At 45.0% G+C, this 72,089-nt stretch overlaps 2 protein-coding genes across 9 annotated transcripts in view; one reads left to right on the top strand and one right to left on the bottom strand.

The window, feature by feature from the left end:
- Positions 1-497: 497 nt before the first annotated feature.
- Positions 498-32,027, top strand: LOC137533457 (olfactory receptor 10A7-like). The gene is made up of 3 exons (XM_068254843.1): positions 498-1,201; positions 6,397-6,592; positions 31,062-32,027. Exons 1-3 carry the CDS (start codon positions 498-500, stop codon positions 32,025-32,027), a joined length of 1,866 nt encoding a protein of 621 aa, XP_068110944.1.
- A 15,693-nt stretch (positions 32,028-47,720) lies between these two features.
- The window catches only part of LOC137532545 (inter-alpha-trypsin inhibitor heavy chain H4-like), a 250,307-nt gene continuing 225,938 nt past the window's right edge, over positions 47,721-72,089 (bottom strand). For 7 of the 8 annotated variants that reach the window (XM_068253163.1, XM_068253162.1, XM_068253164.1 and 4 more), the window contains 3 exons: positions 64,618-64,757; positions 59,142-59,220; positions 47,721-50,417 (listed from right to left, as the gene is read on the bottom strand). In XM_068253163.1, the coding sequence (XP_068109264.1) occupies positions 50,273-50,417; positions 59,142-59,220; positions 64,618-64,757 (364 nt within the window). In that variant the 3' untranslated portion in view covers positions 47,721-50,272. Of the gene's footprint in view, positions 50,418-55,656; positions 55,843-59,141; positions 59,221-64,617; positions 64,758-72,089 lie in introns of those variants that run through there. The other variant, XM_068253167.1, reaches the window with a different exon arrangement.

A 72,089-nucleotide genomic window follows, 5' to 3' on the forward strand; every position in this document is an offset into this window, starting at 1 on the left:
TCCTTACTAATCGCCCTCAAACTGTCAGACTAGGAAAACAGACATTGGAGTGCCACAGGGCTGTGTATTAAGCCCTCTCCTCTGTGCACTTTACTTTCTGAGAAAACTAAGGAGCGCTAACCTCCCACAGAAGCTGCTGGTTAATTTTTACAGATGCACTATAGAAAGCGTTCTGACAGATTGCATGACGGCCTGGTACAACAGCTGCACGAAGGCTACTAGAGAAGCCCTGCAGCGAGTTGTTAAAACAGCAGAAGCCTGCGTCTCTTATCCACAAATTCCTGGACCCCTTAAATCTTCCCAAGCTATCCCCCGAACAGCAGTTGGATCTAAACAATCAATTCTCTGTTCAAGAGGTTTTAACAGTCATAAAGTCCCTTAAAAGTAATAAATCCCCTGGACCTGATGGTTTCTCTAACGAGTATTATAAAACATTTGACCATGTCCTAGCTCCCAAACTGGTGGAACTTTTTTCCTCCTTTATGAACTCAGGCACAATGCCTAAACATCAGGCCCAGGCGATTATATCAGTCATACCCAAACCAGGGAAAAGTACAGATTCTCCATTAAACTTCAGGCCCATCTCATTACTAAACACTGACATTAAGATATATGCCAAACTGCTAGCAAACAGACTCGTAAATATTTTACCTCAATTGATTAATTGGGACCAAGTGGGGTTTACGAAGGGACGACAAGCAACTGATGGCACCCGCAGAATTATTAATATGCTCAAGTTTCTGGAGCTCGATCGAGGGCCTTCCTTGTTTCTAACTTTGGATGCAGAGAAGGCCTTCGATCGAGTACACTGGGGATTTATCAAGGAAGTACTTCTAAAATTTGGTTTTACAGGTCCCTATTTAACAGCTGTGATGGCCCTTTACCATGCTCCCTCAGCCATAGTCAATGTAGCAGGGTTCTACTCCAAAGAATTTCACATTTCCAATGGCACACGCCAAGGCTGCCCCTTATCACCACTCATTGTTGTACTTACCATAGAGACTCTAGCTGAAGCGATAAGAGCAAACAGCAAGATCCAAGGGTTAGATATCCATGGACAAACACATAAGATCGGTCTTTTTGCTGACGATGTTATAATCTCAGTGACAGACCCTATTAAATCTCTAGAACATATAATAGCTACCTTGAATGAATACTCAGCAATCTCATACTACAAAATTAATGAAGGAAAGTCTCTAATGTTAGGGATCAATATCTCTCCCTCAATGAAAAAACAAATATCTGACACATTTCCCTTTCACTGGGCTAAGAAATATATTCCCTATCTTGGTATAAAACTTCCTTCCTCTACTAACAAATTATATGAAATCAATTACCTCCCACTCCTCTCAGCAATACCCAAAGAGCTAGAAACAATCTCCAAGATTGAACTCTCCTGGTTTGGAAAGATTGCCGCTTTTCAAATGAAAACTCTAGCCAAACTACTGTACCTTTTCCGAACAGTTCACATCCCAGTACCCAATAGCTTCTTCCTCAAACTACACAAAATTATTGCAAGTTTCTTATGGAGTAAGAAGAAACACAGGATAGCATATAACATCCTAACAGTACCAAAACAAGCAGGAGGAGTAGGGGTTCCCTGCTTAAAAACATACTTTTATGCATGCCTCCTAGACGCTTCTAAAGATTGGTGGAAAACGTCTTCTCCCAAAAAATGGGTTCACATAGAAAATTCCACATCTCCCTCTAGTCTTCTGCACCTCCTATCGCTTCAGCTTCTAGGGTTTAAAACAGCAAAATCAAACTACCCCCCAGTTTTGGCCTCCTTTATAGCTTGGTCTCAATTCACAAAAATTCCCAAAATCAATTCAGATACTGCTTTGCTCAAATTGCCTATAGAAACGCTATCTTCACTAACCCCTGACCTCGATCTAAAAAAATGGAAAGAAGCAGGCTTATCTCATATAACAGATCTGTTTATCCCTAACACTTCTAAAATTCTATCCTTTCCAGATCTAACAGAGAAATATTCAATCCCACCCAAAGATATCTTTTAATACATACGCATTAAATATATCCTCACGGAACACAGTCTCCCTCTACCGACTACTTCTAAAAAAGTGGAAGCCTTTCTCTCCTCTCCAGTTGACATTAGAGGTGGTATTTCCCTGTGGTACAAAGAACTGTTGAAAAATGGATATACAAAGCTGAAAAAATACATACAATCTTGGACAGATGATCTCAAGTACCCAATTGACTACTCAGATATAGTCACCTCCACCAAAAATATCCAACGCTTCTCTTCCTGTATGAATCATAGGGAAAGCTTCCATAAAATTATGTTGAAATGGTATTATACCCCTAGAAAGATCGCCAATTTCTCACCCAAAAATTCCCAACTCTGCTGGCGTAGCTGTACAGGAATTGGCTCCTTATTCCACCTCCTCTGGGAATGCCCCCTAATACAACCATTCTGGAAAGAAATCGCAAAATTACTAGGTGAAGTTATGCAATCACATGTGGAGATTACTCCACAACTAGCACTCCTCCACATAGGAATAACGTCCTTCCCTATTAGATACCGTCTTTTAATATCTCAGGTGCTCTGCACTGCCAGAAGCCTTATCACAGCGAACTGGAAGACTTCAGAAATCCCTACTCTTTTACAGCTGAAACGACAGGTAGACTTCAATTTACAAATGGAAAGATCTATCAGATGTCACAGTCATGAGATAGATCCTCCCTACATCTTACATATTGATTGGCCAAAAATCCATACCTAGTCTCCAATTTGGGTCAGCTTATCCTACATCTCCCTCTATCCTGCTGCACTATCCACCAGCCATTGTAGATTATTATTCAACACATGTACACCAACTCTGCCAACCATGATGAGTTCAAGTTTATATTCGTGTTCTATTGTACCATCGGATGTTACAAACTTGCCCTTTGCCAGTGTTGAAATGCTTGTAACCTTTTTATGTTCTCAAACGTTAATAAAAATGTATTGATTAGAGAAGCTGAAAAAAAAAAAAAACAGCAGAAGCCATTATTGACACTGAACTACCATCACTGGAACTCTTGTATAATACTCGCAGCGTAAGAAGGGCCAAAAACATTATCAAGGACAACACTCACCCTGGAAATGCCTTGTTTGAGCTCCTTCCATCAGGTAAACGTTTTAGATCAATCCGCACACACACAAACAGACTGAAAGACAGCTTTTTCCCATCTGCCATAAACTTGATGAACTCTGAATCCTCTCTGAAATAATTAACACTGTGTACAAATTGTTTAAATATCTGTAATACCTGGCATATGTGTACAATTTCTTCTCTTCCTTGTTACTATCACTATGTTCCCTATATGCACCGTGGGGTTGTCATGAAAAGTAATTTCGTTGTGTTACACAATGACAATAAAGTGAATTGAACTGAATGAGGTACAAGGGGGACAAAATAATTAGGGAGAACATTCACAAGACACTCCTGGATATGAACGCACCAGGTTTAATATATTTTTTAACCCCCTTGTTTTTGCCCTCTAAACCTTGGATGGTCTTATAGTCCGCAACGTCTTATATGTTGAAAAATATAGTACGTATTTATTTTAACTATAAAATATCTTTTAGCACTTTCCCCAAAAATCATTTAAAATAAGATGTTTCTCTCATGATCGATTTTAGCACACAGAGAGAATCTGATTATTGGCGATCTGCAGTACCACCAAGAATGCAGATATATACCCAATTATTGGTGATCTGCAGAATCACCGATAATACAGATATATTGCTAACCTCTGGGCACCTCAGCAAAAGTAACACAATAAAGACAGTAATATCACAGAAGTGTGGAAATATCCACCTCACGGTAATTCCTCAGAGGTGTGGTTACCTCTGAATGGGAACCCGTGAGTGAGATCCTCTAACCAGGCTGAGTGAGGAATCTCGACCCCTAGCAGTAATCGTCTGCTTGGGGCAGGCGTCTCGGAGAGGCAAGCCTCAGATAACCCTCCAGTGGGAGACGTTCCACTGAAGGGAGAAAGGTCAGACAGGCAAGGGTTTGGCAACAGAGATGACGGCAGCGGTACAGGAGCGGAAGACAGAAGAGTAATCGGTAAACGGGCAGAGGTCGGCAACAAGGATCGGATAGGCAAAGGTACAAGATCAGCAAGAGATAGAGTAGTCAGGGATAGCCAGAGTCAAAACACAGATCTATATACAATAATATTCCTAAGCTAAGGTGTGAAATCCTTAGTATCAACACCAGGGCACTGCACTAAGGTCTGAGCGCTAACACAACAGTGTATTCACGACAGCAGACAACTTGCTACTGACAGGCAAGTTGTATTTGTAGCTAGAGAGCTACTCAGCGCCGCCCCAGAGCCCCAACCAATCCAGACACTTCCTGATGTCAGCTGACTAGTGAGTCAGCTGAGCCTCCTATGTAGGAGGTAAAAGTCCTGCCTCTTTGCGCGCGTACGTGTGACCCTTTGCCTCTGGGTAATGGAGAGGCCAGGCCCCGGGTCCACGTCCGCCTGCGGACTGAAATCCGCCTGCCACCATGCGAGAGCCGCCGTGTCGCCAGTCGCGGCAGCGGTGTCCCTAGCAGAGTGTGCCGGCTGCTCCGCATGAACGATGGAGTCAGCCGGCTGGGAAGCGGAGGTCGCCGCCATGCTGCCCTGCCCGGCGGCGGCGGTCCCGCTGTTCCTTACAGTTTCCGATTGACTTCAATATTTCTTTCCTATTTTTTGGTAAGTCAGACATGCGCCATATGCAGTACGAGGTGATTAAAAGCTTACTGCATGTGAGTTTCTTTCAGCTGTCATTGCTCTGGAGTTACATAGACATTCAATTGTCAGTTTCACCTGGGCAATTGCTGAGCGACAAGAGTCATTTGCTTAAATGCTGCTCCTACAGGCCGGATGATGAATAACAAGGTTTTGTGCTGGGTAGCTGCCTTTCAATCACACTTGCTGCTATAATACCTGGCACCTTGAGACGCTCACAACACCCACCGCTACTATGCCCTGAACCTCAACACTCTTGTGATGTGGTGGATTCTCAGAGGTCCACTCAGTGGCCTATTGGGAAGCTCCAGCTGGAGCTTTGGAGATTTTTTTGCTGGGGGCTATTTTAAATTATAGTGAATAACAGTGGGGATTAGCAACTGTGGCTGTGTTCCCAGCAGGTCACAGCTGTGTTGGTGCTAAGTCAGTATGGCATAGGGGGCCAAGGTTTGTAGTGGCAAACATCAGGAGTTTACCTACCTACAAGACAAGACACATAAGATTTATATTGTGCTTTTCTCCTGGCTCCCTCAAAGTACCAGATCTGCATCCACTAGGGCATGCTCTATAGGCAGTAGCAGTGTTAGGGAGTCTTGCCCAAGGTCACCTTACTGAGTTGTTGCTGGCTTACTGAGCAGAAAGAGCCAAGATTAAAACCCTTGTCTCTTGTGTCTGAAGCAAAGCCCTTAACCAGGACACTATCCAGTCACTGCCAGCAGTGGGGGGAAAAGATACATATGGAGATAAAATTGCCCAAGAAAGGTTTTCCTGCGGGAGAAAAGAACGTTTGCATTAGGTGACGATAACATTGCCTAATTTTAGAGTAATTGCAAGCTCTTAACGCTGGTAGACAAGTAGTAGGCGACAGCACCCAACCATCCAGATGCGACGTGCTTTTGGTCATTGTCCCTCTGCCTCCAGGAACAGCAAGCAGAATTTCCAAGAGAAGAGACCCAGCACCATCTTCAAATGTATTTCAAGCTCTTTATTTTTAAAGTATCAAAGGCATTAAAAAGGGCAAGTCTATGTGACGTTTTGAGAGGAGCCTCCTCTCTTTATCAAGCCGACAAGCCCTCTGAGTACATACAATTTCAAGTGGCTTTAAATAGTAGCTATTTCACTAGAGAGCCAATTAAAATGGTCTGGATGTCCTGTTGTCAGGCAATCAGGCTAGGCTCCTAAATGTATGCCCTCCCATCTGGTGGAGGACCTGATGGGGAACTGCATCTATTTTTATGCTCCAATCACTTTAAAAAGCCCTTGACAATCAAGCCCGCTGATAAGGGGGGCTCAGTTGTCGTAATGGACACTGTAAAATACCGTGCTGAGATCTTACACCAGTTAGGGGATAGGAATGTTTATCGAGTTTTGGATCGGGATCCAATGTAGGATTTGAGGAAGTTGATAGATCGTTTGTTAAGGGATTGCTTTGGATAATAACATCATAGATAGGAAACTGGCTACTTTTCTGATTCAGGATAACCTTGTGACTCCTGTTATGTATGTGCTTCCTAAAGTACACAAACGATTGGTCGATCCACCTGGGCGGCCAATCGTTGCTGCTGTGAATTCGATATTTTTTCCAATTGCCAAATATTTAGACTGTATTTTAAGACCTATGTTGATAGCTTTGCCTTCTTACCTCAGGGACACTCAAGTGTTCCTGGAGGTGATTAGCAAATTTGAGAACCTTGATGATGATGACCTAATGGTTACAATTGATGTGGAGTCACTCTACACCTCCATCCCTCATGATGGAGGTGTGGAGGCTGTCTCCCATTATTTGCAAACTTGTTCAGATGTTTTTGATGACCAGAGATGTTTTTTGATCGATCTGTTGAAGGTGATCTTGAGAAGGAATTATTTCTTGTTTGAAGATACATTTTAAGAACAGTGTAGGGGTACGGCTATGGGGTCAAACGTGGCCCGACTTATGCTAACCTATATATGGGACTTTACGAAAAGTTGTTTGTGTACACAAATCAATTGTTTCTCCGCCACTCTAAGGGGTGGTGGAGATACATTGATGATGTTTTTTGATCTGGGTGGGGCCACATTTGACTCTCGAATGTTTCATTGAAAAATGACATTCTTGTTTTCCTTGTATTTCCCTTACGTGTAGTGTACAATCTGTGTCCTACTTGGATACGGTGGTTACCAAGGTTGGAGGAAAATTAGCCACCAATCTATTTAGGAAGTCCACTGATAGAAATGCATTACTCCATTATCGGAGCTTTCATCCTTCCCGTATTGCTAATGACATTCCTAAGAATCAATTTGATCGAGTTGATAGAATCGTATCTGACCCTGCACTGAAGGATATACGTCTTAAAGAAATGGCTAACAGGTTTGTCCAGAGAGATTATCCATTAGAGTTATGCAATCCTTTGTTGAAACAAGGCTTTCCCCAGGTTAGAGAGTTTCAGGAACCTCCACTTATGTCATATAGACGGGCACCTACGATTGATGATAGTTTGGTCAGGGCAGACATTGGTTCTCGAATTACTAATTTAATTAGTACTTCAAGAAAAGGGATTTTTCCCTGTTTGTCTTGTCACATGTGTAATTCTATTGTGTGAAGGGGAATATCTTTACACATCTTACAACAGGAAAACATTTTTCTATAAATGGTTATTGCACATGTGACTCTACATAGTAGTATATCTTCTGCACTGCCCCTGCGGACTGATTTATGTTGGAATGACCACACAGTTGCTCAAAATGAGCATCTCAGCACATAAATCATCTCTAGCACGTCAGAACAAGCTGTTGCTAGCCATTTTTCTGCCTGTCGCCATAATGTAAGTGTAACAAGCATGAATCTGGCGGCTGCTGACTCGTAGGGGGGGTCTGCAGCCGCCTCTCTCCCTGGCTCTCAAGTGTTATCTGTTCCCTTGGCGTCTAGCACGCCGGCAATGATGTTATCTCCAGCTCATAGGGTTTCTGTCTCGCACGGGCATGCACGAAGACAGGACATTTATGCGGGCAGAAGGCGCGTCAGCCGACCTGCCGGTCGGCTGACGTCACTGATGACTCTCGCCGCGCCGATTGGCAGATTCCGTGGTGGGAGTGGCTGGAAGCGTGCCTCCGCTTCCTAAGCCTCCAGTCTTCATTCGTTCCCTGTCTGCTGTCAAGAAATACTTTGTGTTAGCGCTCACACCTTAGACTAGTGCCAGGTGTTGAAACCAAGGACTTCACACCAAGACTAGAATTGTTGTTATATTGTATTTTAAACCTGTGTATGATTCTGGCGATACCTCTGACCTTGCTTCCTGCTTAAAGAGAGTCTGAAGCGAGAATAAATCTCGCTTCAGACCTCATAGATAGCAGGGGCATGTGTGCCCCTGCTAAAACGCCGCTATCCCGCGGCTTAACGGGGGTCCCTTCACCCCCCAAATAACCTCGGTGCAGCGGGGGAGCGCTTCCTGGTTGGGGCAGGGCTAACCGCCACAGCCCTGCTCTCCGCCTCTCCCCCGCCCCTCTCAGTCTTCCTTCACTGAGAGACGCGACTGGAGGCAGGGCTGCAGCCGTTAGCCCTGCCTCCAGGAGCGACCAAGTCTGCGACCAAGTGTTGCAGTGGGGGGTTTGGGGTGAAGGGACCCCCGTTTAGTGGCGCGATAGCGGTGGTTTAGCAGGGGCACACATGCCCCTGCTAACTATGAGCTCTGAAGCGAGATTTATTCTCGCTTCAGAGTCTCTTTAACGCTTCTGTACTTCTGCCTATCTGATTAGTTGCTAAACTCTGCCTGATTACTGATTACTCTTCTGTCTCACGATTCTGTACTGATACTTATCTCTCTGTTGCCGAACCTAGCCTGTCTGACCTCTCTACTCACCAGTGGGCCCTCGCCACTGGTGAGGTACTATTGTCTTACCAGCTTCTCTGCGGAGATAGTTTCTTATTGCTCCATTAGTGACTGATAGCACCTTTCCAGATCCTCTGGAAATGTCTGATCAAGTCTATACAGTCACTTTCACTACTAGTACTTGGCCAGCCCCTCTGGTGAAGGACTAGTCTGTATTTTCCTATTCTCTCACTGTTTGTACCTATTCCAGCCCTTTGGAAAGGTCGGTGCTAGTATATACAGTCAGTGTACTGATAGTACTTTACCAGCTCCTCTGGTAAAGTTCCTCTCTACTATTAAAGTTACGGTTGCACTAATACACAACTCTGTCAGTATCTCTACCAGCTATACTTGCATTATTGGTGATTCTGCAGATCACTACATAATCAGGTATAGGGCCTGATTCACAAAGCGGTGCTAACAGTTAGCACGCTAGTGAAAAGCCCTTTATCACGCCTAAACTCTGTTTAGGCATGATAAGTTTAGGCATGATAAGTTTAGGTGTGATAAGTTTTTAGGCGTGATAAGTTTAAGCACCAACTGGGTTAGCACCGCAGTGCACAGCTGATCAAAAGTTTTGCGCTAGCAAAGTCTGGTGTACTTTGCATAGAGTTTAATGGCGCTGCTTTGCGTGCGGGACTTTGCGCGCGATATAAACTTATCTAAACTTATCATGCCTAAACTTATCATGCCTAAACTGAGTTTAGGCATGATAAAAATGGTTATCACGCCTAAAGTCTTTAACTGGATTATCACCGCTTTGTGAATCGAGCCCATAGTGTCTGTATTATTGGTGATACTGAAGATCACCTATAATCAGACGTCTGAGTTGCAGCACCCAACCGTTACAGAACAGCAGACCAGAAATATTATGGAGACACTGTGCAATCGGGTGGATCTGTTGGCAACCAATGTTAATGAGCTTATTAAAACGGTTAACATGCAACAGACCCAGATTGATCAATTGATTCAAACAGTCAACCGTTTGAAATACCCGAATGCACAAGTGCCCTCTCCACAAATCATAGAACCCAGGGTGCCATCTCCTAAAAAATTCTCAGGGCACTCCTCCGATTTTCGAAATTTTAAACACAGGTGTTTATGATATTTTGAGCTACGGCCAGTTTCCTCAGGGACAGAGGGTCAGAGGGTCACTTTCATTAAGACTTTATTATCCGGTGATTCTCAGTCCTGGGCCTACAGTCTCCCTACGGGGCACGAGACTTTGTCCTCAGTTGCGGAATTCTTTAAAGCTCTGGCAGTGATTTACAATGATCCCAATTTAGCAGCAACCTCAGAGAGGAGATTAAAGACCCTCAGGCAAGGGCACAATCCCGTTGAAACTTACGCGGCTGAGTTTAGGATCTTGGCAGTGTCAGCCAGGTGGGGGCAGTATGCACTTTTGGACTGCTTTTTGTCAGGGTTATCTGATGCATTAGCTGATCTCATGTTGGGCCACCCCGAGCCCAAATCATTGGATGAAGCTATATCATTAGCAATAAAGATTGACAGGCGAGTTTGCTATCAGAAGCAGACTCGGACTAAGGTTTCAGGGAGATTTGCTTCATGTACGTTTTCTGCTCCTATGCTTTCTGACTGCCTGACGAGCCAATGCAAATTGGGCACGCCAAACTTTCTGAGGTTGAGAGAAACAGAAGATGGATGGAGAAATTATGTCTGTACTGTGCTGACAAAGGGCATATGGTTTCTGCTTGTCCCAAGAAGGAGGAAAACTCTATCGCCTAGGAGTAGCTGGAGGTACTACCCTAGGCGATCCAGACTTACCTTTAAATAACAAACGTGTATTGCTCCCGTGCTCTACCACCTACATGAGTTACAAAACTCATGTAAGTATACTTATGGCTAGCTGCATCCATGTGCATCAATTTGCATTCAAATTATAGATTTGGACTTGTACATGATTTGTATCTGATTTGCATTCAAGGCATGTATTTAGCCCCTGTGGAGCTCTACATGCCTCTGTTGGTCTACTATTCAGTTGCAGCCTATGAGCGCTGTCATTTGTTTGATGTCTGTTTGAGAGAAATGTGTATACCATTTTATGACTAGCAGCACTAGGAAAAAATTGTTTTTTTATCGTTAGACTAGCGGTAGGTCTTCCCCGAGAGGACCCGTCATCGCCGTGGGGAAGTCTAGTAGGGAATAATTTGTGCACATATTTATTTATACTGAAGCTAACGTCCTCCTTTGCTGTACCTGTTTTGAATGCATGTTGTATATTTTAGTCCACAATTGTGGAGCTCTGCACATCTATTGCAGGTAGTCAATTCGGGTGCATCCTCTGTTTGGAAGCGCTGCCAATGTCTCCTGCTGTACAAAACTCATGTAAGTATACTTATGGCTAGCTGCATCCATGTGCATCAATTTGCATTCAAATTATAGATTAGGACTAGTACATGATTTGCATCTGATTTGCATTCAAGACATGCATTTAGCCCCTGTGGAGCTCTGCATGCCTCCGTTGGTCTACAATTCAGTTGCAGCCTATGGGCCTGATTCACAAAGCGGTGCTAACAGTTAACACGCTGGTGAAAAGCCCTTTATCACACCTAAACTCTGTTTAGGCATGATAAGTTTAGGTGTGATAAGTTTAGGTGTGATAAGTTTAGGCATGATAAGTTTAGGTGTGATAAGTTTAGGCGTGATAAGTTTAAGCACCAACTGCGTTAGCACCATAGTGCACAGCTGATCAAAAGTTTTGCGCTAGCAAAGTCTGGTGCACTTCGCATAGAGTTTAATGGCGCTGCTTTGCGTGCGGGACTTTGCACGCTATCTACACTTATCTAAACTTAGCATGCCTAAACTTATCACACCTAAACTTATCACACCTAAACTTATCACACCTAAACTTATCACGCCTAAACTGGCTTTTCACCAGCTTGGTGCAATGGCTATCACGCCTAGGGCTCGATTCACAAAGCGGTGCTAACCCAGTTAGAGACTTTAGGCATGATAACCATTGCACCACGCTGGTGAAAAGCCAGTTTAGGGGCCTGATTCACAAAGCGGTGCTAACAGTTAGGGCTCGATTCACAAAGCGGTGCAAAGTGTTAGCACCATGGTGAAAAGGCCCTTATCACGCCTAGGGCTCGATTCACAAAGCGGTGCAAAGTGTTAGCACCATGGTGAAAAGGCCCTTATCACGCCTAAAGTCACTTTAGGCATGATAAGAAGAAACTCGCGCGAAGTTGCCGCGCGTACGCGCGTACGCGCCTACGCGCGTAAGTGCGCGCGCAACACCCGACGCTTCGCGCGAAGCTCCCATTAAGCCCTATGGGACTTTGCGCGCGCTCTTACGCGCGTACGCGCGAACGCGCTTACGCGCGGTAACTTCGCGCGAAGAGCAGGAAAAATCGGTGATAACTCAGTGGTGAAAAGGTCATCACGCCTAAAGTCTTTTAGGCGTGATAACTGGGTTATCACCGCTTTGTGAATCGAGGCCCTAAAGTCACTTTAGGCATGATAAGAAGAAACTCGCGCGAAGTTGCTGCGCGTACGCGCGTACGCGCGTAAGTGCGCGCGCAACACCCGACGCTTCGCGCGAAGCTCCCATTAAGCCCTATGGGAAGAGCGCGCGAAGAGCAGGAAAAATCGGTGATAACTCAGTGGTGAAAAGGTCATCACGCCTAAAGTCTTTTAGGCGTGATAACTGGGTTATCACCGCTTTGTGAATCGAGGCCTTAGCACCCTGGTGAAAAGCCCTTTATCATGCCTAAACTCAGTTTAGGCATGATAAGTTTAGGTGTGATCAGTTTAGGTGTGATAAGTTTAGGCATGATAAGTTTAGGTGTGATAAGTTTAGGCATGATAAGTTTAAGCACCAACTGCTTTAGCACCGCAGTGCACAGCTGATCAAAAGTTTTATGCTAGCAAAGTCTGGAGTACTTCGTATAAAGTTTAATGGCGCTGCTTTGCGTGCGGGACTTTGCAAGCGATCTAAACTTATCTAAACTTAGCATGCCTAAACTTATCACACCTAAACTTATCATGCCTAAACTTATCACACCTAAACTTATCACACCTAAACTTATCATGCCTAAACTGAGTTTAGGCATGATAAAGGGCTTTTCACCAGCGTGCTAACTGTTAGCACCGCTTTGTGAATCAGGCCCCTAAAGTCTCTAACTAGGTTAGCACCGCTTTGTGAATCGAGTCCTATGAGCGCTGTCATTTGTTTGATGTCTGTTTGAGAGAAGTGTGACTCCCAGGACATAAACTGTCAGTCCTCTCGGCGGCAATGTTTGTGTAGTGAAGGCCGTCCAGAAGTACTACAAGGTAAATCATACACTGTTTCTGTTCAGTGACAGGCTTTGTTGTGTGAGGCCAACAAATTCATTCTGACCCGCTGCTACTTCTGTGTAGTCTTTCATCAGCTTCCACATCAGGATGGTATGGATGGATGGATGAGTGGAAGCTGTACCTTGTGGCATCTCTCTCCACTAGTTCCACAAAGTACCCGATGCTACTTAGTAGCATTTAAGTCAGGTAGAGATGAAGAGAGATGGGCACAGCTGCTAAAATACCCTTTATTAGTGGCTGGGTAGACACATACAAGTTACAGCAGTGGGGGGATGGCGAAGTCTGACAGCTGTTTTACAGGGACTAGCCCTGCTTCATCAGAGGAAGTGGGCATGGTCTCAAGAAACGCGCTGCATGTGCTTAATTTTCAATTAAACTTCCTTACCTAAAGGGAGTTTGTCGTCTGTGAGGTAAGTCACCTCATCCTTTTCATTTTATTGATTTTAGAGATTTTTACACACATTGGGCACCTCTTCCCTCTACTGTGTCCTACTCCCCTTTCCTTTTAGGGAGGGGAGTCTTGCGCACCTGATCCAGGGTGGAACTCCACCACCTATGGTACTCAAGGTGCGTAAGATTTTTTTGCTAAGAGAGCGACCCATTCCAGGACTTCTGGTATACTTGAGTGGAGTCAGGTTTAAGATACTCCACATGCCTGAAGTGGTCGGTTGTCCCTTGAGCAACCCACCTTTGTGAGTATTGCTATAGAAGTATTTTTTTCGAATACTCATTACTTGTGACATGCTGCACCATTTGGGCTCCCGTTGTCTCTGTGCTTTTTCCCCTCCAGTACTGTATAATACAGTGTGCGGTCACACAAATACAGTGGAAAGGTATACACTGGTATAATACAGTGTGGAAAGTATGCACTGGTATAATACAGTGTGAAAAGGCATGCACTGCTATAATACAGTGTGCGGTCACACAAATACAGTGGAAAGTATGCACTGGTATAATACAGCGTGGAAAGGTATGCACTGGTATAATACAGTGTGCTGTCACACAAATACAGTGGAAAGGTATGCACTGGTATAATGCAGTGTGGAAAGGTATGCACTGGTATAATAAAGTGTGTGGTCACACAAATACAGCGGAAAGGTATGCACTAGTATAATACAGTGTGAAAAGGTATGAACTGATATAATACAGTGTGGAAAAGGTATGCACTGGTATAATACAGTGTGGAAAGTTATGCACTGGTATAATATAGTGTGCTGTCACACAAATACAGCATAAATGTTTGCACTGGTAATTCTACTACTGTGTGCTGGGCCTGCTACAGTACACAGCAAGGTCCAGATGCGACAGGGCTGTACATATGCGTCTGTGTCACACACACACACACAAAAAACACATCAGAAGAATATCAGCTCTCATAAGAGCTTTTTTGAAAGATATGCACTCCCAAAGAATTTCCGAAGTCACCTTTGCCAGTGGAGCACGGGGAGAGGAAAGGCTCATTAGGACTCAGAGCCTTCCATCTCCTTAGGTAAGTGTAACGATCGGTGAAGCGCAGAGAGGATCTGATTACCGGTGATCTGCAGTATCACTGGGAATACAGATGTATACCAGATTATAAGTGATCTGCAGTATCACCGATAATCCGATATACTAGCTAACCTCTGTTCACCTGAGTAGAGTGTAGTGTTTGGTGTAACAGTAACACTTAGAGGACTAGGCCTCAGTGCAGCAAGGAGTACTGCACAGATTCCTTCCGCAGACCTGAGCTCTCCAAGACGGGAGGAGTCAGACTGACAGTAGGAAGGATGGTCTGAAAGTGACACTCAGGAGGAGATGTCACTGACAGGACGAGGAACCGCCTCCAAGTGTAAGGTCGGTTCTCGAGGTCGGACAAGCCAGGTCGTACACACACGGACAGATGAAGTACAGATTCAGAAGGCAGAGGCGGAGTCTAGGTACAGGCAGTATTCGGCAACAGGGTATCAGAAATATCGAGGTACAAGATCAGGAGGCAGAAACAGAGTCTAAGGACGAGCCGGGGTTCGGCAACAGAGTATCAGAAATATCGAGGTACAAGGTCAGAGTTCAGGAGGATAGTCAGGCAGGCAAAAAGTCATAACAGATAATCACAATCAAACTAGTACTTTAGCTATCAACAGAAACTAGCTAAGTGCAGGATTACAGCTCCAGCTGGTCCCGGCACACTTGCGGATCTGACTACGGATCTGGGTGCTCCCACATATGTGATCGCAACGCCAGACAATAGGCAAGTGAACAACCCGTGGTATATATACACAGGTATCCCCCCAGCACCTCCCTAAGTGCTGGGCCAATGATGAGTGGAGCCTGAGTCAGCTGACCAGCCTGGTCAGCTGACTCCTTTCTGGCTGCCATAAAATCCCTGCCTGAGTGCGCGCGCGTCACTCTAACACTAGAGGGACTACGAGTCCCAGCCACAGCAGCCCCGCTCTGCGGTGTCTCCGCAGCGGGGGTATGCGCGCTAACCGCCGCGTCCAACACGGCGGTTTCTCCGCGCTTCGCTGAGCCCTGCACGGAGACAGCCGCCTCATACCGAGAGGAGGCGGCTGCCTCTCCGTGTGCAGGCTCACTATGCGCGGAAGGAGCCGCCTGCCGCTGGCTCATGGCGGCGGCTCCTCTACGCTTTCTCACAGTAAGTATCTGGCTTTTGTTCTTAAAGCACGGTTCCCATTTACTTTAATGGACAAATAAGCTAACAGAGGTGGTCAAATAAATAAATAAAGTCAGATTAGCAAATCAAATAAAACATAAATCAAATAAAACACAGGTTAAAGTGTTTGCTCCATTCAACATATGTGAGAATAATTCTGTACTTAACTGAGCAGGTCCATATAAAATTCCTTGAAGAGAAGTGAAAGGATTAGGAGATCAAAGTTAGAAAGGTCACTATGCATGAGGTGGGGTGTCAAGGTCAATGCTAGCCAAGGAGTTTGAAGGCAAGAGCTATGTAGAAATGCCTCCTAGGAAGGGTTTGGGAGTTCGATTAGACATTACTGTACATTTGATAAAAACATTGAATCTACAGAAATTATAGACTCCCTCATCAATATTCAATTGTTCAGTCAATCAAACAGATCAGGATAGGCTGTTATTTGTGATGAGGCAGAAGCACAAGGGATCAACAAGACATGGAAGCAGCATAGGCTTGTACAGGAGTGAGCAGTACAAAGCTTACAGCTGCAGTAGCTGAAATTATATTAGATCCCTCCTCTACTGAGATGTGATCCAGCAACAACTGGGGTAATGTGGCAAGACAGTAACAAATCAACATTAGATAAGGCCCGTACACACGTTGGATTTTTTTAAACGACCTGTCGTTTGGACGCCCGGTCATTCAGTCTTCCGGACATCAAATTGGGCGTGTGTACAGTCCGGTCGTTCAGCTGATTAGACTGGTCTTGAACGATCCGCCTGGCCCGATTTGACGTCCAAACGATGGGTCGTTTAAAAAAATCCGACGTGTGTACAAGCCTATAGACATCAATAGTCTGACTAGTGATGAGTGAATATGGCTAGTAAAGTTTTAATCAGATTACTTGAGCACTTTCTGGCAGTGTTTGTTGGACAAGAACATATTTTTTGGGGGGTAGCCAAGGCTTACATGAAATAGCATTTTTTGGACATTCTCTTGCTGATCTTTCAGATACCTAGGAAGCTGGTCCAATAACCAGTAGCCCTTACACCACTAGGTAAACAAAGCTGCAAAAATACACATTTCCCACCAAATGATTTACTCTAAATGCTGCGATTATTACCAACCCAGTAAATTCCAGTAAAGGTGACCATACATCTATTGATATTATGGCCTAATCGACCATCAGACTTGATAATTTTATCGAATCGGATAAAAACGGGTACGAAGAAAGCATACCCGATCAATGATTCGACCAATGTATGGATGGAGCATGCTGGAAATCTTGGTCTGATGTGGTCCATAAGCTGCAACGGCATGTGATATCTTGAAGACCAATGAAGGCAGGGGACCGCTGGCCACTGTCCCCCAAGTGTTAAATGTCCCCGCATGCCAGTGCAGTGTAGAATCTCAATTGTCCAGCTGACGCGACTTGGGGGGATATTTACATTCAAAGTGTGGCCAGCCTGCATCAACAGCATCCTGAGGTTGATTCCTGATATATTTTATACTGAAATCAATCAGGGTCCAGGGATTGGACTGCAGTATATGGCCAGCCAACAGATGTGTCTCTGATCAGATTCAATAACAGAGAGATCTGTCTCTTTTTCGATCTGCCCATACATCGCTAGAAGTACAGCACCTTAAAAAACCTTGTTTGGGTGATCTTAAGCCTGATTTATTTCCTTGGTACTTCAGCAAAGACAAACAGGACCAGTCGACTGGAGTGTGCCAAGTTATCAAGTAATACACACATTATATGAGGTCATCCTGGAAGTCATAGCTGTTTGCTTTTACTGTATCCAGGCCAAAATTTACATCACAAATGTCCTGGCACCTTAGACTTCATCCTGCATGAACCTGCAAACACCCACCAAACTGCACTGCAAGTGTGCTAGCTGTCCCAGTTGTCACTTCACCCTTACTTCCCTTACCCTTCATAGCTACATGTGCCCCTTAGTATTAGGTAGTCACAGCTATCTTCAGTATTAGGTCGCTAGAGATGCCCCCGACTGAAGGGAAAACTTGTCAGTGGAATGCTGAAACCAGAGCGAGTAACCTCTCATTTACACCCCGTTCAGGACACTGCATACAGGGCCACCTTCGGGGGGGAGGACAAGAGGAACAGTAGTATGGGGCCCAGTAAGGGTCTGAGGCCCAAACAGTGGCAGTGCCACTCAAGCCTCTGCTGGCAATTATTCTACCATGGCATAAAAGGAGTTGTGTGGTCATCTACCTCTCCCTCGCTGCATGATTGGTGAACACTTATCAATGCAGGTGGGAGGATGTTATGGGTGACAATCAAGCTGCTTTGACTCTACCCCACATACTGTGGCTCCGCCCCCGCACAATCTGCCGATGACTTCCCGCCTGCAACTATTATCTACCTATCAGATTGTTATTTGGTGTGAGGGGGGATCTGTAGGTTTGCCAAGTATGGGGCCCAGAAAATGCTGATGGCAGCCCTGACTGCAAAGGGGAAGGCGGGGGGGGGGGGGGGCACTTGAGGAGGGACGTGAGCTGCCTTTTCATCATCAGTTGCCTTATGATAAATCCAGCCCTGATTTTATCTGCCATGCAAGGTATTATTTCAGTGTACTTTATTTTGCATCTCTTCTCTCCCTGCACCTATTGTCAGGACTGCAGAATGCCAGTAACTGTTTGTTCAGCGGCATTAACATGATGCTCACCTCTCCAAATCCTCCAACCCACAGATGAGGAGTGTGATGCTTCTACAAAGGGATTCAAGATCTTGTAATAAGACATGATAAATGCTTAAATGAATCTGAGATGACGCAAAGGCTTCTTCCATCCTCTAGAAGTCTGTGTGTCCCTTTCCGCAGTCCCGCTTGTCAGGAACCTTGTGTTGCTGCTTTCTGCCTGCTGGTGGCGACATGGAGCAGGACTATCATGAAGTTACATCATCCCACCAGTAGATGGCTCTGAGCACTTTGCATTGTCCTGAACTTCCACCATCCACCAGCAGGAGGCCTGTGAATACTATTATAAGGACTTGCAGTTCCTTGTTTGGCCTCCGGGTGGCTTCAAGTGAACTCTCACCACCAGCTGCATCCTGTGTTTGCTATCACATGGATTATTTAAGGACTGCCTCTTCCCCCTGCTAATTGCCAGAACTTTGAGTTCCCAGGTCTGCGTTTCTGGACACCCTGGTTCCTGTTCCTTGCCCTGATTCCTGTGTATGCCTTCCTGTTGCCAAACCTGTTTATTCTGTCTGAGACCTTGCTTTTGTCTAATCCCTGGTACCGTGCTTCTCTGATAACCTGTTGCTGACCTTGCTCTCCTGCTGACTCTGATATTCTGCCTGATCTCTTTTTGTACTGCGATTGTGTATATATTTTCTGTATATATTTAGATAGATAGTTAGTCAGGGCATTATATATTTACCACTGCTTTCCCGGGTTTTTGTATATATTGTGTGCTGTGCATTGGTTTGCATGATATTGCATTTATGTTTGCATGTATGCCTGCATTTGCAATAAAACATTATATTTGCACCATATTCCTTGGTTCAGTGTCTGTATACTGAAAACTGTGGTCAAAAGCCTGTTCCTCCATTCAGGCTATTATCCAACACTCTTTTGAGAAAGATTATACTTTCTTTCCACATCCACATGGTTCTTATTCACGTTTGGATTATTATATGGTGTCTCACAATTTACTATTCGAAAAATTGAAATCTGATATTGTCATAGCCCCAGTATCTGACCACCCCCTCGTCTTTTTGGAACTAGGTCTTATGCTGGGGATACACGGTACGTTTCTGTACCGTGTATCAACTAGCTGATCCGGCCAGCTGATAATATTAAGGTGGCCCAATCAAGCCGCTCGACCCTCGCCCGCACGATCCCCGCCCGCGGACAATGGCAGGGAATCAAGCGCTGATAAGGAAGCGCCGGCTGGGACGAGCTGGTAATCGATCCACGCGGACGAGCGGGGATGCGGTTGGGGTCGATCCAGCGGCTAATCGAGCCGCCGGTCGACCCGTCTATTTTCAGCATTAGAGACCCAAAAGGAAAGAGGAGACCATTGAGAAAATTGTATAAGAAATTAAAGAATATTTTAAAATCAATAACTCTACGCTGATATCACCAGTTACTATCTGAAAGGCACAAAAATATATAATTAGGACAGGAAGGTAGTAGACTCGAGAAAGAGGAAGTGAAGGTTGTAAAGATAGCTTAGCCAAAGTAGCAAGATTAGAAAGTGAGCACAAAAATACCTTATCAGGATGTGTGGTTGAGGATTTAAAGTGGATCCGAGACAAACTTTTGTGTTCTTCATTTTTGTGCCCCTTACATATACTTTCTGGGGCATTCTTCCACCCAAATGCTTATTTCTAATCTAATAATATATTATAAATGAATAAACAATAGGATCCCCGCCCCCAACGCCTCAGCGTTCTGTCCCATACTGCAATTGATCCTGGGAGCTGAGCCTGGCGAGGAGGAACATCTAATTTACATTTGCCTGCCCCACTGTGGGGTAGTAACAACATTATTAGTTAAACTGCAACCACAAGATGTCACTGTCTGTAAAGTGAGGTGATGATCTCTATGGTATTGGGATTTTCTCTATTTACTCTGTGTTCCTCTCTGTTCTAAGTAAGCTGCATTTCCTGATGGTGTGTGTCTCGCCATTTAGGTCACATGGCAGGGTCGTTGCTAGGATCCTAAGAGATCTGGGGCACTTTTGGGCACTCCAGCAGGAAAATGGGTGTGGCGATGCACTAGAATGTCATGGGTCATGGGTGCGGCCAAATTTACATGAACTTAAAAGGAACCTAAACTGAGAGGGATATGGATTTTTCCTTTAAAATAATACCAGTTGCCTGACTCTCCTGCTGATCCTGTGTCTCTAATACTTTTAGCCACAGCCCCTGAACAAGCAAGCAGATCAGGTGCTCTGACTGAAGTCAGACTGGATTAGCTGCATGCTTGTTTTAGGTCTGTGATTCAGCCACTACTGCAGCCACAGAGATCAGCAGGACTGCCGTGAACCTGGTATTGTCTAAAAGGAAACATCCATATCCCTCTCAGTTTAGGTTCCCTTTAACAGCGGTCTAAGTAGGCCTGCCTAGCAAAATGTTAGATGAAGTCCCCTCTCCATTAATACAAACAAAATGCAGCATATCCAGGCACTTAAACAGAGTTACCTGGTTTCTTTTGCTGGGTGGGCTGGCCTGCCGCCAGGTTATCTGGCAGTTCCCCCATAGCATTCCCTCACCTTCTCTCATGCTCCCACGGGCCTCCTATTGATGCACCACAACTCCCAGCATGCCCCCATAGAAGAACCACATTTCTCTACATGCCCCCATAAAGGCATCACAGCACTCAGCATACCCCAGATGTATGCACCACAACTCCCAGGATGCCCGCCATTTAGGCACCACAGCTGATTCTACCTGGGGGACATCTGGGGCACCCCAAAATAGATCCGGGGCACGTACCAATGATCTTTGTTGCTAGCAACGCCCCAGTCTCATGGTCTAAACAGGTTTATTAAAAGTTTCAAAGAATTTAGATTTCTCTCTCCCTCAAAGATTCACACAAAAAGACCATACATACAGACTTTTGTACATATAAGTATTTGTTTTTTAACTATTAACCAAAATGCAAATAATCTTTTAGGTCTTTAAGGCCAGTAATTGAGAGTTGAGCAAGTCACCTTCTCATTTGCGAAATAAATGTTAATTTAGTTGTTGTTTACATAACAATTATTATTAATGAGAACTCATTTAACCATAGACCCTAAGGACCTTCTCCCAAGGGTTCCAGCGTGTCTTTATATACATGGAAAAGAAAACTTCTGCATCTGTATCTATTTCACTGCCCATAATAGATACCACTATGTCAGTCTGAGTTACCTTAGTGAGATAAGCTGCTGAGGTCTCCAAATTACAGGCTGAATATAATGGTAAGTTTTAGCTGAAAGGAAACTGATTATCTTTGGCTTAACTTTAGTAGGCAAATATGATGTCAGGAACAGCAAGCATAAGCTTTGTGGTGTGTGTGTGTGTATGTGTATTGGTGTACATATTTTAAAATAACTTACAATGGAGATCCAAGCAATAATGCATTGCACTTGCATTACTGATTTTACTTTTGTCCTATAATACAATCTTATGTATGTCAGTGTTTACAGAACAAAAATGTGTCAAGGGCCACCCATTCACCTACTCCAGATGCTACCAGCACTTCAACTGAGGAATGTGAATAACAAAAGAGAGCCAATTCACTCCCCCCCTAATTTAGGAATATGCTGAGCTGTCGACACACAGCGACACACAGCCGGCTGTTTACTTCTGTAAGTGTCAGTCTCGGCTGCTCCCCGCCTCCTCCATAGTTCCGGTCCCCTCCTGTGTCCCTTCCTTACAATCAGGGAGGGAAAGGAGGCAGGCGGGGACCGGAGCTATGAAGGAGGTGGGAGAGCAGCCAAGACTGACACTTACAGGAGTAAACAGCTGGCTGCGACATGCTGTGTGTCGACAGCTCGGCTGACGATTTATGGGGCATAGCAGAGTGCAGGGGGAACTTAGGGGATTGGGATAGCAACAGAGGCAGGGCAGTATATGCAGACCTAGCCTCTGTGTGCTGATAGCATTGTTAGAACCCACCTCGGGTTCCCTTTAAAGGGAACCAGAGACGAAGCACCTTTATGTATTTTACCATATATAGCAGTGGGAACATTAGAGAAAACACCTACCCTGCTCTATATTTCATTCTTCACTGCAGTGCTCAGTTTACTTGCTATCAGCCCTGATAAAATCCCAGACTGAGCATTCAGTCTGGCTTTGCTCAGGAATCATTATAGCTGAGTCTATCTTCTCTGATGTCTTTTCAAGCACAAGCCTGCCCCCTTCTGGCTCTGCTATAATGACTCAGCTATAATGGTTCCTGAGCAAAGCCAGACTGAATGCTCAGTTGGGGATTTTATTAGGGCTGCTAACAAGCAGGCTGAGCAGTGAAGAATGAAAGGAGAGCAGGGTAGGTGTTTTCTCTAATGTTCCCACTGATATATATTATAAAATACATCAGGTGCTTCGTCTGTGGTTCACTTTAAATATAGGTACCGTTAACTAGACTAATAATTCACTGGAATGCATTTCCGATCCTGAGCCTGTTGCACACATAGGCCTATATTCAGTTCACTTTTCTCCTAAGTTTTCTATTTAAAAATAACTTTTAATCACTCTGCAATTGAAAAAGTACCAAAAAGTACATAAAAAGAACTGTCAAAATTATTTTGAGCATTTTCTTGCTTGGTGTGTTTTATTGACAAAGGCCCATATGCAAATCACTTTTTCTTCTAGGTGAAATGTTCAAACTTGTTGTAAACTGTGTATTAAACCACCAGCAAACAAGAAAATACTCAAAACAATTTTGATAGTACTTTTTCTCCAACTTTTTGATATTTTTTCACCTGAAGAGTGCTGAAAAGTTACTTTAAATAGAAGATGAAAAATTATCTCCTAGGAGAAAACTGAGGAGAAAAATATAATTGCATATATGCCAAGAAGATGTGAATATTTATTTATTTATTTATTGTATTTATAAAGCGCCAACATATTACGCAGCGCTGATATATCACCTAGGAGGAAACGGCCATATGCAATTCACTTTTTCACTTGAGTTTTCTCCTACGAGATTTTTTATCTTTGATTTAGGATAACTTTCCAGCACTTGTCAATAACTTTCCAGCACAGTGTCAAATGTATTTTTAGGATTTTCTTGCTTTCTGATGGCTTAAAATGCATTTTATTGAAAAGTTTAAAAATATCACCTAGGAGAAAACTTAGGCGAAAAGGGCCCATATGCAATTCACTTTTTCTCCTGAGTTTCCTCCTAGGAGAGAATTTTTCATCTTGTATTGAAAATAACTACTGTATTTAGCATTTTACAATTGGAAAAGTACCAAAAAGTAGTTGAAAAGCTACTATCAAAATAATTTTGAGGTTTTTTTTTTCTTGCTGGTAATTTAAAATGCATTTTATTTACAAGGTGTGAAAATATCACCTAGGTGAAAACTCAGGTGATAAAGTGAATTGCATGTGGGCCACAGGGCCATATACAATTCACTTTTTCACCTAAGTTTTCTCCTAGGAGATAATTTTTGATTTGATTTAAAATAACTTTTTAGCAATTTGCAATGGAGTAAGTACCAAAAAGTAGGTGAAAAAGTACTGTCAAAAATTTTTCAGTATTTGTTTGCTTGCTGGTAGTTTAAAAGGCATTTTATTTACAATTTTTGAAAATATCACCTGGGAGAAAACGCAGGTGAAAAAGTGAATTGCATATGGGCCCTGTGTGTTCAGATACCAAATTCTAGCAGTGATACATTAAGGTGAGTGCCATGCTATTGGATTCCTCCAATCACATACTATCCTCTCCTCTAGTCTCCCTATTCTGTACCAGCTGGTGCCAATTTTTCCTCCTTGCTTCTTCTACCTCACATTTCTACTGAGCAACAGGGATGAGCAGAAACTACGCCAGTGCGAATTTACGCATCGTATTTCACATCTACGCATCGTAGTTCATAGACAAAGTTTCAAAACTACACTTCCGCATTTACACGTAGCAAAGTACCGCTGTGCTTAGTTTATGCCTGCTACGCATAGTTAACATGTGTATTGCGAAGTATACTACGATGCGGTTCTCGCATATATTTTTCCGCGTACGGATTAAATTTACGCTTGCACATGCCAGTGCTAAGTTTGGCGAAGCGTAATTGCGTAAAACTACGCGTAGTTCCAGCGTAGCGAAGTTGGCTGACTACGACCATCCCTGCTGAACAACTAATCCTTAGGTAGCAGAAAGCAGTAACACTAACAACCTGGGTTAGGTGTAGTACAGAGTGGAGCCATCCACTTCCTCCTGGTGACCCAATTCCTGCACCCTGCATGTGTGACTCACTTGTATCTCCATGCAGCAAGAGAGGAGCAGAGCTGCCCACAGCCACTTACAATGTATTTGGGGAGCTTCTGAATGGCTGGCAAGCATGTGGCTGTAAACTGGACAGCGCCCTGTCAGATACAAGCAGCAGTGGTAGTGGCCATCTCTGCTCCTCTCTCCTGCTACAGGGAGATGCAAGGAGGTAGCAGGGCAGTGCTAAAATTGTTATTTTTTAAATTTAGAAATAGGATATAACTAAATAACTAATGAAAATGTAAGGATTCAAAGTTTCTGCTGAAAATGTAAAACAAAAATGGGAAATGGAGATAGAGGATTTTAGAACATAGCAGAGAACTGATGACCTTCCAAACAGTGGCGTAGCAATAGGGGATGCAGGGGTTGTGACTGCACCGAGGCCTTGGGCCAGAGGGGCCCACTAGGGTCCCTCCCTCAATGGTAGTATTACTTCCCAAATTGCAGTTGTAACTCTTTCCCCATCCCCTGCTTTCACTTTTAATACTGTGGCAGAGTTTGGCAGGTTTTTGTGCAGCATATGAATTGTTATGTATAGAGTGCCTGCACTGGGGCCTAAATCTCCCTAGTTATGCCATTGCTTCCTTTGCTGCTAATTTGGAACAATAAAGTAGTACAGATAGTCCCGACTTACGAACTCCCAACTTACGAATGACCCGCCGATATGAACGCCATGGATTCCTTGCTTCCGTGGGAACAAGTAAAAAAATTGTTCAAATTGGACTTATAATTTTTGAAAAAATCTATTTTAAAAAATTCAAAGAAAAAATGGCTTTTAAACTTGTATAAGCAGTTACAGAGGGCAGAGGTGACACAGAGGGGGACACTGGAGGCACAGGGGGGCACAGAGGAGGTACAGGGCCCAGGGTCAGAGATGGCACAGTGTTCCAACTTAAGAACAGATTCAGGTTAAGAACGAACCCACAGTCCCTATCTCGTTCGTTAACCGGGGAGTCAGGGACTACCTGTATTTTAATATTTTTTTTTATATGCTAATTTTACCTTATGCAGTAGTGGGAAAGGGGGATATGGAATTTTTTTGGGGGGGAAACTGTACCTACTCTTTGGTAGAGATGGCCCGAACGGTTCGCCGGCGAACGGTTCCAGGCGAACTTTGGGTGGTTCACCTTCGCTGGCGAAGGCGAACTTTCCCGGAAGTTCGGTTCGCCCCCATAATGCTCCATTAGGGTCAACTTTGACCCTCTACATCACAGTCAGCAGGCACATTGTAGCCAATCAGGTTACACTCCCTCTTAGAGCCACCCCCCCCCCCCTTTAAAAGACAGGCTCCGCCGGCCATTACACTCACTCTTGTGCCTGCAGTAGTGAGAGAAGGGACAGCTGCTGGCAGACTCTCATAGGGAAAGATTAGTTAGGCTGTTGCAGGCTTGTTAGCTTGCTCCTTGCTGATTCTTATTTCTAAAATAGCACCCCACAACAGCACTTTTGAGAGCTAATCTTGTTCTTGTGATCTATTTTTTTTTCTGTGTGTCCCGCTGACACTTGTGTTGCATAAACAGCCTTGATAATTCATACTGTGTGTGTGCCACTGCCAGCCAGGCCCAGCACATTCAGTGACTACCTGTGTGTGTGACAGGTGCACCTTGTAATACCCAATACTACATATACCTACCTGTTGTGTTCAGTGAACCCACCTCATCAGATTTGCTGTGGATTTGCTGCCCAGGTCGAGCACTGTGGTGAGGAACTGGGGAGTTTGAGCTATGTACACCCTGTTACATTCCTGAACCCACCTCATCACTGCATATACCTACCTGTTGTGTTCAGTGAACCCACCTCATCATTGCATATACCTACGTGTTGTGTTCAGCGAACCCACCTCATCACTGCATATACCTACCTTTTGTGTTCAGTGCACCCACCTCATCACTGCATATACCTACCTGTTGTGTTCAGTGAACCCACCTCATCACTGCATATACCTACCTGTTGTGTTGAGTGCACCCAATTCATTACTGCATATACCTACCTTTTGTGTTCAGTGAACCCACCTCATAACTGCATATAACTACCTGTTGTGTTCAGTGAACCCACCTCATCACTGCATATACATACCTGTTGAGTTCAGTGCACGCACCTACCTACGTGAGTGCACGCAGTGTGATATACCACTCCGTGCATACCTGTTAACTGCACCTGTGTGACTGCACATTGTATTAGTCAAATCAGTGCATACCTTTCACTCCCCCGATATGGACACAACGGACAAAACAGGCAGAGGTAGAGGCAGACCCAGAGGAAGGCCACTCGGCAGGTCTGTGCGAGGTCATGTTGATGTGATTTTGTGCGGCCCTGGCCCAAAGCACAGTGCTCAGAAGAAGGCACGTTCCATCACCTCCCAAGATTGTCAGGACGTGGCTGACTATTTAACACAGAACACCTCATCTTCCGCTGCATTTGACACTTCGCAGGAGTTATTTGGTGGGAAAATCACTGATTCACAGTTGTTGTTACAACTAGATGAAGGCGCTAAGCAAGTTACACCACCTCATATGTCTGAGTTAGGCGGCGACACTATGGACGTAACGTGTGAGGAGGAGGATGATGAAGTACCTGCTGTTGGTGCAGTTTTGAAGTTGTCTGAGGCAAGCGAAGCTGGGCAGGATGATTATGATGATTATGATGATACGGATCCCACATGGGTTCCTAAGAGACAAGATGACCAAGGGGACAGTTCAGAGGGGGAGTCAGAGAGGAGTAGGAGGAGACAAGTTCCTGAAAGAAGCAGGGGGAGCTCGTCCTCAGAAACAGCTGGTGGCAGTGTCCGGCGCCATGTATCGCCACCTATGGACAGCCAGCCAACATGCCCTCAGCTGCTGAGGCCACCATAGTGCCATCACCCCAGGGGGGCTCAGCGGTTTGGACATTTTTTAGTGTGTCTGCCTCAGATCGGAGCAATGCCATCTGTTCTCTCTGCCTCCAAAAATTGAGCCGTGGAAAGGCCAACACTCACGTAGGGACAAGTGCCTTATGAAGGCGCATGGAGAAAAGGCACAAACTGCAATGGGAAGAGCACCTGAGCAAAAGCAGCACACAAAACAAAAGCCACCCTCCTTGTCCTCTTCCTGCTTCAGGTGCAGCATCTTCAGACGCTTTCTCCCTTGCACCTTCACAGCCACCGTCCTCCACACCGCCTCTGCCCTTGAGCGGTTCCTGCTCCTCTGCCCACAGCAACCAGGTGTCCGTGAAGGAAGTCTTTGAGCGGAAGAAGCCAATTTCTGCCAGTCACCCCCTTGCCCGGCGTCTGACAGCTGGCATGGCGGAACTGTTAGCTCGCCAGCTATTACCATACAAGCTGGTGGACTCTGAGGCCTTACATAAATTTGTGGCCATTGGGACACCACAGTGGAAGATACCAGGCCGCAATTATTTCTCTAAAAAGGTGATACCCAAACTGTACCGTGAAGTTGAGAGGCAAGTGGTGTCATCTCTAGCACACAGCGTTGGGTCAAGGCAGGGTCCACCTGACCACGGATGCCTGGTCTGCCAAGCACGGTCAGGGCCGCTATATTACTTACACAGCCCATTGTGTCAACCTGGTGAACGATGGCAAGCAGGGAGTATGTGACTGTGCAGCGGACCAACGTGTGACACGTCCACAGCTTGCAGGCAGGCCTCCTGCCACCTCCTCTCCTTCTCCTCCAACTCCTCCTGCTACATCCTCTTTGCTGTCATCCTCCTCCTCCTCCTTGGCTGAGTGGCAGTTCAACTCTACTGGTGCTGCCATCTCCTCTCCAGCTACACAGCCCCATTTCCCCAGAGCCTATGCTGCATGCCAGGTATGACGGTGTCACGCCATATTAGACATGTCTTGCCTCAAAGTGGAGAGTCACACTGGACCAGCTCTCCTAGCTGCTCTTAACAAACAGGTGGATCAGTGGCTGACCCCACACCAGCTGGAGATCAGCAACGTGGTGTGTGACGGCAGCAATCTCCTTTCCGCTTTGAATTTGGGAAAGCTGACACATGTACCCTCCATGGCACATGTGCTCAATCTAGTCATTCAAAGATTTGTCTCAAAAAACCCAGGCTTAGAGGACGTCCTGAAGCAGGCCAGGAAGTTGTGTGGGCATTTCAGGCGGTCTTACACGGCCATGGCACGCTTTGTGGACATTCAACGGAGAAACAACTTGCCAGTGAGACGCTTGATATGTGATAGCTGGACTCGCTGGAATTCGACCCTGGTCATGTTCTCTCGCCTCCTAGAACAGAAGAAAGTCATCACGCAGTACCTGTACAATTACAGTAGAAGGACACAATCTGGAGAGATAGGGATGTTGTGGCCCAACAACTGAACACAGATGCGAAATGCATGCAGGCTCATGCGGCCATTTGAGGAGGTGACCAACCTGGTGAGTAGCAGTGAAGGCACCATCAGCGACTTGATTCGTATGCTTACTTCCTGGAGCGTGCCGTGCGTAGAGTGGTGGATCAAGCTGTGGAGGAGCGTGAAGAGGAACAGTTACGGCAGGAAGAGTCATGGGAGCAATTTTCATCAGAACCAGATGTTTCCTCAACACCTGCGGCAGCACAGAGCGGGGAGGAGGAGGAAGAGTCGTGTGGGGAAGAGGAGTCAGACTCGGATGATGAGGAAGGTGTTTCTTTGGAGGAGGAGGAGGAGGCGGCGGCAGAAGAACAACAGCAGCAGGCATCGCAGGGGGCTTGCGCTGCTCGACGTTCCCATGGTATTGTTCGTGGCTGGGGGGAGGAGGAGGACTTACCTGACGTCACTGAGGAAAGCAAGAGGAGATGGATAGTATGTCTGGATCAAATTTTGTGCAGATGGCATCTTTCATGCTGTCCAGCCTGTCTAGGGACCCCCGTATAAAAAACTTAAGGGGAATGAGCTGTACTGGGTGGCCACACTACTAGACCCTCGGTATAGGCACAAAGTGGCGGACATGTTACCAACTCACCTGAAGGCAGAAAGGATGCAGCACATGCAGATTAAACTGGCAAGTATGCTTTACAATGCGTTTAAGGGGATGTCACAGCACAACGCAATAAAGGTACCACTGCCAGTAATCCTCCTCCGATGTCCATGCAGGCAAGGACAGGATGCTCCAGCGATCTCATGGTGATGCTGGACATGCGGGCATTGTTTAGTCCAACACCTTGCCTTAGCGCTTCCGGATCCACCCTCCACCAATGCCTGGACCGACAGGTAGCCGACTACCTGGCCTTAAGTGTGGATGTAGACACTGTGAGCAGCGATGAACCCTTGGACTACTGGGTGCGCAGGCTTGACCTGTGGCCAGAGCTGTCCCAATTTGCCATCCAACTTCTGTCTTGCCCTGCCTTAAGCGTCCTGTAGAAAGGACCTGCAGCACAGCTGGAGGCATTGTCACTGAGAAGAGAAGTCGCCTAAGTCACAAAAGTGTTCAGTACCTCACCTTTATCAAAATGAATGAGGCATGGATCCCGGATGACTACTGCCCGTCCAAAGACTAAGTCAGTCCCCACACACAGCATCTCTGCCTACATGCCGTGTGACTGGCTGCCTGCCCCAAGACTAAGTTGCTACCCACACAGCACCTCTGCCCGCAGGCTGCTTGACTGCCTTCTCCGCCACCACCAACAGGGTCCAGGACTCCAGGCAGATTCCTGAATTTTTTCGGCTGCTGCTAGCAGCGGCCGCTATAATAATTTTTTTGGTGCGTGTACATGCCTGCCTAATTTATCTGGCTGCACTGCAGGCGGCTGCAACAACAGAACAAAAGGCATGTACATGTGCCCATTCCCCTTCGTGATCTTTACCTTGCCGCAGTGAAGAGGCTTGCGTATCACAATGAAGAAATGACCGCCGGCTATTTGAGTGTCTCGGGTGGGGGTGGCACACAAAAGGTAATAAGGTCGTTGCTTCATTGTGGTCAGACCAAATTTGATCAGCTGTACAGTCACTGTTGTTCTATCATTGAGCTACCACAGCCCAGCGACCATATGGGCTTGAAAACCGCCACGGCCTGCACTCTGGCCATGGTGCGCACCAGTCCAGCACGGCCGTCACAACGCAAACAGCTGTTTTCGATGCGTTAAACAGTGAGTTTGGTGTGTTAGTGTGAAGCAGTACTCTAATTACACTCTCTGATTGATATGCACATATGCAAGATGTTTTAAAGCACTTTAGGCCTGCAATTTAGCATTCAATGTGATTTCTGCCCTTAAAATGCTGCTTTGCATCCAATCCAGATTTTTCCCCGGGAGTATCCCACTCCGCCATACCCCCCTCCAGGTGTTAGACTTCTTCAAACATCTATTTCATCACTTTTGTGGCCAGCATAATTTTTTCCAGTTTTCAAAGTTCGCCTCCCCATTGAACTCTATTACGGTTTGCGAAAGTTCGCGCGAACCGAACTTTCGCGGTAGGTTCGCGAACCTAAAATCGGAGGTTCAGGCTATCTGTACTCTTTGGTTGATTCATGCCAGATGTAGAAACAGTATGATGCCATGTCTGTGTTGCTGAAGACCATGGAGCGACCCTTTCAGTTTTAATAAAATGTTAGGGTAGGGCATGGTGGACATTAAATAATAATTTTCTCTTCTTTTTCACAGATGAAACATTATCCATCTTTTTCCAGCTCTAACCACAGCAATATTCCTGAATTTATCCTGTCCAGCATATCCTCCATCTATGAGGTCCAGCTGCTCCTCTTCATGACCATTACCACAGTCTACGTGATCACCATCTTTGGCAATGTCCTCATCATCTTAGTCATCCAGGTGGACACCCGTCTTCACACCTCTATGTATTTTTTCCTGACAAACTTGTCCTTCCTGGATGTCTGTTATGCCTCGGTTACCGTCCCTAAATTGCTTGACATCCTGGTCAATGACAACCAAAGCATCCCATTTTATGGTTGCATTTTGCAGATGTATTTCTTTCATGTATTGGGGAGCTCTGAGATGTTTCTACTAGCCGGCATGGCTTATGATCGATATGTGGCTATATGTAACCCTTTACGGTATTCCATCCTAATGAGAAGGGCAGTAACTTTGCCATTGGGAGCCTGTGCATGGTTGGGTGGTTTCACTCATTCTACTTTCCATACCGCCTTCCTGCTTCGACTGTACTTTTGTGGACCAAACAGAGTGGACAACTTTTTCTGTGATGCCACTCCACTAATCAAGCTTTCATGTTCAGATGCAACGATTGATGAGATCATGCTGATCACCACGCCTGGAATTTTAGGCCCTTCCTGCTTCATGTTAATTCTGGTGTCTTACAGTTACATTGTAAGAAACATCCTTAACATTCAATCAAAGAAAGGACGGTATAAGACCTTCTCAACCTGCGCCTCCCATTTAATTGTGGTCTCTGTGTTCTATGGGACCGGCATTATTGTCTATATCCAACCTATGTCTGTCTACTCCTCAGCCAATCAATTCATAACTGTTTTCTATGCTGTGGTTACACCCATGTTAAATCCCATCATATATACGCTGAGGAACAAGGAAGTGAAAGTAGCAATGCAGAGACTGTTTCGCCAGCAAAGAAAGAAAATGATAACTGTTTTCTGATTGCTTATTGATGAAAAAATAATACTGAAAAGGCAGGGAGGGCAAAACGGCAAAAAGGAGAATCGGGTGGATTTACAAATCATTTCTGATAAATTGCCATATTTTTCAGCATATAAGATGCACCTTTTCTTCGCCAAAAGTGGAGAGAAAAAGTCACTGCATGCCAAATATGGGGAGTCCCCAACTTATAAATGCCTGCCAATATGAAATGCCGACCCGATGGAATGTCCGGATCTCCCTGTATTGGCCCCCGTGCCTCTTTCAATCCCCGCTTGTGTTCTTCTCTGCCCCCCCCCCCCCCCCAAATAATGTAAAGTAGCAGCAACATGGGTCACCTAATCCATTGGCTCCAGCGGCAATCAGATACCCTTCCTTCACTGCTCCCTTAGCGTCCACTTCAGCTGATTGCATCATCAGCAAAAGCTAGCACTAGGGTACCAGTGAAAAGGTATCTGATACCCGGTGGAGCCAATGGATTATATGAGTTGTGCTGCTGCTGCTTTACATTATTCAGGAAGAAGAGGAGGACACAGGGGATCGGAGGAGACCAGGGGACAGAAGGAGACACACGGGGTGGCAGAAGGGGACACACGGGTGACAGAAGGGGACACAGGAGGACACATGGGGACACAGGATGACACATAGGGGACAGATGAGGTACAAGGGGGACACAATAATTAGGGAGAATGTCTACAAGACACTCCTGGACATGGACGCACCAGGTTTAATATTTTTTTCCCCCTGGTTTTTGCCCTCTAAGCCTTGGTGCGTCTATGCTAAAAAATACAGTGCTTTCTTTAACTATAAAATATCTTTCAGCAGTTTCCCCCAAAAATCATTTAAAATAAGTTCTGATTCATTTCAATATTTCTTTCCTTGTGTTTTGGTAAGTCAGACTTGGGGCCAAAAACAGTACGAGGTGATATGAGGTGATAAAAAGCTTGCTGCATGTGAGTTTCTTTCAGCTGTCATCGCTCTGAAATAACAAACAAATTCAATTGCCAGTTTTACCTGGGCAATGGCTGAGCGAGAAGAGTCATTTGCTTGAATGTTGCTCCTACCGGCGGGATGATGAAGAGTTTTGTGCTGTGAAGCTGCCTTGTCACTGCACTTGCTGCTACATTGCTACACCCTGAGCCACTCCCGACATTAACTACTACTATGCCGTGCACCTTAAAGAACAACTGAAGCAAGAGGTACATGGAGGCTGCCACATTTATTTCTTTTAAGTAATACAAGTTGCCTTGCCATCTTGCTGACTGTCTGCCTCTAGTACTTTTAGCCATATTACATCAGGTGGGCTGCCAGGCAACTGTTAATGTTCAACGGGAAATAAATGTGGCAGCCTCCATATTCTTCTCACGTCAGTTGTCCTTTAACACTCTCTCGATGTGGAGGATTCTCAGTGGTCCACTGGGGAGACCCAGTAGGTACTTTGGAGATGCTTTTTTTTTTTTGCCAGGGGCCCTATTTTAAATTATAGTGAATAACAGCGTTGATTATCAGCCATGTCTGTGTTCCAAGCAGGTCGCTGCAGCTGCGTCTGTGCTAGGGGAGCATGACATAGGATTGTAGTGGCAGACGTCAGGAGTTTACCTATTTACAAGACAAGACGCAAAACATTTATATTGCACTTTTCTCCTGGCGGACTCAAAGCGCCAGAGCTGCAGCCACTAGAGCACACACTATAGGCAGTAGCAGTGTTATGTGTCCAAGGTCTCCTTGTTGAATAGGTGCTGGCTTACTGAGCAGGAAGAGACGAGATTCAAACCCTGGTCTCCTGTCCTGTGTCAGAGGCAGAGCCCAGCCACTGCGGGATAGTGTACTAGTTAAATTAACCATTACTGCCGTGGGGACGTGAGTGTCATGTCCACGGCTGCTGCAGGTACAGCCGCAAGGATGCGAGACTCAAGTCCCTGTAGTTTGCGGGGCTATGTGTGTGATCATGGCCCGCGATCGTGTTGGTCCTGGTGACACGGGGGGGGGGGGGGGGGATTGGTGGCAGGGGACAGAAGTCCCTGAGAAAATCTGTTCTTGTCTGGCGAGAGATATCCCTGTTTTTGTTCATAAACAGTAATCATTCTCTGATTGTACCGCTGCGCTGCCTTCCTCTCGCTCCCACCACCGATTGTAAGATTAATGAATGGGAACTTTGTTCATTCATTCCTCTTCCCGCTAGGCCCCCGTGATCGCCGGCATCAATGAGATACCTGCGTCACTTCTGATTTACCACAGCCACACATTACTTCTTATTTAGCGTATTTATTGTACATAATAGGAAATAATGTGTGAGGACATCTTGTGGCCAAATAGTAAAATTACACCTACATACATTAGGTAATAAAAATTTTTTTTAATATGTATGTCAAGAGGTTATATTATTATTAAATTATATACTTGTAATTAGTGATAGATGTAAATCTGAAAAAAATGCACCTTTGTTTCCAAATACAATTTTGTCACTATACATTGTAGTAGGGATATCATTTAAATGTTGCAATAACCGGGACAAATGGGCAAATAAAATATATGGCTTTTATCCACAGTTTTTTATGTTTTATTTTAAAACTATAATGGTCGACAACAGAGAAATAATGAATTCTTTCCATTTTTTCTTATTATTATTATTATTCACATTAAAATGCATTTAAAATAATTCTTAGCATAATGTACTACCCAAAGAGAGCCTAATTGATGGCGAAAAAAAAAGGTATAGATCATTTTGTTGTGATAAGTAGTGATACAGTTATTGGGGAATGAACGGGAGAATGGTTGAAATGTGAAAATTCCTCTCGTACATAAGGTGAGATCAACCCGTGGGCTGGAATGGTTAACCACTTAAAGACCGCCCCCAGCCGATGGGCGGCGGCAAAGTCAGGGGCCCAAACGACCGCAATACGCCCATCGGCGGGGGCGGCTGCGGGCGTTGCTATGTGGCGATCGCGTCATTTGTGACGCGATCAGCCGCTGGGGACTGGCTCCGCCCCCCGCTCGCTGTAACCCGCCGGCCGTTCGGAAGCGCCGGCGGGTTACTAGCACCCGGATCGCCGCATGTACTTTGTATAATAGGCTTTGTAATGTATACAAAGCCTATTATACTGGCTGCCTCCTGCCCTGGTGGTCCCAGTGTCCGAGGGACCACCAGGGCAGGCTGCAGCCACCCTAGTCTGCACCCAAGCACACTGATTTCCGCCCCCCCTGCCCCCTGATCGCCCACAGCACCCCTCAGACCCCCCCTCTGCCCACCCCCCAGACCACTGTTTGCACCCAGTCACCCCCCTAATCACCCATCAATCACTCCCTGTCACTATCTGTCAACGCTATTTTTTTTTGTCCCTAATCTGCCCCCTACTCCCTCCTGATCACCCCCCCCACCCCTCAGATTCTCCCCAGACCCCCCCCCAGACCCCCCCCCCCCCCCGTGTACTGTATGCATCTATCCCCCCTGATCACCTGTCAATCACCTGTCAATCACCCGTCAATCACCCCCTGTCACTGCCACCCATCAATCAGCCCCTAACCTGCCCCTTGGGGGCAATCTGATCACCCACCCACACCAATAGATCGCCCGCAGATCCGACATCAGATCACCTCCCAAGTGCAGTGTTTACATCTCTTCTCTCCTCTAAACACCAACTAATTACCCATCAATCACCCCCTATCACCACCTGTCACTGTTACCCATCAGATTAGACCCTAATCTGCCCCTTGCGGGCACCCAATCACCCGCCCACATGCTCAGATTGCCCTCAGACCCCCCCCCCCTTATCAATTCGCCAGTGCAATATTTACATCTGTTATTCCCTGTAATAACCCACTGTTCACCTGTCAATCACCCATCAATCACCCATCAATCACCCCCTGTCACTGCCACCCATCAATCACCCCCTGTCTCTGCCACCCATCAATCAGCCCCTAACCTGCCCCTTGCGGGCAATCTGATCACCCACCCACACCAATAGATCGCCCGCAGATCCGACATCAGATTACCTCCCAAGTGCAGTGTTTACATCTCTTCTCTCCTCTAAACACCCACTAATTACCCATCAATCACCCCCTATCACCACCTGTCACTGTTACCCATCAGATTAGACCATAATCTGCCCCTTGCGGGCACCCAATCACCCGCCCACACGCTCAGATTGCCCTCAGACCCCCCCTTATCAATTCGCCAGTGCAATATTTACATCTGTTATTCCCTGTAATAACCCACTGATCACCTGTCAATCACCCATCAATCACCCCCTGTCACTGCCACCCATCAATCACCCCTTGTCACTGCCACCCATCAATCAGCCCCTAACCTGCCCCTTGCGGGCAATCTGATCACCCACCCACACCAATAGATCGCCCGCAGATCCGACATCAGATCACCTCCCAAGTGCAGTGTTTACATCTCTTCTCTCCTCTAAACACCCACTAATTACCCATCAATCACCCCCTATTACCACCTGTCACTGTTACCCATCAGATTAGACCCTAATCTGCCCCTTGCGGGCACCCAATCACCCGCCCACACCTCAGAATGCCCTCAGACCCCAGCCCTGATCACCTCGCTAGTGCATTGCTTGCATCTATTTCCCCCCTCTAATCACACCTTGAGACACCCATCAATCACCTCCTGTCACCCCCTAGCACACCTACCCATCAGATCAGGCCCTAATTTGCCCCGTGTGGGCTCCTGATCACTCAGCCAAACCCTCAGATCCCCCTCAGACCCCCTTCCGATCACCTCCCCAGTGCATTGATTGCATCTATTTTCCCCTCTAACCGCCCCCTGAGACACCCATCAATCACCTCCTGTCACCCCCCTAGCACTCCTATCCATCAGATCAGGCCCAATACATCCTGTCATCTAAGAGGCCACCCTGCTTATGACCGGTTCCACAAAATTTGCCCCCTCATAGACCACCTGTCATCAAAATTTGCAGATGCTTATACCCCTGAACAGTCATTTTGAGAAATTTGGTTTCCAGACTACTCACAGTTTTGGGCCCGTAAAATGCCAGGGCAGTATAGGAACCCCACAAGTGACCCCATTTTAGAAAGAAGACACCCCAAGGTATTCTGTTAGGTGTATGATGAGTTCATAGAAGATTTTATTTTTTGTCAAAAGTTAGCTGAAATTGGATTTTTATTGTTTTTTTCACAAAGTGTCATTTTTCACTAACTTGTGACAAAAAATGAAATCTTCTATGAACTCACCATACCCCTAACAGAATACCTTGGGGTGTCTTCTTTCTAAAATGGGGCCACTTGTGGGGTTCCTATACTGCCCTGGCATTTTAGGGGCCCTAAACCGTGAGGAGTAGTCTAGAAAACAAATGCCTCAAAATGACCTGTGAATAGGACGTTGGGCCCCTTAGTGCACCTAGGCTGCAAAAAAGTGTCACACATGTGGTATCGCCATACTCAGGAGAAGTATTATAATGTGTTTTGTGGTGTATTTTTACACATAACCATGCTGGGTGGGAGAAATCTCTCTGTAAATGGACAATTGTGTGTAAAAAAAATCTAAAATGTGTCATTTACAGAGATATTTCTCCCACCCAGCATGGTTATATGTAAAAATACACCACAAAACACATTATACTACTTCTTCTGAGTACGGCGATACCACATGTGTGACACTTTTTTGCAGCCTAACTGTGCTAAGGGGCCCAAAGTCCAAGGAGTACCTTTAGGATTTCACAGGTCATTTTGAGACATTTGGGTTCAAGACTACTCCTCACGGTTTAGGGCCCCTAAAATGCCAGGGCAGTATAGGAACACCACAAGTGACCCCATTTTAGAAAGAAGACACCCCAAGGTATTCTGTTAGGTGTATGATGAGTTCATAGAAGATTTTATTTTTTGTCACAAGTTAGCGGAAATTGATATGTATTGTTTTTTTTTCACAAAGTGTCATTTTCCGCTAACTTTTGACAAAAAAAAATCTTCTATGAACTCACCATACTCCTAACAGAATACCTTGGGGTGTCTTCTTTCTAAAATGGGGTCACTTGTGGGGTTCCTATACTGCCCTGGCATTTTAGGGGACCTAAACCGTGAGGAGTAGTCTAGAAAACAAATGCCTCAAAATGACCTGTGAATAGGACGTTGGGCCCCTTAGTGCACCTAGGCTGCAAAAAAGTGTCACACATGTGGTATCGCCATACTCAGGAGAAGTAGTATAATGTGTTTTGTGGTGTATTTTTACACATAACCATGCTGGGTGGGAGAAATCTCTCTGTAAATGGACAATTGTGTGTAAAAAAAATCAAATAATTGTCATTTACAGAGATATTTCTCCCACCCAGCATCTGTATGTGTAAAAATACACCCCAAAACACATTATACTACTTCTCCTGAGTATGGCGATACCACATGTGTGGCACTTTTTTGCACCCTAAGTGCGCCAAGGGGCCCAAAGTCCAATGAGTACCTTTAGGATTTCACAGGTCATTTTGCGACATTTGGTTTCAAGACTACTCCTCACGGTTTAGGGCCCTAAAATGCCAGGGCAGTATAGGAACCCCACAAATGACCCGATTTTAGAAAGAAGACACCCCAAGGTATTCCATTAGGAGTATGGTGAGTTCATAGAAGATTTTATTTTTTGTCACAAGTTAGCGGAAAATGACACTTTGTGAAAAAAAACAATTAAAATCAATTTCCGCTAACTTGTGACAAAAAAAAAAATCTTCTATGAACTCACCATACTCCTAACGGAATACCTTGGGGTGTCTTCTTTCTAAAATGGGGTAATTTGTGGGGTTCCTATACTGTCCTGGCATTTTAGGGGCCCTAAACCGTGAGGAGTAGTCTTGAAACGAAATTTCTCAAAATGACCTGTGAAATCCTAAAGGTACTCATTGGACTTTGGGCCCCTTAGCGCAGTTAGGGTGCAAAAAAGTGCCACACATGTGGTATCGCCGTACTCAGGAGAAGTAGTATAATGTGTTTTGGGGTGTATTTTTCCACATACCCATGCTGAGTGGGAGAAATATCTCTGTAAATAGACAATTGTGTGTAAAAAAATAAAAAAATTGTCATTTACGGAGATATTTCTCCCACCCAGCATGGGTATGTGTAAAAATACACCCCAAAACACATTATACTACTTCTCCTGAGTACGGCAATACCACATGTGTGGCACTTTTTTTGCAGGCTAACTGCGCTAAGGGGCCCAAAGTCCAATGAGCATCTTTAGGCTTTACAGGGGTGCTTACAATTAGGCACCCCCCAAAATGCCAGGACAGTGAACACACCCCACAAATGACCCCATTTTGGAAAGTAGACACTTCAAGGTATTCAGAGAGGAGTATAGTGAGTCCGTGGTAGATTTCATTTTTTTTTGTCGCAAGTTAGAAGAAATGGAAACTTTTTTTTTTTTTTTTGTCACAAAGTGTCATTTTCTGCTAACTTGTGACAAAAAATAAAATCTTCTATGAACTCACCATGCCTCTCACTGAATACTTTGGGATGTCTTCTTTCCAAAATGGGGTCATTTGGGGGGTATTTGTACTATCCTGGAATTTTAGCCCCTCATGAAACCTGACAGGTGCGCAGAAAAGTCAGAGATGCTTGAAAATGGGAAAATTCACTTTTAGCACCATAGTTTGTAAACGCTATAACTTTTACCCAATCCAATAAATATACACTGAATGTTTTTTTTTTTTTACCAAAGACATGTAGCAGAATAACTTTCGCGCTCAAATGTATAGGAAATTTTACTTTATTTGAAAAATGTCAGCACAGAAAGTTAAAAAAGTCATTTTTTTTGACAAAATTCATGTCTTTTTTGATGAATATAATAAAAAGTAAAACTCGCAGCAGCAATCAAATACCACCAAAAGAAAGCTGTATTAGTGACAAGAAAAGGAGGTAAAATTCATTTAGGTGGTAGGTTGTATGAGCGAGCGATAAACCGTGAAAGCTGCAGTGGTCTGAATGGAGAAAAAGGCTCTGGTCCTTAAGGGGCGAAAAGACTGTGGTCCTCAAGTGGTTAAAGGGTAAAGAGCGGCATCTAGGTGTTTTCTAATTAAAGGAGACTGCCAGATACCAACATGTAGTGTAGTGGCTGCAGAGTGTAATGGTTAAAGGACAACTGTAGCAAGAGGGATATGGAGCCTGCCATATTTTTTTCCTTTTAAGCAATACCAGTTTCCTGGCAGCCCTGATGATCCTCTGCCTATAATACTTTTAGTCATAGACCCTGAAAAAGCATATGCAGATCAGGTGTTCCTGACATTATTGTCATTTCTGACAAGATTATCTGCATGCTTGTTTCTGGTGTTATTCAGGCACTACTGCAGAGAAATAGATCGACAGGGCTGCCAGGCAACTGGTATTGTTTATATATAGGTAATAAGGTGCGCTGGAACTCTATAAAAAAATTATCACCCACTACAGGTCCTTTACAGACTATAATCTTTATAAAAATTATATATATATGGTCTATCAGGAGCTTTCATATAATTCACCAAATCAGATGGCTGTACCACACATTCGCACATCCAAGCATACACAAGTGACCTGGTTCACCTGACAAAATATAAAATAAATGTTTAAAAATAAAAAATACATGTATGTATATCTGTTAAAAAGACCAACGGTTACATTGGCTACAGAGATTCCTTTGGTATCCTTCACGTCACCGGCACAATGAGGTCAGTACTACTGCACTGATCAAATGTCTAGACGGGCACTGTGCTATAAGTATAATGCAAGACTGACTTCCGTATTATAGGTAATTCATACAGTCATTAGTGCTGTTTACCGTAGAGGGAAAAAAACAGCTGTTATAAAGTGCTTATAGGCAGTACAAATCTGCTCATCAGTAGTGTTGGGCGAACACCTGGATGTTCGGGTTCGGGAACGTTCGCCGAACATGGCCGCGATGTTCGGCATGTTCGGGCCGAACCCCGAACTCCCCGAACATCCCGCTTTTGGGGGCCCTATGGGGTTGCAGGCATAAGGGGGGAGCATGCCCCGATCGCGGGGGGGGGGGGCGGAATTTCCCCCCACCCCCTCCGCAAGCGCTCCCCCCTCTGCCCGCTTCCCCATACAAAAGTTTAAGGAAAGTAAAATAGTACCGGTGGTAGTGGCTGGCAGTGGCACTGTGAAGTGAGTGAGGAGGAGGAGTCCGGAGAGTGACGCGTTGAGGGAGGCCAGGCAGCGGGCGTTTCAGCGATAGTACCCTTGTGGTACTTCCGCCCTTTCTCTGACCTCACGTCCTCTGCATACGAGGGTACGCGTCACGCGTACCCTCGTATGCGTCATCACGCAGAGGACGTGAGGTCAGAGAAAGGGCGGAAGTACCACAAGGGTACTACCGCTGAACCGCCCGCTGCCCGGCCTCCCTCAACGCGTCACTCTCCGGACTCCTCCTCCTCACTCACTTCACAGTGCCACTGCCAGCCACTACCACCGGTACTATTTTACTTTCCTTAAACTTTTGTATGGGGAAGCGGGCAGAGGGGGGAGCGCTACCGGAGGGGGTGGGGGGAATTTCCGACCCCCCCCCCCCCCCCCCCGCGATCGGGGCATGCTCCCCCCTTATGCCTGCGACCCCATAGGGGGGCCGTATTCGGCCGAACAGGGCCCTGTTCGGCCAGGCATTGAGCCGTTCTGGCGAACCCGAACAGTTTGGCCGAACACCACCAGGTGTTCGGCCGAACTCGAACATCACCCGAACAGGGTGATGTTCTGCAGAACCCGAACAGTGGCGAACACTGTTCGCCCAACACTACTCACCAGTTGCGTAATATGCAGTACTCCGCCTTAGGCTGTATCCACATTGTGATGATATATTGTGGTGATGATATGTACGGTAATATGCAGAACATAGCAGCCATGTTGTATCTTGTGGAAGCCATATTTTTTACTTTCCATCTGCTGTGTATCTTTCAGAAGTGTAAGTCTGCTCAAAGCCAGGTGGCTTCAGGATAATTGGACACCGGGCTGCAAACGTGAGTTCCTTATGTAATTAGATAATGACCCCTCTTTTGTCCGGCATCCTGCAAAGGTGTTGCATTGCTTTGAACTTTGTATTCATGTAAACAGCTACCTGTTGGCCAAAATACAATCGGACTAATTAAGTCTGCAAAGTTCAAAGGGGGACAGGAAAAGTCTTTGAATTTACATATGACAGCCAGGAAGAAATCTTTTGATGTGTGTGTTAAGATACAATTTTACCTGTGGTCTGAATATTGTGCTGGAAGCTTTTGAGTGTTTGAAATCTGCGAATATCAGAAGTGGAACAGAAAAGCCTGGGAAGTTCGTATAGCACAGAAAGGATATGACAAACTGAGCAATCGGGGAATTAAATTATGTCTGGAAATTTAGTTAAAACTAGTTCCCCCCTTCCAAATGGGCTTGCACCCTCAAGGCAAATCCCCCCAGCATAAAAGGTAGGGTCAGATACCTGAAATCAGTCCGCTCCTGACGGTAGCTGAAGCTAGGTGGACTCCTGATCCAATCAGAACTGTGTCCGTCCACAAAACCAAGTCCAAGGTTCTTCTATCTTGATCCCTGTTTTTTTTTGGTAAGCAAATATCCTTGTGTGTACCTTTTATTTTGTAATTTCTACTTTGTGTATGTGAATCTTTTGTATATATTATTTTCTGCATTGCTCCACCTTTTTCTGGAATATTAAATCGTTATTTAATAAGTTTGACTTCTGCTGTACTGAGCTAACGCTCATAACCTAGAGAGACTGCAGTGTAACTTGCGTTACAAGATTCAGTGCCTGATTGTGCCTTGCTACTGTACAATTGTACTGTGTGTGTGTGTGCGTGGCGTTTCCGTATATGGCCTAAAGCGCAAAGCTGACCCAAATACGAAAATGCGGATTGCGTACAAATCACTCGACAGCAGAGTGGAAGTGTCTAGCAACAGCTAGTGGTGGCAGTGAGAAGTGTTCTGAGGGGTCACAGCCTTGTGTCAGCTCGACTAAGGCTGCTTCCCTTCTCGATCTGGTCAAACCCACAGTCGGGAACCGTATCTGCAGGCTTGCCGCGGGGCCGGTTCCTGGCACGCATCATCCCCCGTGCTTAATTGGATAGTCCACAATCAGCCGGCGTTGCGGAGATTGCGAGCCGTTTCTTGAATGCTCTCATAGTACTCTGCGTGTGTATTCCCGAGTGGCACTTCTGGTTTACTACTCACGCAGGGGAGATGTCAACGTCCTGTGCGACTCTCCTCTGCTACTGATGTCGCTTCCTTGCATTCCACTCCCGATACTGTGAGGTGCTGTGTAGCGTATCACTTTGTGGATGCAATTGGCGGGGTTTGAAATAAAAAAGGGGCGCCCCTGTTATCTTCCAAGCATCAGAACCAACGGATTGACATGTTTCGACTGGCTGTCGGCAGTCTTCATAAGAATCCTTGAGTCAGTAAAGACCGATGGCCATATTTATATACAAATGTTCACAACTTTATTCCTCCCTTGTTCTCCTTAAAGTGATAGTATCCTTATAGCTCTCCTTGGTTCACACTGGACTGAATAGGCTTTATTGTATACATGATCCAGGACGAAAGAGGTGCATATATTTGACACAAAGCAGATTGAACTAGATATATAAAATTTAGGAAGAATAAAAATGAAAAATAATATTACAATGAAAACAAAAAAAGATAAAAATAAAATCAATGTCAAAAATAACATATATCAAGTGAAATCCTCTTATTAATAGGGAACCAGTCACTCACAGGGGAACCAGAGATCACCATACCACAACATCCTCCCTCCTTACTATAACGTACAGACCTCCAGACCACATATCTCACACTCAATAGGTAAGAGGGACTATATGTCCAAATAAAAACTCTCCCGTAGTGCAGGATGAACTTCGCATGCAGAACGTTTCTCACATCCAACACATACAAAGGGACCCCTCACCACTATTTCAAAAACCCAAAGATATCCAGTTCTTCATTCAGTCCCTTGGGTGCCATAGTGTCTAAGTTAAAATTCCATTTACTCTCGCTTCTGGACATTTTAGCCAAATGGTCCCCTCCCCTGGGGTCTCTATGTACTATCTCAACCCCAAAGTATATAATTTCCCAAACACCAAGTATCGGGAGTGGAACGCAAGGAAGCGACATCAGTAGGAGAGGAGAGACGCACAGGACGTTGACGTCTCCCCTGCATGAGTAGTAAACCGGAAGTGCCGTTCGGGAATTTACACGTAGAGTACTGGCAGCATTTAAGAACCGGCTCGCAATCTCCGCAGTGCCGGCTGACTGTGGACTATCCAATTAAGCACGGGGGATGATGCAGATACAGCCTAAGGCGGAGTACTGCATATTACGCAACTGGTGAGCAGATTTGTACTGCCTATAAGCATTTTATAACAGCTGTTTTTTCCCTCTACGGTAAACAGCACTAATGACTGTATGAATTACCTATAATACGGAAGTCAGTCTTGCATTATACCTATAGCACAGCGCCTGTCTAGACATTTGATCAGTGTGATATAGAGATGCGAAGTTCGGATCTTTTCAATGATTCGGATGATTCGAATCGGATCATTGAAAAGATCCGGATCTTTGATCCGAATCTCGGATCATTTTTAATAGGGAAGCATTCGGGGGTGAAATGACTAGCAGGACAGGACTTTCCCTGCGGTGGACAGAGAAGGGGAGGGGGTGGACACACAGAGAAGGGGAGAAGATGGACAGAGGGCAGGGAGTGGACAGAGAAGGGAGGTGCAGAGGGCAGAAATGTTTGTTTGCACACAATACCCACATGCTGCAATCATATGCTTTACATATATTTCACCTATATGTTCATCTGTATACTTTAAATGCAAACGTCGCACAGTGAAAGAAAGCATTCCCCAAAGCATTCCCAGAAGTGAAGTGCAGCTGTTTAGAGCAGTGCAGGAGGATCATATTGCACAGCAATCACAGTGCCTGCCCCGTCCTAGCCCAGCACGCTGTCTACAAAGTTACTGAGCTGTGCCAAAAGTTTCCAATTTGTTCAATGTACACAACTACGGAACAGACAGCCTATAATAAGCAGCACATTACAATACAATACAATACAATAACATTTCTATAGCGCTTTTCTCCCATAGGACTCAAAGCGCTTAGGCTCTCTCAGATTCAGTAGTTAGTAGGATGAAGTATTCACACAACAAAAGTTATATTTCTGCAAATGCCAGACTGAACAGGTGGGTTTTCAGTCTGGATTTAAACACATCCAGGGATGGGGCTGTCCTGATCTGTTGAGGTAAGGAGTTCCAAAACATAGGGGCAGCATGACAGAAGGCTCTGGGACCAAAAGTTTCCAAGTGGACTCTGGGTATGACTAGATTATTAGAACCTGTGGATCTGAGAATGCGGGGATTGCTACGCAGCTGTAACATATCTTTCAAGTATCCAGGGCCTAGATTATTCAGGGATTTAAATGTCAGTAGGCCGATCTTGAATAGGACCCTCCATTCTATAGGTAGCCAGTGAAGGGAATGCAGCACTGGCATTATGTGGCAGTGACGGGGTTGGTTGGTTAGCAGTCTGGCAGCAGTATTCTGTATCAGCTGTAGGCGGTACAAGACCTTTTTTGGAAGGCCAGTGTAGAGAGCATTGCAGTAGTCCAGTCGAGATGTGATGAAGGCGTGGACTAAGGTTGGCAGATCTTCTGGGGGTATGAGGTGCTTGATTTTTGCAATGTTCTTTAGGTGAAAATAGGATGATTTCACCACCGCAGAGATTTGAGTTCCGAAGTTTAAATCCCCATCAATTAGAACTCCCAGGCTACGCACATGATCAGAGCTGCGTAGATCCGTGCCTCCTATTCCCAGTGGTGAAGACTGCAAGTTAAGTTGTTTTGTTATCATGCTCTGCCCTCCAATCAGAAGGACTTCAGTTTTGTCTGCATTTAGTTTCAGCCAGTTGTCATTCATCCATTGCTGTAGTTCACGTAAGCAGGCGTTTATAGTTAGAGTTGGGTCTGTCACACCAGGCTTGAAGGAAAGATATAGTTGGGTGTCGTCTGCGTAGCAGTGGTATGTCAGGCCATGTTTTTGGATTAGTTTTCCCAATGGTAGCATGTAAATCGTGAAAAGCAGGGGAGAGAGGATTGAGCCCTGGGGCACCCCATACTTAAGTGTTACAGGGGTGGACAGGAAGGGCCCCATAGACACTTTGTGGGTTCTGCCACTCAAGAAGGATTGGAACCACTGAAGTACTATGCCATCAATGCCGCAGTATTCCTGTAGCCTGTTTATCAAGATGTCATGGTCAACTGTGTCAAAGGCTGCAGAAAGGTCTAGCAGTATGAGGATCGAGCACTCTCCTCTGTCTCTTGCCATGAGCAGGTGGTTGCATATTTGGATGAGGGCAGTTTCAGTGCTGTGGTGTTTCCTTATAGCCAGTATGTGTGCTCTACACATATCTGGCAGTGGCACCGATGTCCCCTCTCTCTCATCTACCTGTCCCTGCAAGGCTGGCTCCCCTCCAACAGAGCGATCCATCTCTGCTCTGCTTCCAGGACCCTGCTGCCCGCTGAGAGGGGGGCGTGCCGCTCCTGGTCCCGCCCCCTTTGCCATCCGAATCACTCATTTTGATGATTTGGATGATTTGACTCACAAAAGAGATTCGGATTAAAGATCCGAATCGTTCATGATCCGGACAACACTAGTGTGATAGTACTGACCTCATTGTGCCGGGGACGTGAAGGATACCAAAGGAATCTCTGCAGCCAATGTAACTGTTGGGCTTTTTAATAGATATACATACATATATTTTTTATTTTTTAACATTTTTTAAATATTTTTTCTTTTTATATAGAGTTCCAGCGCACCTTATTACCTATATATATCCCTAAAGGGGCCCATACACTCAGCCGATTTTCTGGCCGACCGATCGATCCCGATCGATCGATTGCAAATTGGTTGGCCAATCGACCGATCGATGGCCGATTTCGATGGATTTCCATCGAACTGGCAGGGTGGAAAATTTAGGTCGATCTAATGAGATTGCTTATCAGTTTGCATTGGCCTTAATGGAAATCTGATGGCAAAAAAATGCCATCAGATCGAATTTCAATAGATTTCAAACTGAAATCTATTAGAATTCTATCCTGGTAAAAAATGTTCTAAAAACGCATCAGATAGATCATCAGATGCATTTCTTATCTATCTGCTGCCAATCTGACGAGTGTATGGGCACCTTTAGTCTTGAGGTGGGATAAGGGGTACAACCCACTTGAGTAGGTTGCAGCAGGAGTAAGTGATATCCCCCCAGTCTGGTTGGATTCATCTATAGGGTCATAATTCAAAGTATTGAAAGGCCCCTTTTTAGAAGTACACCCGTTAACAGGAGCAGCGCCCCCCAGTTTCTATAGTAATTGGTATTGTTTAACAGGAAATAAATATGGCAGCCTCCATATCCTTCTCACTTCAGTTGTCCTTTAAGGGCTCTCCTTCTGACAAAGGAGGTTCAAACCTCAGCACTTCCTGTTCAGTAAGCCAGCACCTATTCAGTAAGGAGTCCTCGGGCTAGACTTCCTAATACTGCTACTGAATCCTGACGCACTCCATAGTGGCTGCAGCTGAAGCACTCTGAGCCGCCAGGAGAAAAGTGAAACATAAATGTCATTTATCTTGTCTCTCACTTACCTTCATGCTTGCCGAAAATAACTGCTTACCGGCAGCATGAAACTGGCAATTGCAGAGGGGAAAAAGAATACACATGGAGATAAAATTGCCCAAAAAAAGTTTATTTTATGCCCTGCGGGTGAAAAGAACAATTGCATTAGGTGATGATCACGCTGCCTGATTTTAGAATAATTGTGAGCTCCTAACGCTGGTAAGTGCATAGGGCTAACGGAGAGCTAATTTATTAGATAAGACAAATACAGAGAGATAATGCATGAGAAAAGTTTTGTGGATTAATGTATCTGTATAAAAGTTCCTCAGCACCCAACAAGAGAGACAGTAGTGAGAGAGTACTATCAAATTTCAGTTCATCAAAAACAACTTATTTGAGAGATGCCCCCCCCCCATCTCTCCACTGTGCACTGCGTTTCTGGTAAAAGGACTTTTCCAGAGCGGTTTTGTACTTCACTCCCTGACGCAAGTCAGGAAGTAAACTCTTTAAAGAGAATCTGTATTGTTAAAATCACACAAAAGTAAACATACCAGTGCGTTAGGGGACATCTCCTATTACCCTCTGTCACAATTTCGCCGCTCCTCGCCGCATTAAAAGTGGTTAAAAACAGTTTTAAAAAGTTTGTTTATAAACAAACAAAATGGCCACCAAAACAGGAAGTAGGTTGATGTACAGTATGTCCACACATAGAAAATACATTCATACACAAGCAGGCTGTATACACCCTTCCTTTTGAATCTCAAGAGATCATTTGTGTGTTTCTTTCCCCCTGCAGCTATCTTCCACTGAAGTGTCAGGCTGTTTCTTCCTGCAGAGTGCAGACAGCTCTGCCTGTATAATTCCTCAGTATGTGAAAGCCCAGCCAGCTCAGAGGAGGATTTATCCAGCTTGTAAAAGATAAGAGAGAAGCTGCCCTAATCTAAATAATACACAGGCAGTGTGCAGAGAGGGGCCTGGAGGGGGGAGATGCATCACAGAACACACTGAAGAACTTGGCAGCCTTCCAGACACAGGCTGACAAGTCTGACAAGAGAGAGATAAGTTGATTTATTACAGAGATGGTGATAGTAGAACGTGCTGCAGTAAGCCAGAACACATTAGAATAGCTTTTGGAACTTGTAGGATGATAAAAAACAGGATGCAATTTTTGTTACGGAGTCTCTTTAAAACGGAAAATAATGAATACAATATATTTATTCTTAAAAACGCTCACACAACCACTGCACAAAGCGATTTTGTGAGTGTTTGCGTTTCTCCTATACCTTCCATTATAGCAAAAATGCTTCAAAAAAGGTACAGGCACCGTTTTGATGAGCAGATTGGAAACGAACTGCTCAGATGTGAACACTCTTATATGGAATCATTGCACAAGCGTTTTTAGGGCGATTTTGAAAATCGCCTGTGCTCAGGGCCGGATTTAGGGCAAGGCCACCTAGGCCATGGCCACAGAAGCAAGGGCACCAAAACAGCAGGCTAAACTGGTGCAAGGGGGATCAGGCAAGCGCCTGACCAGGGTACTCTGCTGCCAGCGGCCTGAGCAGCAGGGCACCTTGCTCTCTGTGCATGTTTTCATTGTGGCCAGCGGCTATGGACTTGGGCAGCATTGGAGAGGGTAAGAAAGATGAAGCTTCTGCACTGGAGACAAGCAGAGAAGTGAGTGACACTGATGGCTGCTGCGGTGTGAAGGTGAACTGGAAACCTATACTGAAGGGGGGGGGGGAGGAGGGATTATGGGAGTCATCTGGCTACCTATACTGGAGGGAAGGGGGAGGGGTCATCTGGCTACCTATACTGGGGGGGGGGGTCATCAGGCTACCTATACTGGAGGGAAGGGGGAGGGGTCATCTCGCTACCTATACCGAAGGGGGGGCGGATGGTGACAGTGGCCTAGGGCGGTAAAGAGTACAAATCTGGCCCTACCTGTGCTTGAAAAAAGGGCAAAAACGACCCTAGTGTGAACGGGTCCTGAAAGTGTTGGAAAAAGTTTTTTATAGTTAAGGTGACAAAGAAGCAAGAAGAAAGAATTTATGAGATACGTTTTGTGAATCAGCCCTATGGAGAGAGATGGTGGAGGGGTGGCTGGAAAAAAGACACGTTGTTATCATTACAGCTACGGTGTTTTACTCTCTTTGCAGGCACATTCTTTTTATTTTCATAGTTTCACACTTGCTCTTCATTTTTTATTTCATACCAATAGACATTATCTCACCTTTTTTAAATATTGTTTTTAAACGTGGACATTTAATTTAACTCTGCATAAGACAAAATGTAACCACTTCACCACTAAGGGGTGGACCAGAGTAATTTTTACATATTAGTGTTCCTCCCATTCATTCGCCAATAACTTTATAGCTACTTATCACATCACATTTCCCCAATATCTGTTGCCTCTAACAACCAATGTGATTCTAGCTGTCATTTTTCTAGAGCAGGATGTAAATATGAAAGTGTCCGATTTGTTGATGTGAACTGCTTCCTGTCACTTTACATCATACTCAGATCTATAGTACTGCATGTGATAAATGTTACAAAACAAAATTATGGCAAATCAAAATCATAATGGCTTTTTTGTGGCTTAGAAAAGGCGAACACTTGGTTGATATAGGCAACATGATTTCATCTTGTTCTTCCATCACTAGTTTCAGCTATGTGGTGTCGTGTTGAGGAACAGTGAAGATGTCGGACACAAAATTTCTCCCTCCACCGATGAAATTGTTTATGTCGAAAATGAGAAATTGACAGGAATTGAGGTCTTTGGCTTCGTATGGTGACAAGTCACACCCAGTAAAACTGAAAAAGGAAAAAGTAATGAAACTAAATCATTTTTTTAAGTGTAGCAAGACCAGGGTGAGTTGTGGACATGAACTTCCTCTTTGCTCTAAATGATACTCAACAGCATAATAACCTTTAAAGTGTATCAGAGACCACAGCATTGAAAGAATCAATACTTGCCCGGGGCCTCCTCCAGCTCCATAAGATTGTGTGAGTCCCTCACCGCGCATGCACTGAAGACCCCGACTGATGTGACAGAACCAGTTACGGGGGCTGATTGTGGCTGAATGGCAGACCGAGGGACTCACATGTGCTTATGGGGATGGAGGAAGCACCGGGTAAGTATTGATTCTTTCAATGCTGTGGTCTCTGGTACACTTTAAAGAAAAACATTTCTTTGTTAAAGCGGATACAAATCCTGAAACAAATCTGCAGTGTTTATACTTCCTGCTTTAATGGAAGCAGACATATTGTTAACATACTGTGCTTTCAAATGAGCTTATCTGCCTTATCTGTTGTGGCAGTCAGGTGACACGGGGAGAGATCAAATTACAACTTGTGATAAGACACAAATGAGGGGGGAATTAGACAGGCTACTCTCTCTAAATTCTCTATGTTTTCCTTCTGTCCTGCAAGAGTTCAGGTCCACTTTAAAGCAGATCTGTGAGGTTTGAAAAGGCCAGAATTAGATACTTAACTTGGGAGGGAAAAACCTTTGGATCCTAAAGAAGCTTAGTTAGTCGTAGTAAGTTAGCCTGTTCCAGTGCTGGGACATCCAAAGGGTGTCCTCCCTCCCTGCGCATGCACACTATCATCGCCCCCCTCTGGCTCCGATGGAAATTGCAGTGGTTGATCGGGCCCTTGCTACTGGGAATGCACAGATAGCTTGTACCTGCACAGTAGCATGGACCCAATCTGGCCAGGCTTTTTCCAACGAAAGCTACGCAGGATGGTGCTGGTGCGTCTGAGTAAGCTGTGGGCAAGCTCTTTTTTCAGGGCCTCCAGCTCTGGAGCTGGTCTGCAGAGAAGGACAAGTGAAGCCTGTGGAGGATGCAGTGGCTTCACCTCCCGAGGTGAGAACCAACTAGGGGCAGATATCATGGTGAAACCCCTCCCACAGTGTGATGTCAGGACCATGGTGCTGACAAAACACTGTGGGAGCCTTACATAGTTACATACTTATTTTGGTTTGAAAAAAGACATACGTCCATCGAGTTCAACCAGTACAAAGTACAACACCAGCCTTCTCCCTCACATATCCCTGTTGATCCAGAGGAAGGTGAAAAAACCCTTACAAGGCATGGTCCAATTAGCCCCAAAAGGGAAAAATTCCTTCCCAACTCCAGATGGCAATCAGATAAAATCCCTGGATCAACATCATTAGGCATTACCTAGTAATTGTAGCCATGGATGTCTTTCAATGCAAGGAAAGCATCTAAGCCCCCTTTAAATGCAGGCTTAGAGTTTGCCATAACAACTTTGTGTGGCAATGCATTCCACATCTTAATCACTCTTACTGTAAAGAACCCTTTCCTAAATAAATGGCTAAAACGTTTTTCCTCCATGCGCAGATCATGTCCTCTAGTCCTTTGAGAAGGCCTAGGTAGAGATGAGCGTAATGACGTAATTACGATTTTGCGAAATCTCGCGTAATTAGTGTAATTACGATTATGGCCGTAAGTACATAATCGTAAAGAAGAAGGATTTCGCGAAATTTCGCGTAAGCGTAATTTTCGCGTAATTTTCGCATTACAATGGGTATTTGTTCATGCCGTAATTTCGCATTAAATGCTACCGTAATTTTGCGTTAAACCGTAACGCTCCGTATAATATAAAAAAGCCGCCGACTTTAAGGGTTAATAGCAAAGCCCCCTTAAATGCTAAGAGCCTCAAATTTGAAGAATACATTAAGGAGATCAGAAGGAATAAGAGGAAAAAAATTTTTTTCAAAAAGACCTTATAGTTTTTGAGAAAATCGATGTTAAAGTTTCAAAGTAAAAATGTATACATTTAAAAACCCGCCGACTTTAACGGTTAATAGCAAAGCCTGCTTAAAGTTTAGGAACACCAAATTCCTAGGGTATATTAAGGGGATCAGTGGGAATAAGAGGAAATTTTTTTTTTTTTAAAAAGACCTTATAGTTTTTGAGAAAATCGATTTTTAAGTTTCAAGGGCAAAAATGTCTTTTAAATGCGGAAAATGTCAGTTTTTTTTTTGCACAGGTAACAATAGTGTATTATTTTCATAGATTCCCCCAAGTGGGAAGAGTTTTACTTACTTCGTTCTGAGTGTGGGAAATATAAAAAAAAAACGACGTGGGGTCCCCCTTCCCAGACCTCTTTAACCCCTTGTCCCCCATGCAGATTGGGATAGCCAGAATGCGGAGCACCGGCCACGTGGGGCTCCGTACCCTGACTATACCAGCCTGCATGGTCCATGGATTGGGGGGTCTCGGAAGGGGAGGGGCAGCCAAGCTTTCCCCTCCCCCTCCGAGCCCTTGTCCAATCCAAGGACAAGGGGCTCTTCTCCACCTCCGATGGGCGGTGGAGGTGGAGGCCGCGATTTCCTGGGGGGGGGGGGGTCATGGTGGAATCTGGGAGTCCCCTTTAAAAAAGGGTCCCCCAGATGCCCACCCCCCCCCTCCCAGGAGAAATGAGTATAGAGGTACTTGTACCCCTTACCCATTTCCTTTAAGAGTTAAAAGTAAATAAACACACAAACACTTAGAAAAAGTATTTTAATTGAACAAAAAACATAACCACGAAAAAAGTCCTTTAATATTCTTAATTAACCATTAATACTTACCTGTCCCTTTAAATAAATGATCCCTCGAAATAGCCTCGGAAATGTTCTATCAGTTACAATGTAACAAAGTTATTACAATGTAACAACTTTGTTACATTGTAACTACGCCGCACCCGACGTCACTCGCCGCTCAGCCGCCGCATACGCGTCTGCGCTGCACAGACCCGACAGAGCTCTGAGCTATATAGCTCAGAGCTCTCTAAGCATCTTTGAATTTGGGCTCCAAGGAGCCCCATTGGTCCTTAGCAGACCAATGGGGTTCCTTCAAATCAGAAGGAACCCCATTGGTCTGCTAAGGACCAATGGGGCTCCTTGGAGCCCAAATTCAAAGATGTTTAGAGAGCTCTGAGCTATATAGCTCAGAGCTCTGTCGGGTCTGTGCAGCGCAGACGCGTATGCGGCGGCTGAGCGGCGAGTGACGTCGGGTGCGGCGTAGTTACAATGTAACAAAGTTGTTACATTGTAATAACTTTGTTACATTGTAACTGATAGAACATTTCCGAGGCTATTTCGAGGGGTCATTTATTTAAAGGGACAGGTAAGTATTAATGGTTAATTAAGAATATTAAAGGACTTTTTTCGTGGTTATGTTTTTTGTTCAATTAAAATACTTTTTCTAAGTGTTTGTGTGTTTATTTACTTTTAACTCTTAAAGGAAATGGGTAAGGGGTACAAGTACCTCTATACTCATTTCTCCTGGGAGGGGGGGTGGGCATCTGGGGGACCCCTTTTTAAAGGGGACTCCCAGATTCCACCATGAACCCCCCCCCCAGGAAATCGCGGCCTCCACCTCCACCGCCCATCGGAGGTGGAGAAGAGCCCCTTGTCCTTGGATTGGACAAGGGCTCGGAGGGGGAGGGGAAAGCTTGGCTGCCCCTCCCCTTCCGAGACCCCCCAATCCATGGACCATGCGGGCTGGTATAGTCAGGGTGCGGAGCCCCACGCGGCCGGTGCTCCGCATTCTGGCTATCCCAGCCTGCATGGGGGACAAAGGGTTAAAGAGGTCTGGGAGGGGGGACCCCACGTCGTTTTTTTTTTAATTTCCCACACTCAGAACGAAGTAAGTAAAACTCTTCCCACTTGGGGGAATCTATGAAAATAATACACTATTGTTACCTGTGCAAAAAAACCTGACATTTTCCGCATTTAAAAGACATTTTTGCCCTTGAAACTTAAAAATCGATTTTCTCAAAAACTATAAGGTCTTTTTGAAAAAAATTTTTTTCCTCTTATTCCCACTGATCCCCTTAATATACCCTGGGAATTTGGTGTTCCTAAACTTTAAGCAGGCTTTGCTATTAACCGTTAAAGTCGGCGGGTTTTTAAATGTATACATTTTTACTTTGAAACTTTAACATCGATTTTCTCAAAAACTTTAAGGTCTTTTTGAAAAAAAAAATTTTCCTCTTATTCCTTCTGATCTCCTTAATATATTCTTCAAATTTGAGGCTCTTGGCATTTAAGGGGGCTTTGCTATTAACCCTTAAAGTCGGCGGCTTTTTTACATTATACGGCGCGTTACGGTTTAACGCGAAATTACGGTAGCGTTTAATGCGAAATTACGGCATGAACGAAACGCGAAATTACGCGTTGAAAATTACGCTTACGGTATTTTCAATTACGATTTTAATGGCAACTACGCTACCGTAATTTCGCATCGTAATCGCAAATTTCGCATGCGTAATTATAGTAATGCGAAATTACAAAAATTTCGGCTCAACTCTAGGCCTAGGGACAAAAAGCTCATCCGCCAAGCTATTATATTGCCCTCTGATGTATTTATACATGTTAATTAGATCTCCTCTAAGGTGTCTTTTCTCTAGACTAAATAAACCCAGTTTATCTAACCTTTCTTGGTAAGTGAGACCTTCCATCCCAGGTATAAATTTTGTTGCTCATCTCTGCACCTGCTCTAAAACTGCAATATCTTTTTTGTAATGTGGTGCCCAGAACTGAATTCCATATTCCAGTTGTGGCCTTACTAGAGAGTTAAACAGAGGCAATGTTATGCTAGCATCTCAAGTTTTTATTTCCCTTTTAATGCATCCCAAAATTTTGTTAGCTTTAGCTGCAGCGGCTTGGCTAAAGCTAACAAAATTTTGGGATGCATTAAAACACTACATTGCGGGAAATAACAGCTGTTACCAACTGCCAAAAAAAGCAGGCAGCATCTCCTTCCACTGACATCACCTGCCAGCAGTAAAAATGTCACCACGTGATAAATGTCAGAATGTAAATCAGGGAGAGGAAAGATTTTACAATGGGCAAACACTGACTAAATCATGTATACATAATTATTGTAAAAATTAAGCACTGTTGTTCATTAGGTTATTTTCACTGGAGTTCCTCTTTAAATTCTGAAGAAAATTGAGCAAACAATCATAAACTTAAAGGACAACTTTTAAAGTTAATATATTTACAGTAATTATTAGGAAATAGCAATATAAAGACTTTTTTCATCTTTTGATGTTTTATTAAGAAAATATGACATTTACAGAGAACAGTTCTCACTCTGGGCATTACTGTGGAGGACTGTGTCCAGCACATCCAGCATACAAGAACAGGAATAAAGTACAGGTCCTTCTCTTCAGATTCTTTGTCTGTAGCTGACAAATCTCTCAGCTGCTCTCATATGATCTGTGAAAAAGCAGTGTGTTTGAGCAGGACAGAAAGAAATAGTAAATCTTTCCTCTGTGAATAGTGACAGAGAAGTGGAAGCTATCTACATGGTATAGCTCTAGCCCCGATGCCGACACAAGCTGTTAAAAACAGCTTGTAAACAAAGCATTTTTTTCACACAGGCTGTGATGAGAGAGTTCTGAAAAGCTTTCTATTGTTACTGGCTAAAAGCTCTACACCTATGTGGGGTTTACAGAAGTTTGGTTTCTTTGATAGTTGTTCTTTAATGTGGCCCTGCACTGGTCACTTAATGTGCCAAAAAAGATCCCTCAGAGAGATCAAATATGCCAGGAAAATTGGCAGTTTCAAAGCTACCTTTATTAATGGACAAATAAGCTAGCAGAGGTGGTCAAAATAAAGTCGAGTTAGCAAATCAAATAAAACATATAAGTGAAATCATTTGCTCCATTTAACATATGTGAGAATAATTATGTAGTTAACTGAGCAGTTCCATATAAAATTTGTTAAAGAGAATTGGAAGGATTAGGAAATCAAAGATAGGAAGGCCACTATACATGAGGTCGGGTCAATGCTAGCCGAATAGTTTGAAGGCAAGAGCTATATAGAAATGTTTCCTAGAAGAAAGGGTTTTTGGTGTTCACTTAGACATTGCCTTTGATAAAAACATTGGATCTATGGAAATGGGAGAACCCTCAATTAATATTCAATTGTTCTGTCAATCAAATATTGATTGGGATAGGCTGCTATTTGTGATGAGACAGGAGCAAAAGGGATCAGCATGACATGGAGGCTCCATAGGCTTGTACTAGAGTGAAGAGTACAAAGCTTACAGCTGCAGTAGCAAGAATCATATTAGATTATATTAGAACATTCTTCTGCTGAGATCTGATCTAGCAATTTTTTGGGCATTCTCTTGCTGATCTTTCAGACACCCAGGAGGAAATAGGATCACAGAAAGCTGGTCCAATAACCATTATCCCTTAACTTAAGCCTCAAGGTAAACAATGCTGCAAAAATGCACAACTCCCACCAAATGCAGATCTGGGACAAGGTCCTCCAGCATCCAAGGCTGAGACACCAAAGTGCGTCCCTCCATCCCTCCACCCCAGCCATCACACACTGATTGCTATTGGACTAAGAGGTAGCCCAGGTACCCCCCCCCCCCCCCCTTAATCTATAGTTATCTGCCTTTCAGTCACTGCCATGTATCCTTTTTTCTTATTTCTCTCAAACACAATCGGGGAATAATAACTGAGTGAGTTGTGCGCTCCCTCCTATACTGCGCCCTGAGGCTGGAGCCTCTCTCGCCTCTGCCTCAGCCCAGTACTGACCAAATGATTTACTTTATATTATAATTTTACTATTTTTAACGCACCAATTCAGTTAATTCCAGTAAAGGTGCCCATACATCTACTGGTACCTATATTATGGCCCGTTCAACTATCTGAATAGATAATTTTATATAATCAGAAAAAAACAGATGCTGCAACAAGTATGTACGATCAATGACTTGACCAATGTATTGATAAAGTATGCTAAAAAATCTCAGTCCAACGTGGTCTAAAAAGTGTTCATCAATAACGGGGTGCGATATTTCAATAACTGATAAATGCAACTGGCCGTTGGCCACCCTATGTGTAAAATGTCGTGTTTGTGTCCTTCCGGTGCCTGTTCAGTGTAAAATATCGCTTGTCTAGCTGACACAACTCAGAGTTGCGCCAGGCGCGTGTGTGACATCACACATGTGCCATTTGCTATATGCGCCATCACATGATGGGTTCATGTGGCGGCGGTACCCTGGGGAGACACCGGAGGAGACCGGGAGTCATAGCAGCTGGATAGGTGAGATCAGGGGCGTAACTAGGCCCCACCGGCCCCCCCTGCAGAAATTCTGAGCGGGCCCCCTCCCGGGGCCCGCTCAGGGCTGTTTTGGGGGGCTGGAGGGGTTGCAGCATGAGGGGAAAGCCATGGCCACACTTGGCAGGGAGGGGGGATGTTCCCACCCTCCCTCACCTCGGGGCTCTCCCCTCCAGCTTAAATTACTGTCTGGGCAGCGGCGGGTATTGTCTGGACAGCGGCAGCTACATACCTTCCGTGCGCTCCAGCGTGCGTTCCTCTCTCGAGTTTCTGACGTGACTTCCTGTATAAGTGGGAGCAGGGGCTGCAGGCCCTATTGTTACGCCAGTGGGTGAGATATATAATGCACAGACACCTGGGGGGGACATTGATATTTGGAGGGCCACAATCAGCAGCACCGATATCCTGATATTTCTCATGCTGAAAACAATGGGGAATTAGTCTGCAATGTATAGGCAGCCAGCAGATCTTTCTCTGATCACATTTGATTACAGAGAGATGTGTGTCTTGGTTGATCTGCCCATATGTCCTTGGTATTTCAGCAAAAACAGACAAGAGTGTGCACTCCTCCAGTGGACTGCAGTGTGCAAAGTTATCAAGTAACACACACATTATATGAGGGTCATCCAGAAAGTCATAGCTGTTTGCTTTTATCTGCCATGCAAATTATTATTAAAGTGTAATTTATGTTTCTGTCAAATTAACCTCTTCTCTCCCTGCACCAATTGTCACAGGACTGCAGAATGCCGGTAACAGTTTGTTAAGCAGCATTACCATGAAGCTCTCCTCCCCAATTCCTCTAAACTACAGGTGAGGAGTCTGATGCTACTACAAGGGGATTGAAGATCTTGTAAAAAGATATGATAAATGCTTAAAGGACATCTGAGGTGACACAGGGGGACATCTGAGGTGATACACATTATGCATTACTTACCTGGGGCTTCTTCCACCTTCTAGAACTCTGTGTGTCCCTTGTCGCAGTCCCGCTGTTTTGCAGTGTTCCACAGTCAGCTCAGTAGTGGTTTCTGCACATGTGCGAATGCGCACACATCTCCCACGATTGCACTCCTGCATGCCACAGAATTCTCTTGGCAACAAGAGCAGGATTGCAAGAGGCATGCATGCCCGTGCATGTGCAAAAGCTACGGGGCTGACAGCGGGACTCTGCAGAACAGCAGAACTGCAGTGAGGGACACACAGACTTCTAGGGGCTGGAAGAAGTCCCACGTAAGTAAAGCATATTTCCTTTGTATTACCTTGGACATTTTTTTTAATACAGGAGGTGATTATGTGGAGAAATATTTAGAAGATGCAGTAAGTCTAAAATAAAATAAAGAGATCGTTTCTTTAATTGATTATATGAAAACGACTATTTTCTGGATGACTATCGTAGTTTTCAGAGATATCCTGGATGCAACAAAGCAAAATAAACAATTTACCTGAGCATTAAAAATTTGCGATTCTCCGCAGTTAGCACATTTGCATTAAAGGATATTTTGCCGTCATTTAACAAGTGACCTGTAAAAAACATGGGAAGACATTTAAACCAGTTCATTAACACCACATTATACGCATTATACTATTTTGTAATGGACATATTTGAGGCATGATTCAGAGTCCAAAATGTCCTGAAAGTTATGGCAGTTCATACAGATGGCTGCCGTGCTCGTCATTTACCGTTGGGATCCACCTCATCCTGAGATGTATGGAAGCAATCATCTCAATGTGTTTACCATCAATTCAGTTGTGCAAGTGCCACCGATGATTACATTTGCCGAGATGCTGTATGTAGCTGCTAGAGTCGGGAGCCTTTGTGGCTCCACATCCTCCCAAGGGCTTAAAACTAAGCGTGAAGATGAATCGGTTGGAAATAATGCCAAATACTTTTGTGCTTGGAAGCAGAAAAGTTTTTGAGTGTGCCCAGGGCTGGACTTGTACTCTTTACCGCCCAAGGCCACTGTCACCAGCCGCCCCCTTCAGTATAGGTAGAGAGATGACCCATCCCCCTTCCCTCTGGTATAGGTAGCCAGATGACCCCACCCCCCCTTCCCTCTAGTATAGGTAGCCTGATGACCCCCCAATATAGGTAGCCAGATGACCCCCTCCCCCCTTTCCCTCCAGTATAGGTAGCCAGATGACTCCCTTAATCCCTCCTTTTCCCACTCCCCCCTTTCAGCATAGGTAGCCAGCTCACCTTCACACCGCAGTACCTATCAGCTCGTCTCCAGTGCAGAAGCTTCCTCTTCCTTTCCATCTCCAATGTTGCCCAAGTCCACACCCGCCGGCCACAATGCAATCGTGCACAGAGAGCATGGTGGATGCTGCACAGGCGGCCAGCAGCAGAGTACGGCGGTCAGGTGCTCGCTCCCTGCATTGCAGCATTTGCAAGCTTGCAAATGCTACACCAGTTTAGCCTGCTGCTTTGGTGCCCTTGCTCCTGTGGTGCCCTTGGTCATGGCCTAGGTGGAGTTGGCCTAAATCCGTCCCTGAGTGTGCCAAAATGAACCACAAGCAGCAGACTGTGTTAAACAGCCCTTACGGCATGGGCGTAGCAATCACCCCTGTGACCCCTGCCATCACAGGGGGGCAGAGTTTTGGGGCGCCCTCCTCCTCCCTCTCCCCAACCGCAAGTGCAGCCAATTAGCAATAAAAACACCCCATTCACTCACAAAAACCATGTGCATAAGTGTGTGTAATTATTTCCTGCTTCCAGATGCTGCTTAACAGAAGAACACTCTCTGCTGCCGTTCGCTGGCTCCCAATTGCGTGACATTCATGGAGTTCAGGGACCTGGGACAGGAGGGGGGGGCAGGCGATTCTATCATTTTTAAAGGAGGTCCTGTTAAGTCTAGTTACGCCCCTGACTTACGGTGCCCATTACGACCAAGAGACAGATCACTTTCTGATCAAACCTGACCAGAGAGAAATCTTTTGGCTGCCCATACACCACAGGTTGATACCCGATCGATTTCAGCATGAAATCGTTTGATACTTGGCCTTGTGATGCTGCCTTGCCTCCCCCAGCCCCACACCCTCAAATGCTATATGTGTTCATGCACTAAAATATTTTACCTGTTATAGCTCCCACCACAAGTGTCCACTGTACTTGGCATCCCACACGGCTGCTGGTATTATAGCATATGGGGCACGTGTAATGTCACACATGCATGTGTGACATTGCACATGCGCCCCTTGTGCTATATGCCGGTAGTTGTATGTCGGTCCCAAATGCATAACTACAGCGGACACTCGGCGGACACTAACGGGTGGCATGACAGGTAAAGTATTTTAATGCATGGGCACCAGGGGGCAAATATAACATTTTGGAGGGTTAGCGGAAAGGGGTTCCATCGTGTTCATCAGCCGCGATATCTCATGTCGTTACCATCATGCACCCAATTGGCCACATCAGCCCGAGATTTCCCAGCATGTACGATCGATACATTCAACCAATTTTGGCAAGAAATCAGTTGAATCCTTGATCGGCATGCTTGCTGGAGCACCTATTTTTGTTGGATAATAATTATCAAATCGGATGGTTGATTGGCCTCCAAATTGCTTGTTGTATGGCCACCTTTAGAGTACAGATCAGAGCCTCACAAAGGTAGCTTAGGCAGGTCCATGCATCAGCTAGCAGAAGGATCATGCTACCCAATATAAGCCATACAGTTGATGGCGTATGTAGAGGGGTACAGATATGACTTTTGCCATAGGTGCCACATCACTATGGGCACCACACATGCACCTGTGCAGCACCACCATGCCTGCCCAGTGTTTCCCCATCACTCAGACCTCAAATCAGCAGCGACCAAAAGAGAGAGAGAGAGGGTGCACAGTGATCAGAGAACTTCATACCCACAATAGTGGTGTCGTCTGCGAACTTGATAACCTTAACAGAGTTCGCCGTGGACCTGCAGTTGTTTGTATAAAGGGAGAACAGGAACAGTGACAGCACACATCCTTGAGGGGCCCCTGTGTTGGTGGCCCAACCAAGGACCACCAACACAGGGGCCCCTCAAGGATGTGCTGTCGCCGTTCCTGTTCTCCCTTTATACAAACAACTGCAGGTCCACGGCGAACTCTGTCAAGGCTATCAAGTTCACTGACGACACCACTATAGTGGGCCTCATCTGTGGAAATGATGAGCAGGTGTACCGCCACCAGGTTGACAGAATTTGCCAGTGGTGTTGAGAGATTGGCCTAGTCCTCAACACTGGAAAAACCGTTGAACTGACCGTTGACTTTAGAAGACACGCTCCCACCCCACCTCCAATCCGTATTAATGGCACGGACCTGGTGAGCGTCCCCTGTGCACGGCTCCTAGGCACCACAATTTCCAAGGACCTGACTTGGAAAGCCAACACAACCTCCCCACAGAAAAAAGCCCAGCAGAGACTCTTTTTCCTCCACCAACTGAAGAAGTTTGGCATGGCCCAGGAACTTCTGACGAGTTTCTACACTGGCAGACGCTAGTCAGCCAATCAGGTGCACTGTCATACACCCTTTGCCTGCTGTACCATACCTAGCAGGAATTACATAGATTAGCATTCAGGTGGGAGGCTTCGGTTGGACGCAATCGTGAATTGCGTCGTTTACAGGGACACCTCGTGTAGTATGGTACAGCAGGCAAAGGGTGCACCTGATTGGCTGACTAGCGTCTGCTGGCCAGATAGAGGCAGGATATTGCTCTGACTGGAAGTTAGCAATTGTGTTTGTTGCAGTTGGCATTCAGTTTAGAGGTGGTGGGGTTAGTTCCCTGGAGGTGAGAGGTCCAGGGCTTGCCCGCACTTCCCTCTAGGTGTCGCATGGTGGTTTGGGGGCCCCAGTGAGTGAGAGAGACCTGGGGCCCCTGGGCTGTCATGTGGACCAGTGTTTGTGAGTTTCTACACTGCCATGTTTGAATCTGTCCTCTGCTTCTCCATCTTGGTCTGGTATGCTGGCTCCTCCACCAATGACACACTCAAACTACAGAGAGTCATAAGATCAGCGGAAAGGATCATTGGGAGACCTCTTCCCTCCCTGGAACAACTTTTTACCTCCAGACTGCGCTCCAGAGCTCTGAGGATCATCAGGGACCCATCTCACCCGGGCTTCTGCTTCTTCAGCCTGCTTCCCTTGGGACGGAGATTCCGGTCCATCTACACCAGGACCACAAGACACAGGAACAGCTTCTTCCCTTCAGCTGTCAACTCTTTGAACTCTATGGACTCTCCTCACACTGGTCAAAATTAGCGGCCAACTCGATGTTTTGCTATGCTTAAATAAATTATCGTGTTGTTTGTTTGTATGTATGACCGTTTTCACACTAGCCCTGTTTCTGCCAAAACCAATTCCTGGCACAACCCAGTTGTGCTTGGCGAAATAAAAGATTCTGGTATGCGGAAATGACATCATTGGTCACTTTCTGCATGTGGCGTGTGTCACACAGGTACTGTGAACCCCCCTCTCTCTCTTCGGTTGCCGGTGATCTGAGATCTGTGAGTAATGCCCATTGACAACAATGCAATGCCCTAATGGGGAAGGGGGGGATACTAAGAGAAGTTTGGGGGAAAGGGGGGTGGCTGTGGACATCTCTCATTACCCCGTTGGTGGCGGGGGCTGGGCTACTTATACTGGGCACCTCTGACCACCTACACTGGGGAGGATACTTCTGGGTACCCATACTGGAGGGACACCATTGTCCTAATATTGGCAGCCATCTGGCTATATTAAACTGGGGAGTACATCTGGCTACCTATTAGAATTGGTGGGGTGGGGGCACAATTTCAGTGTTTGCCATTGGCGTTATATTGCCCAGATACGCCCCTAACTACAGTTTTGGGTATTTGGTAGAGGTAAACAGAGTTGGGTGAGGAGGTGGTAAAAAGACACCTAGTGGTTTAACCTCCTTGCCGGTTATCCCGAGCTCAGCTCGGGGTAACCTGCGTAGGAGGATTTCTCAGGCCCCGCTGGGCCGATTTTCAATTTTTTTTTTCCCTGCACGCAGCTAGCACTTTGCTAGCTGCGTGCAGTTTCCGATGGCCGCCGCTCGCCGCCGATTCGCCGCTACCCGCCGCGCTGCCCCCCCCCCTCCAGACCCCTTGCGCAGCCTGGCCAATCAGTGCCAGGCAGCTCTGAGGGGTGGATCGGGATTCCCTCTGACGTCCCGACGTCCATGATGTTGGTGGCGTCATCCGGCCCAGTCGCCATGGCGACCGGGGAAGCCCAGCAGGAAATCCCGTTCTGAACGGGTTTTCCTGCTTACTCTGATCGCCGAAGGCGATCGGAGTGGATAGGGGGATGCCGCTTGTCAGTGGCTATCATGTAGCGAGCCCTGGGCTCGCTACATGATTTAAAAAAAAAAAATTAAAAAGGCCCCCTTGCCACCAGAATTGGAACGGCAAGGGGGTTAAAGGAGTGTAATGTGTATTCCTCACTGAACATTAATGATGTTCATTACTGTGGGGCCGAGGGCCTTCACTGCTGATCACTAGAGCTACTGAATGGGGGTGGAAGGCACCCCTATCAGACATGGCATCCATGAGGAAGGTGGCGGTTTTAGACATTTTGATGCCAGGGGCAGGCTTCCAAATTGTCCCCACCCGCCACTTGCACACACTGAGGATGGTAGACATGAGCCCCAGTTACTATCTATGGTAACTGTTCCATTCAAGAGCAAACATATGAATCAGATTAACTATTGGTATTGGACTATTAAAAAGTATATGGAAGCCAATGAGTTATGAAAGTTTGATTGTGACCTCATCTCTCCCAGCAGTCAGGCTGCACATCCAATCTCAGGGAACAGTGATGAGGAAATCTCTGTGGAACCCGCCATGAAGCACAAGAATGGGTAACTTAGCCCACCAGACCTCACCTAAAGCTGAAACATCACTTTTGGTTGTGCTCATTCTTCTAGTAGTTAGCTGGACCTACCGATGATTCCACTGTTGTTTGATGGTACGTGTAGGTCTTCTACATACAAAGACAGATGCAATTTTTGTTCCACCCTCAGAATGGTAAAATGAAACCCAGCCTGGAGCTCTGCTGTTATTTTTTCACCCTCCTTCAGGAATCTGGAAAGACAGAAAAGGGATTTTTCAACTCTACTTTGAAGTGCAGAAACCTACCTATGTTACTAGTATGGCATATGAATTAGTGAATTAGTATGAATTAGTGAAGACATAGACATGTGTATGCACAGTGCCAAGCACAAAAATACATATGCTGTGTTGCTTTCTTTTTCCTCAGCCTGAAAGAATTAATATTCAGCTATAACTGACAGTTTTTCTCCAGTCAGGGACCCAGTCAGACTATAGCCTCCTTCACTGAAATTACAACTTTTCTGGCAGAGAACTGAACTTCTGAGGCTCTCTTCCCACTTGTTGTCTGAAGCTCTCTTCCCCCTTGTTGTCAGAATACTTGCGGCCAGCGGGAGCCAGCAGTGTAGTATCCTCTCTGATGGTCTGCTGTAGTCTGGCTGGAGAACAGGGCTATATGGGGAAACGCATCCACCTGTCTGGGATTATTGCGGACTGCACCGAAGTATGGTCTGATCAGTGGCGTAGCTAGAGATCATCATGGGGCCCCATAGAAAAACTTTAATGGCGCACTCAGATGCAAGCACTCTTTAGCGGAGCTGGGAAAAAAGGGCGCAGGCAGCTAGTGGACAAAAAGGGCGCCGCCATTCACTCCCATAATAAATAACGTTTAATGGGCGCCGAGCAGGAAAAAAAGGGCGCCGGAGCTAAATAAAGTTTACAAACGGCGCCCGGAGCTAAAAAAAAGTTTACAAACGGCGCCAGGAGCTAAATAAAGTTTACAAACGGCGCCCGGAGATGTTTAATGATTTATAACTGAGCTTGTGGTTATTTACGTTTATAAAATGCACCCGTGCCGAATAACGTTTATGAAAATACTAAACATATTTATCTTATTTAAATAATTAAAACATTATTTAAAGTTTTATCCCTTACTGTTTGTAAAACCTTATTATTCACAAAATAAAGCGATCAGTACGTAACGTAAATTGCAAAATATTTTTTGCATCCACAATTAGTAAAACATTATTATCCACATAATAAAGGGGGGTCTTAGGTTTAGGCACCAACAGGGGGATCTTAGGTTTAGGCACCAACAGGGGGGGTCTTAGGTTAGGGCACCACCAGGGGGTCTTAGGTTTAGGCACCACCAGGGGGGTCTTAGGTTTAGGCACCACCAGGGGGGTCTTAGGTTTAGGCACCAACAGGGGGGTCTTAGGTTTAGGCACCAACAGGGGGGTCTTAGGTTTAGGCACCAACAGGGGGGTCTTAGGTTTAGGCACCAACAGGGGGGGTCTAGGGGTTAGGGATAGGTACAGGGAGGGTTTTGTGTAAGAGTAGGCTTAGGTATAGTTTTAGTAAAATTTTAGTAATAATTACTAATGTTTTACAACACTTATTACGAACGTAGTTATATTTATATCATCGTTATAAAGAATATTTTCAGATTTTATTATAAGAACAAACCATAAATGAAGGTTATTCACAATAATATACAATTATAACAATTACACATATATTATTGTTTTTTTAATAAACGTAATTTAAGTTTAACTTTTGAAACAGGGAAGATTAACGTTTTCACAATTTCCGATTTCATAAACATTATTTAACGATTTATAATTTTGTTAAACATTATTTGTAAACGAAATATAGCACACTATTTTTATAAACCCTATTAATGATTAATTATTATTTAGAGTTTACACCCCGCGCCCTTTTTGTCCGGGCGCCCTTTTTGTACGTACGCCTCTTTAGCTATGCCACATGCCACTACCCTATGGATAAAAGTTAAATGACAATTTACATTCTCGTACAATCTACACTGCATATAGTCCATAGGCACTGATAGAGGGTGGAAGAACACAAGAAATGTAATAGTGAATACATCAAATCCAGTACCTCCTGGGTCCGCTATGCTTCAGGGCCCCATAGCAGCTACTATAGCTGCTATGGCTATTGCTACGCCCCTGGGTCCGCTTACTGCAATGGATCCCATGGATCCTATGAAGTGTGGCAAGCGTGAACGGCTCCTATTTATAAAAGAAGAGCCGTTCACTGTCCGTTTAGTGATAAGCAGACAACAGACCAAAAAATGTCCACGCTCGATTCCACATTAAAGACAATGCAAAAAGATAAGAAAACGAGCAGAAGATAAGAGAATCGCCTGTGGAATCGAGCGGGGAATCGATTGAGCAGGAGAATCGAGCGGAAAAATCGAGCCGTGTATGCCCAGCATTATTCATTCAATCTTATACAGTAACATGCAGAAAGCCACAGGAGTCTTAGGTTTCTGCACATTGTAGCTGCATCACTGCCAGAATGGAATCACAGAATAGGCGTGTTACTGTAAAACCGGAGCAGTTAAAAATGGCGTCAGTGCCGACAGTGTAAAAATGGCAACGCATTAATTTGCATTATTATTAAAGTGAAAAAATGGCGCCGCATTAAAAACAATATTTATCGTTTTATGACTTACATTTTAAAACAATATTTATCGTTTTATGGGTTGAATATGAGTTTTGCTCCCCGTGTATATACAGTATATACACTGTATATGCTTATGCATGTATATGTGTATGAGTATATGTGTATATGTGTGTGTGCGTGTATATATGTGTGTGTGTATAGGTTCGTACACACGTCAGATAAAAATCGTTTGTACATGAACGAGAATGATCGATTTTTGCATGCACAACCGACGATCATTCATACAAACATAACGAACGATTTCCAACGACGCGTGTACACGACCAATATCGTTAGTCGTTTTTGATCCGTCCTGTTAGATTTTTTGTAACGACCAATGATGAACGACCAAAGTGTGTACAGCTAATTTACCGATATAGAACGATCATTCAACACAGAACGCATGCGCCGAGTATACAGCCGCGGACTTCTCATCCGTACGCGTGCAATGAATGAACGAAGGTTCTTTTTTTATAATTTTTTTTTTATTATTATTTTAAAGTAAAGACACAGTCAATACTACTCACGCTCACATAGCTACACGCTCTCATGCATTCACACTCATACACTGTTCACACAAACACTTAACCGACGATCATTCATATCAGAACATGAATTGGTCGGTCTATGTCGTTATACATGCATGCAAAATGCACTCGGATCGGCACCACCAAAGTAGTATAAAGCTCTTTTATTCCATAAAAGCAGGAATGGTATGGAATAAAAGAGCTTTATACTACTTTGGTGGTGCCGATCCGAGTGCATTTTGACTACAGAGGGCCCCAAGAGGCACTGGGGCAGGGATCAAGGCACACCCCTTGGTTCATTGGTGCTCCTACCACTTGCAATTTTGGACGTTATACATGCATGCGTCATTTACGATGTACATTACCTCACTTTCCTTAAAATACTGTTCTTTACATCGTTTATGTGTGTATTCTGCTTGGTCGTTGAACGGTTGTTACTTTATTGTTGTCTATCTTTGATTGCTCGTTTAGAACGATCGTTCGTTTAAAAATGATCTGATGTGTGTACTTACCTTAAGTGTGTGTATATGTGTGTGTATATATATATATATATATATATATATATATATATATATATATATAGTATGTGTGTGTATATGTGTGTGAGTGTGTATATGTGTTTGTGTGTGTGTGTATATATATATATATATATATATATATATATATATGTGTGTATATAAATATGTGTGCGTGTGTGTGTATATATATACACACACACACACACACATATATACGCGTCTAGTGAAAAATGGCGCCGGCAAAATAATGGCGCCCCCTTCTGCCCGATATATGTTTAAAACGATATTTATCGTTTTAAAGGTTAAAATAGTGCAGACCTTTTGAATGAAATTTATCGTTTTAAAACTTTTTTTTTTTGTCCTGCCTGAACGATATTTATCTTTTTAACCCCTGCTTTGCTGCCGTTTGGAAAATATCTTCCCGCCGGCTTTAATGTTTAATAGCAAAGCCCCCTTAAAAGCTAAAAACACCAAATTTGCAGGGAATGTTAAGAAGAAAATTGTGAACAAGAGGAAAAAACATTTTTTCAAAAAGACCTTTATAGTTTTTGAGAAAATCGATTTTGAATATTCTTCTTCTGACCGTGGGAAAATTAATCGCCCGCCGACTTTAGCGGTTAATAGCAAAGCCCCATTAAATGCCAGAAACACCAAATGTGTAGGGAGTGTTAAGAAGAATAGTGGGAACACAAAGAAAAAAAATTGTTCAAAAAGACCTTATATTTTTGAGAAAATCGATTTTAAATCTTCAAAGAGGAAAATGTATCTATTTAAATCGCGCAATGACAGTTCCATGGAAACAATTCTCGCCGACTTTAGCAGTTAATAGTCCCCTTAAATCCTAGCAACACCAAATTTGCAGGATATGTTAAAAAGATACTTGGAAACAATATGTTTTAAAAAAATTGATTTTTTTTTTTAATTTAAATTTTTGGGATATGTTCTGAGTGTGGGAATGTGGGGTCCCCCTTCCCGAGCCTCTGTAACCCCTTGTCTCCCATGCAGGCTGGGATAGCCAGAATGCGGACCCCCGGCCGACTGGGGCTTCGCACCCTGAGCTATACCAGCCCGCATGGTCCATTGTATGGGGGGGCTTCGGGGGGGAGGGGCGGCCAAGCCTTCCCCTCCCCCCCCCGGAGCCCTTGTCCAATCCATGGGAGGGTTCATGGTGGCATCTGTGAGTCCCCTTTAAGAAGGGGAACCCAGATGCCTGCCCCCCTCACAGGAGAAATGAGTATAGGGGTGCAAAGTACCCCTTACCCATTTCCATAAAGGGTTAAATGAAATAAAAACGCAACAATGAGAAAAGTCCTTTAATGTTCTAAATTAACCAGAAATACTTACCTGTACCTTTAAGAAAAAATTGCCACGCCAATTAGGTCCCACGACAGTATCCTCCATCTTGTGATCTTCAGAAACACTTACCTGTACCTTTAAAAAAAATTCCCACGCCATTATCCTCGGAAAAGGTCTCGCGCTATAATCTGTTATGTCCCACGACGACAGTATCCTCTGTTTTGCGATCTTCAGAAATACTTACCTTTACCTTTAGGAAAAAAATCCCACGTCAATTAGGTCCCACGACAGTATCCTCTATCTTGCGACCTTCTGATACATGTTGATTGAAGATCTCCGCCGCCCCGACGCCACACACGCCGCCTCCGCCGCACTGCTCTCAGCTATACTAAGTATAGCTAAGAGCAAAAAGCATCTTTAAATTTTAGCTCCAATGGTCCCCATTGGTTCCTTAACAGACCAATGGGGATCAGGAGGACCCCCATTGGTCGATAAGGAACCAATGAGAAGCCTTGGAGCCAAAGTTTAAAGATGCTTTTTGTTCTCAGCTATACTTAGTATAGCTGAGAGTGCGTCTATACAGACGCATTACCGCTAGCTGCCGCTGCCCTCCCTACCTCCCCCTACCTGTCACCCTCACCCATGCTGGCACCCATGGGTGAATTGGGTGCCAGCATGGGTGAGGGTGACAAGCAGGGGGAGGCAGGGAGGGCAGCGGCAACCAGTGGTAATACGTCTGTATAGACGCACTCTCAGCTATACTTAGTATAGCTGAGAGCAGTGCGGCGAGGGCGGCGTGTGTGGCGTCTGGGCGGTGGAGATGTTCAATCAAGATGTATCAGAAGGTCGCAAGATGGAGGATACTGTCGTGGGATCTAATTGGCGTGGGATGTTTTTCTTAAAGGTACAGGTAAGTATTTGTGGTTAATTTAGAACATTAATGGACTTTTCCCGTTGTTGCGTTTTTATTTCATTTAACCCTTTGTGGAAATGGGTAAGGGGTACTTTGTACCCCTATACTCATTTCTCCTGGGAGGGGGGTGGGCACCTGGGGGTTCCCTTCTTAAAGGGGACTCCCAGATGCCACCATGAACCCCCCCCCAGGTAGTCGTCGCCCCCGCCTCCACCTGGGGCAAGGGAGGCGGGGAAGAGCCCCTTGTCCATGGATTGGACAAGGGGCTCCGGGGGGAGGGGGAGGCTTGGCCGCCCCTCCCCCCGGAGTTTCCCCATACTATGGACCATGCGGGCTGGTATAGCTCAGGGTGCGAAGCCCCAGTCGGCCGGGGCTCCGCATTCTGGCTATCCCAGCCTGCATGGGAGACAAGGGGTTACAGAGGCTCGGGAGGGGGGACCCCACGTTGTTGTTTTTTTAAATTTATTTCCCACACTCAGAACATTTTTAAAAAAAAATTGATCGCAAATTAAAAAAAAACGACGTGGGATAATCATCGTTTTATGTCAAAATGATATTTATCATATTAAAATACTTTAGTGGCGTCATTATTTAACCGCGCCAATTTTCACTGTACCCGTTAAGACACATGCTTCACCAGAGAGGCAGTAGGAGCTTAGGGAGTTCAATAAGTGGCTGAGAAGTTCCCAGTTCTACAAGAGCCCAACCCTTTCCTTCCTGTACAAATTTGTATAGGAAGGAAAGAGTTGGGCTCTTGTAGAACTGGGAAGAATTTTTAATTGGCTACAGACTCAGAGTAGAATGTTCTGTAGAGACAGTCTGCACCTACATGGGGAGGGTGCAGCTATGCTAAAGGTGAAGATGGTTAGGAGTTTTCAAACTAGGACCTGGGATTTGAGGGGTGGGAGCAGAGGCTACATGGGAAGTAAACAGAGTAGATAGACAATATGATCCTGGGAATATAGAGGCAGGAGAGGGAGGTATGGGGAGCTCAAAGAATAAAGGCTCCTCCTACACAAGTTCAACTCTGTTGGACGACAGGTTGGGTGTGTGTATGCATGGCAAACTATGAGACAAGCAACTGATGAGAGGCGGTTTGCACAATCCAACCTGTGAATCGACTATCGTGCAGGTTGGCCACGTGTGCACAAGTCGTTTGAACTACTTGTTGTTTTTTTAATTGTGGATATGGTGTGCACAGTATTTAAATTAGTTGGTTGTTTAATTGGTCAGCGCATGATTACGTAATGTTGTGTGGTTTGTCAAGGTGGGTGGTTGATCGTGCATTAAGTTGGACGTGTGTACGTACCTTTATGAGTTGACTAAACATAAGTAGACGATTGAACCTTCTACTGCTTCAGTAAATATGAAAAAGTCCAAGCCTTGTACTGCTGGGTACACACCATGCGTTTTCCCGCTCGATCGGCGGGTCGATCGGGATCGATTCGATTATTTCCGACATGCTCGATTCGGATTTCGATCGTTCCTGCCATCGATTTTGCATACTTAACATGCAAATCGACGGCAGGAACGATCGAAATCCAAATCGAGCATGTCGAAAATAATCGAATCAATCCCGATCGAGCCGTGGGTCGAGCGGGAAAACGCAAGGTGTGTACCCAGCATAAGGTTTTTTTTCGGGATA

This window comes from Hyperolius riggenbachi, chromosome 9 (genome assembly GCF_040937935.1).
Source record: "Hyperolius riggenbachi isolate aHypRig1 chromosome 9, aHypRig1.pri, whole genome shotgun sequence".
NCBI classification, from domain to species: domain Eukaryota; kingdom Metazoa; phylum Chordata; class Amphibia; order Anura; family Hyperoliidae; genus Hyperolius; species Hyperolius riggenbachi.

Bases quoted from the DNA above. Each gene is read 5' to 3' on its own strand.
- LOC137533457 (XM_068254843.1), top strand. From the start codon at position 498: ATGCCTAAACATCAGGCCCAGGCGATTATATCAGTCATACCCAAACCA. The intron at 1,202-6,396 runs GTTAGGGATCAA...TTCTTACCTCAG, and splicing joins AATGAAGGAAAGTCTCTAAT to GGACACTCAAGTGTTCCTGG. The intron at 6,593-31,061 runs GTGATCTTGAGA...TCTTTTTCACAG, and splicing joins TTTTGATCGATCTGTTGAAG to ATGAAACATTATCCATCTTT.